The sequence below is a fragment of the Psittacula echo genome, assembly GCF_963264785.1.
Source record: "Psittacula echo genome assembly, chromosome: 5".
Classification (NCBI taxonomy): domain Eukaryota; kingdom Metazoa; phylum Chordata; class Aves; order Psittaciformes; family Psittacidae; genus Psittacula; species Psittacula echo.
The window spans coordinates 5,611,211-5,672,158 of record NC_137739.1 but is presented as its reverse complement, the minus strand read 5'-3'; the positions used below and the strand labels follow the sequence as shown (position 1 = coordinate 5,672,158).

Below are 60,948 nucleotides of genomic sequence, written 5' to 3'. Positions count from 1 at the left end.
CACACATATACACACATACATGCACACATACATACATATACACACATACATATACATACATACATGCACACATATACATACATATACACACATACACACATATATACACATATGCATGTACACATACACACAGATATACATACACACACATATACATACATATACATACATATACATACACACATACATACACGCATATACATACATACACATATACATGCATACATACATATTCACACACACACATACATACATACATACATAAACATGTATGCGCACACACACCCCTCCCAGGCCCACGGCGCTGCGCACCCCGGTAGGCGTCTGTTGGGTGCTAGTCACGTGACGCTGCCACTCCACCCAGCTCCCCGCGCCCTTCGCCATGAATGAACCGCGCGGGGGGGGCGTGGCCTCGGGGGTGGTGACGCGCCGGTGGCGGGGCGGGGCCGGGCGGGGTGACGCGCGGCGTGACGCGCCATGCCGGAAGCGGCGGGGGCGCTGGTTGGTCGGCGGCGCGGCGGGGGGGAGGGGGCCGCCCCGCGCTTGTTGTTGTCCGCGGGACTCGCTGGCAGGGACGGAGGGAGCCGCGCAGCGCCCCCGCCACCGGCCCCGCTGCCCCCCGCCGCCGACACCCGCCACGGGCGCGCGCGCGCCTTCCCGCCGGCGCGCAGGTGAGGAGGAGCCGCCCGGGCGCGGCCGGGTTGGTGGGGGGGGGGTTGGGGGTTTGGTTGGAGCTGGGAGGGGATGTGAAGGGAGACGCCGGGGGGGGGGGGGTTGGTCCGTGCGCTGCCGCTGACTGAGGTGGGGTGTGCGGGGAGGTGTGTGTGTGTGTGTGTGAGGTGGGGGGCAGCGGCTCGGCACGGTCCGGTCGGGTCCGGTTGGGCGCGGCGGGCGGGGCGGCTGAGGTAAAAGTGCTGAGTCACCACCGCGCCGGGCACGTGGTGCCGCCGCCCCTCGCACCGGGCCGAGCCGGGCGGCGCGCACGTGGGCCCGGGCCGGCGGGGCGGCCGGGAGGGGGGCGCCGGGGGAGAGCTCGGCTTGGCCGCACCGTGGAGAGGCGGCGAGGCGGGGGCTCGGCGGGAGCCGCGGTCGCACCTTCCCCACCCCAGCGTCCCGCCCGCGGGACGGGCCCGGCGGGTGCCGCCGCACCGCGAGGTCCCTTCGGGAGGGGCCGCGCCTGGGCGCTGCTTTCCTCTTGTTGTTGTTTGTTGTTGTTGTTCCCCCTCCCCTCGAGGCTGAGCGCGCTGCCTCTGCCTTTGAATGGCTCTTAAAATACATGAGGAAACCTGTTGTGACGCCGCACGCTCCGGGGTCTAAAAATAGCTGCTTTTGTAGTACGGAGGGAGCAAGCCGGTGCCGGGCAGCGTGGCGGCGGCGTGCGGCGGGCACCGGGCGTGGCGGCGGCCGCGCAGAGCTGCCCTCTGCCCCCGGAGACACCGCTCCCCGTCCCCTGGGCTGCGAGTCGCGGGTTGTGTTTGGGATGAAACGCGGAGAGGAGCGTGGTGGGATCGGGCTGGTCCCGGAGCCTGTCGGAGGGGTGTATGTGTGCGGAGGGGGGGGGGGGAAGGTCAGCAAACGGCGTGTTCTGTAGCCAAGCAGGGATGGGGCAGTGGGTGGAAAGGGGACGGTGACATTGTGGGTGCCGTGTGACCGTCTGGTGGGCGCTGGACGGTTTGGGGGTTTAGTCATTGATGGGGTGGGTGGGGGAACCTCGTCCGGGCTCCCTATGAAGGCAGTGGTATAAGGTGGGGAAGCAAACGGGCCGCGAGTGAGGGGAACCGAGAGCTCAGTGTGTCAGGGTCTGTTTCCTTCCTCCTCCTCTTCCTCAGGCTGAGAGCCCGCTCCCTTCCCTCGTGGGCTGCTCCGCGGAGGGTTTCTCTTACCGACTGCGCTGAAAGCAGGCCATGAGGTCTCAAATTAGGAACGAGCCCCCTTTGGGCAAAGTTGTTACAGAAAAGGGAAAGGCCTCCATTTTCACTTTCACCTGGCACCCACCTCCTTTGCTATCATAGTCCTGAAGCTCAGCCGGGGCTGGGGAGGGTGGGGAGAGGGGACTGATGAGAGGAAAGTGTTTCCCAGGAAAGCTGCACGCCTTTTTCTTGCGCTTCCAGTCCTCACAAGCCCTGTCCGTGGCGATGCGCAGCCCTGTGCCCCAGCCCAGGCGGGGTTTAGCAGCACATGGATTTTACCTTGTGGGTTTTTTTTCCTCACTGCTGAAACGGGCGCGTGTTGGTCCGGTTTTCCCCCCTCTCCTTCCGTGTGTACACGGTGCTGCCTTTGGAGAAGCCTTCCTCGTGCAGTCACTTCCTAGAGGTGATGGACGTCATGGTTGCCCAATGGCAGCGCACTCGGCTGCGCGGCACCCGAGTTAACTCTGCTCCTACCCGGTGGAGGTGCTGAATGGGGGTCCAGCAGCAACGGGCTGGGGCACGCCATGACTCTTGCCTCCAAGACACCCTGCCTGCTTGTGCAGGCTCTGAGGCATCAGGGCTTTGTGCCACAGCAGCGTTAAACGTTGCTGGTTGCATTGCGCCAGGCTCGTGCGCTGCTTCGCAAGTGTTTCTGAACCAGAGGCAGAAATGTGTTAGCTCTCTTTTTGTTTGGCTGTCAAGGCTAGCGTGCTTTGTCATGTTTTATGTCATTTCTGCGCCGTCACCCGTCTCGGCAATCTGTTGCGGCAAGGAGTTCAGTGCCGCCGTGTGCCTCCTGAAAGGGAAAAATACAGATCAGCTTGATAGGGTCTTATTTCCATCAGTGTTTGGAAGATGATTAATGGTGTGGAATGCGCTGCAGAACTTGGTATTGAAAATCTCTAGCTGTGTGAGATGTCTGGGAAGCGAAGAAAGGACAGCTGGGAGCGCTGGCCCCCGCGGCAGTCGGGGTTTGTGGGATAAGCTTGCTCACTGATCATTTCTGTAAACATCCAGCTGTGAAGTACTTGAGCGGTGCTAGCACTTTCAATTATCAGGAAGTTTCAGGCTCAGCACCCTGTAGAGATGAGCAGGCAGTTTCCACTTCTGTCTGAGCTATTGTTTCAGGCTGTCTTCAAACTCGGGCAAGTGACAGAATGAGCTGTGACCATCAACACAAGAAATGGGGGGATGCAGTATTGAGAGTGATTACCCTGCCACTAAGCTCACTAGCAGAGGGACAGGTTGCATAGTGAGTCACACTGCTTTGCAGTATTGCAGGACCCTGAATAGCGATGTGCTGTGTTCCATTTTTAGCAGCTGATGAAGATGTCCAACTCGATGGCTGGCACGTGGGGTCAGGAGCAGTGTAGTTAGGAATCCCAGTCCCAGCTCTGCCCCAGGATCCGGCTGTGCATCCGAGCAAGTTATTTGTTGCTCAGTGACTTAGCTTGGCTGTCCGGGGAGGTGCATCTCTGGGCTGGTGATGCTGAGGCATAATCCTGGTGTAGCTCTGTCACTGTGTTTTGTAAGCATGTGACGGAAAAAGTGCTGTATGCTTTCAGTACCAGGGCTCACTGCTGCATACCTTTCCCTTTCAGCCACCTCCTTGGTGGAGTTTCTGAGGTGACACACAAGCATGCCCTCCTGGCACTCTGTATCCTCTGCTGCCTGGCCATGGGCTCTCTGCAGCATCTAACTAGGTTGTTTACCAAACCACCGAAGACTGTCTGATATATGTCCAGGCTTCCCCAGAGAGTGCCTCAGAGAGCTGTGTCCTGGCAGCTCTCAAATGTGCTCTGAAGGTTCCTGAATCTCCACTTTGCTGTTGGATGCTGGTTCCGATCCATAAGGGAAACGGAAAGCTGGCCAGCTGGGCGAGGGCTGCATGGAGCTCCTCTAGAACAGTAAACAGTGACTCACCCCCTCCTTGTGTCTTCTCTCCCTTCATGTCAAATATATTGCCTCGCATATGCTTCTACTCTCTGATTCACACCATCAGCCCATCCCTCCCCGCTCTCATTACAAATGACTGACAAGCGTCAGTCTGCTTTACAGGATGTGTGAAGATTGTCAGAGCAGGAGAATGGCTTCTTGAATGATAGAGAGAAGGATGGTGCTCTGCCTACCATGCTGCAACATGCTGGAAATCCGTGTCATGCCTCTGAGCAGCAGAGGCACGGCCACGAAGATTTAAGCATCTCTGGTTCCCTTCACCTGTCAGCTCAGATGTTATCCTTGGTAGGCACTTCCATTTGGGTAGCGCTTTGGAGCTGGGAATAACTTGTGAATAGATGAGAAATTTAACTAAAATAGCTGCCTGGGGATTAAATCACTGCATTTGGGATTGAGTAAAGTATTCTCTGTGTAACTGTGCTCAGTGGCAGAGATCCCCATTGCTGCTTGAACGTCATGCTGGTTTTCTGCCCTCTGGAAGTCATCACTGGCCTGGCTGGAAGCAAGGGTTGCGTGTTTTCACTTTGCTGTATGTGTCTGAGGATGGAAGCTGAACACCGGCAGGGCTGCCTGCCAGGCTCTCATGTTCTGGCCAGGGTTGTCTTTCAGTGTAGAAAGAGTTTTAAGATTCGAGTTCATCCGCAGTTGTCGGGTGTCAGCAGTGACTTGATAGTAATTCCTTAATACACGACGCGCTTTGAAAGCCCTGTAGCGTGGAAAGTCTGAAATCTCATTCTGGCTGTTTTCTTCCTTAATTGCAAGCCTGGTGTGGAAAGCACCATCCTGCCTCTGCCCGAGTCAGGCTTTCTGCTCTCTTCGCCTTTCAAAGTGGAGGAATGGCAATCTCTATAGACGGTCCAAGCCGAGACCATCGGGCTTGGGATGTCAGCCAGAGACCTCCAGGTTTTTGGGAGGATGCTGCAAGAGGCTGAGGAATCGACTGAGAGAGGGAGAGGGCGTTGGCAAGGCTGTCAATGGGTAACTTTATTGCAGAATTACAAGGGCGCTTTATGTAACACTCAGTCAAAACACTTGCCTAAATACAAGTGTGAGCTGCGCTGGAAAAGCCTTTGCCCCTTACAGTTGTATTACTACTTGCTGCTTTATTTATGTAGCGTTTGAAACGTGTCGTGCCGCTTACAGAGCAGCGATGTAATGCAGTCCTTGTTCCAAAAAAGCTGAGCTCCTAATTTTAGACGTGATGCAGCAAACGCAATTAAGAAAAGAAGGGCAGGCATAGGGTAAAGACTAAAAGGGTTCTAATAATCAAATCGCAGGTAGGGTCCCAGGAGACCCCTGTGCAGCATGTTTAGGGAACGCTGCTGGATAGGGCACGTTTGCAGGCTGGTTTGTGTTGTGGGGTTTTTGTCTTCTGTTTGTGGGAGATGCTGTGCTTATTTCAGTCGATAGCTGAAGAGTCCCAAAGAGTCCTGATGGGGAGGATTTTGTAGGTGGAGAGATGGAGCCCGAGGCCCCAGAGGGCTGCTGGTGAGGGTTGTGAGTGGTGTTGTATGGGTTTCGAGCCTGGACCACGCCTGTGGGTTCACCTAGTACAGAGATAAGGCTCACCCTGACACCTGAGCCTGTGTTTCCACTTGCACTACCAAATCCTGCCCTTAGGGTCAGGACAGACCCCAGTCTCCCACCCTTGTGTGAAGAGGGCCCAACCTTCTTGCTCAGCTCTGGTGCAATAGGATGGCTCCCAGTCCATCTCGGAGGGATGCTGGCCCTTCCAGGGTGCAAGTGGAGCTGGGCGTGCAGCACAAGCCCGTCCGCTGAGGAATGTGCAGGGTCAGGAGATGTAGCTTTGACGACATGGAGCAACAGGTGACCAAAAGGGTTTTGTCACATGGAGCCGGAGCATCGCAGGGGTGGCAGGCAAGACCCCACCGGAGGCGACCTCACCCCTTGGCCCTTGTTTGCCATGATATTTTACGTTTCTTTCCATCTCGGCGCAGCCAAGCGGCCCTGTTCAGTTTTTCCATCGCCTGGCGTAGAAAGTGCTTTGAAGCCGCGCTGGGTGAGGATCAAAAGGGTTTTTCTGTGTAATTGGTGGGTGTGACGGGTCTGCCGTCGGCCTCCCCCTCCTTTTTGACTTTCCTTTTCCGGTTTTAGCGGCGCGGAGTGCCGGCAGCGTGCCCCTTTCCTTGTAGGGATGGGGGCGGCGAGGGAGGGGGGGATGCCGAGGGAAGGAAGAGTTTCTGATGCTGTGGGAATGTGAGCTCTCAAACTCTGTAAACAGCTGGTGACTCACTGCATAACTATGGCACCAACTGCCTGCGCGGCTGCAGGGAGGGGGCTGCCGGCCGTTTCCTCTACGCACTGGCAGCGCCTCTGCTCTCCTGAACTCGCCGGGACCGTTGGGCTGAGACCAGGAGCTTTTTCCTTCCTCCTCCGTGCTAGCGCCTACGTCTGCGCCTCCGGCCTGGAGGTAGGGGTGGGTGGCCATGGCCCGGTGTGGAGGGGAAGCGATGGGGTCTGAAGGAGGTCCTGCCTGCGGTCAGCCCTTGTGCAAAACACTCAGTGGGTCGGGCGCATCCGTGTCCCTCGGAGGCTGGGACTTGGTCCCCTGCGGCCCCGGTGAGGCAGGGGCTGTTGGAGGTGTGCCCAGGGTGGGGTTCGGTGCTGGAGGAAAGGAGGGAAGGACTCGGTGATGCTCTAGAAAATGCAGCGCACACCAGTTGCTGTAAGTGGTCCATTCATCACGGAGCATCTTGGCTTGTGTGCTGTGCGGCTGTCCTTGTCCCTCCTCCAGACATGGAGAGCTGTGCTGTCTCGGGCTTAAAAATAGCGTAGGCGCCTAAATACACTCCCTAATATCTAGGATATTATCTCACAGCTTTGCACTTAGGGGATTGGTTTTTTTTCTCTCTCCCCCCTCCTTGCTCTTCATCTTGATCTTTACGTAAGTCGTGTGATGATGAGGTGTCTCGACTGATAAAGCTCAAGTGACAGCGGCGCAGGCTGAGCCAGCACCTTTACCCACACGGCTCCCACTGGTCCCCAGCCCCACCTTTGCCCCCTCCCCAAATCCCGCCGCCCCCTGTTTGCAGATATGAATGAGTTTGTTTACTCTCCGACGACCTCGTGATGTCTTTGCACAGACATGACCTGAAGTCATTATTGCTTTTGGGCTTCTCTGTTTCCATGGCGACTGTCTCCGGGTTGGCTACTTTCCCAAGGTCACCATGGCAACTATCAGAAGGGAATCATGCTTGGGATGCTTTGGCTGGATTTTTCATGAATGATTAGGATGTGTGACACGATGCAGACGTGGAAATGGGGAGGGTTTGGGCTGGGCTGGAGAAGGAAGGAGGGGGGAAGAGGACTCCCGCCAGACAGGCTGCGTGCTCTGCGGTGCCGCTTGGGTGTGCATCGGGGGGGTCCGGTGCCTTGTGCTCTCCCCGCTGGGGAGCCATCGGCAGAGGCTGTGATGGTGGCACGGCTGCGGTCGCCTCTCTTGTGGTAGGTACCAGACAGAGCTCCGTGCTGCCGTCACCACGGGGTGAAGGTTTCTGGTGGAGGTGCGGGCAGGTGGGGTTTCTGCAAGGCGCTGGTCAAAGGGGTGCAGTCTCGTGCTAAGGTGAGAGTGAAGGACAGTGTCTCGGTGTCTCGCTGTCGGTGGACATGCCTCCATGTCACTAGAACCATCAGGCAGGTCAGCTCTCGCAGCCTGGGGCTGAGAGGATCGGGAAGCAACAGTCTTGGTGCGTTGGGAGAGGCGAACTCCTGCCTTTGCTTTGTTATCGTGGGGGGCAGTGGAGGGGGGGGGCTTTTGTTTCTGTTGTTTGGGTTTTCTGGTGGCGTCTCTTTTGGGTGGGGACGGCGCTGGAAGCAGGTTACAAACCAGGCAGCTGCTTTCTGGGTTGCTGATTCAATTTCGAGCCGGGTTAATAATAATCAAAATAAGAATGAAGGGAGTTGCTGTCTTGTGGCTTTTCAGTGCCTTTTATGAGCGGAGGTAACTCTTAATTCAGTCCCTAATAGGCCATTCCGAGCGTCTGGGATTCCTCTGGAGGGAGGTGAGCGAGTGAGTGGGCCTGAGAGGCCACACCGTGCACTCCCCTTGAGAAGGGGAGGCATATTACAAGGTGGTGCATGGTGGTTAGCCTAACTGCTGTTTACAGACAGGAGCTGGTGTAGTTTTCCCCCTCCCTGCCCTGTCCTTCCTACTTAATCTTAGCGTAGTTAATAACAAAATATGAGGTCTTCAGCATCAAAAAGCAGTGCACTTGTCAACACAGATTTCTTGTGTCTGAATGGGGTAAACTGATCTCTGAATCCATCCAGGTGTTTTAAGCAGCTGCGTGGTTACTGCTTCTATAGGTGGTGGAGTTGGGGGCTTCCACTGTGTGTTGGGTGTCTGCTTCCTACCTTCACCTCTGACATTCATTACTGTAACCTGAAAATCTTGTTTTGTTTTTCCAGTTGCAATTTCTGAGCAGTTTTGTCCGGAAGACTGTGCTCAGGTTATGACGACTAATCCCAAACCGAACAAGGCGTTAAAGGTAGGGAAGAAGGCTGAGTGGGTGATGCTGGGTGGCGGGGGAGGCTGTCACAGAACCGTGCTTCGAGCGATATCAGTTATGCATGACTGTTCTCTTTCATTCTGAGAGACTCTTACAAACAGGTGCTCATACAGTTTCCTACTATCTACAGGAAAAGTTAGGGTAGAAGGATACTGGTGATAGCCCAGAAAGATGGCATAGAGGTATCCTGGCTGCTATCCAAGAGACTTTTGACTTAGCAGGTATTGGCAGCATCCTGAAACCAGTGCTCCCAGGCCTGTCAATGAAGTCTTTCTCATCTCAGGACTGGAAAGCTCTGTGGAAAGGATGTGTTCAGCTGGTGTGTCTCAGATCCATGAGACAGTAGATGCCTCAGACATACCAGCTTAGTGGCAGTCTATGCATGGGTTGCACATGCATTGTCACAGTTCTTTTCTCCTGTCCTAGCGTTTCACTCCAGATGTTCTGCAGTCTCTGAAGAGACAAAAGGATGATGTCTTAAAGGTTCTGCGCTCAATGATCTTAAAGGTCTTTTCTAATCTAAATGATTCCATGATTCTTAAAATAATTGTGGCAGCAAACCTGCTTGAGAAAAAGGCACAAGGCCTTGGTGTCTTTCTTATATACAGAGTCTGGCCTGTGCACCAGGAGAACCAAATCAGCCTGTGGTCCTGTGGTCCAAGCAGGGATTTGTTCACTACTTGAATGAGCGTTCTTCAATGAAAAGCCACCAAATGCTGAGTTAAACCTTGCATATAAGTGGCTAATTCTGCTTTTGAGATGCTGCACCGGTGTCCCAGCATAATGCTGGGAAGAGGTGTCATCTTTAGCATTCATAGTATGAATTCTGAGTCCTGACAAAGGAATACAGAGGGCTTCAGTCTGCTTGACATTTACCTCCTTAGAAATCTTACTGTTCAGCTTACACTGGGTGAGAGAGGCTCACTGCTTTCTCTGACTTAAGAGGGTTACCCAAACCCAGACGAGAAAGCAGTGCTCAGATCTCTGCAGATGTTTTAGTGGAATATGTGTTCTCTGCAGTGCTTTGGGGGTGTTTTCCAGGTAGGGCTGTCACGTTGCTGAGGGGTGGCCTGTCTCTCTTCTACTGTCCAGAGCATCCATTCACATAGGGTTGCTGCTACCCCTGTGCTGTTGGTATTTGCAGGTAAAGGAGGAGTCAGGAGAGAATGCCCCAGTGCTGAGTGATGATGAACTCGTGTCAATGTCCGTACGGGAGCTGAACCAGCACCTGAGGGGTCTCACCAAAGAGGAGGTCATCCGTCTGAAGCAGCGGAGGCGCACGCTGAAGAACCGGGGCTACGCTGCCAGCTGCCGCATCAAGCGCGTGACTCAGAAAGAGGAGCTGGAGAGGCAGCGGGTTGAGCTGCAGCAAGAGGTGGAGAAGCTGGCCAGAGAAAACAGCAGCATGAAGCTAGAGCTGGATGCCTTGCGCTCCAAGTACGAAGCACTCCAGACCTTTGCTCGTACTGTGGCGCGAGGGCCCATCACCCCGACCAAAGTTGCCACCACCAGTGTCATCACCATCGTGAAATCAGCCGAAATCTCATCCAGTTCTGTGCCGTTCTCAGCAGCGTCCTAGTGCCCTCCGTGGGGGGGAACTAGCAGCCTTTCAGAAGGGAGGGGATAAGGCTCTTACGCATTGTTCCGGAGTACTTGGTCACGTCAAGAATTGGCATTTTAACAATTCTCTTCCCAAAAGTGTAAAAAATAGGAGAAGAAAAATAAAACAAGAAAACGAAAACCCCACCCCAAACCTACAAAGGGAACTTAACTGGCTGCTTCTGTCTGGACTCGGTGGCTCCATCAACCTCCTGTGTCCAGGATTTGAGCTCTGTATGCAGAACAAATAACAAGATCTGCTTCCTCCTTACCCCTGCCTCCCCCAAGCCCCTCTCAGCTGTGGGCAGCTTTCCAGCTGCGAGAAGATACCCGAGGAGCCTCCGGAGTCTTTGTGAATGATGCTCAAGAGCCAGGAAACAGATGGACTGTAGAAATCATCATGTGAGATGAATGTATGGAAAAAGGAGTTTCCTATTGTGGCATCCTACTCCCTGTAAGAAGGGTTTCCCCCTATCTTCCCCGCTTCCACCTGATATTATGAGGGCAGGGATATAGGCTTTTTGGATTAGGTTTCATCCTGCTATGAGTAGATGGGAGCAGGAGGACGATGGAGACTAATGCTTGGGTCTGACCACACCCATTAGGAATAACCTTTCGTTTTCAATCCATGCTGTTAAAATATGAGAAAATACATCTATTTTACATATTTTAATATGCCCCATTACCTGTGTGGCCTGTAAAAACACAACTACATTGCAGCCTCCTTTCTTCCAAGCCCAGGTTTCCCGATAGCTCCTTCCCTAAGGTGCGCCTGTGAATTGGGTATATTTATGCAGTTTATTTCTTCCAAGTGATCCGCAGTCTTGAAGTAGCAGCTGCTTTGTTATTTTTTTCTGGATTCCCTGAAGCTGATGAGGGAAGGAGGCACAGTAAATGCTGTGAAGAGCAGTGAGAAGGGGAGATGAGGAGGAAAAATGCTGCAAGTATTGCCAGGTGGAGGCAGAACTGGCTGCGAGAAGGTGGGACAGTTCTGCTGGGATCAGCACTATGAGAAGGGGTTTGTGCAGAGGTATTTCAGAGAGATGTTTTTAAAGCACTGAAGTGTAACTAAAGGGCAGTAGCATTCAGACAGGAGGAGAGAGCTTCCAGAGCCTTCTCTTTGACAAAAGCATTGGCAGGTTAGCAGTGAACATCCTAGCTGGTTAGCAGTGAACATCCTAGCTGGTTAGCAGTGAACATCCTAGCTGGTTAGCAGTGAACATCCTAGCTGGAGAGCTGGGCTCACCAGTCTTTGACCAGAGAAGGGCTGTGGGGAGGTCGGATGAGAGCTGGAAGAGTCTTTTCCTCTCCAGAGCACATCAGGCGCTGAAGTTGGGATCCAAAGCGTACAGTGAACAACCCTCAGTGTTCAGACAACCTGTGTGAACGTGACCCTGGAACTTGACGCTTTCTCTTGCCAATGGGTGGATTATCCCGAGAGGACAGGATGGAAAATCAGTGTGTATGTAGGGGACAGAAGAATTGGGATCGAGAAGTTGTTTGAATGGCTCTGAGCAGTGGTTTGGGAGAGGGATTTCTGGCTCGGCAATGGGCAGGAGGTGGGAAGCTGAAAGGAGCTGAAAAGATGAATGTTTCCAGGTCACTGTAAAAAACAAAATAGCTATGTTGGTGTTCATGTGTTCTGTTGTTGTTCGTTTGTTTTCCTTTTCGAAGGAGGAAAGAAAAGAGACTGAGAGTTTTTGCAGGGCAGGTCAGAGACTTGTGGAACGGACGATGCCTGTTGTCACGCAGGTGAGAAGAGAATGAGATGGTTGAAGTTGAAAGGTGAGGAGAAGAGCTTAGAGGATTTGGGCTCCAGAACAGAAAGCAAAGATCACGGAGAATTCACGAGTGGCTTGGACTGAAAGAGAATCATCAAGTGCCACCATTGTTGCAAAGGGGACAGTGAACTGGCACCTGACACCCAGGATAATTTGTTGTTTGAGGCCTTGAATAGCGGTAGGTTTGTAGATGTTTAGTGAAGCCCTACTTGTCTTTGGAAGAAGTTGTTAGCTTGCTTTTCCTTTTTTTATGATTTTACTTCGTTTTTCACCTTGTCATCGGAGTCTCTGGATGGATTTCCCAGGAGGGTCCTTTGTGAAATAGGTTAATGAAAAGAGAAACCTCAGACTTGGTTTCTTGTTCAGTCCTCAACATCGGCAGCCGTGACCTTACTGAGCCAGAAAGGGTGTAAGTGAAACGCTTCCCAAAGGCTCGTTACCCCTGCCCGATCCATGTGTTATGGAGGGGAGCAGGGAGTTTCCTTCGAAGTGATTTTCCAACACGTAGAGTTTGGATGACACTTAGCGTTACCTCATTTCTCCTCCACTCCCTCCCTATCTCCGAACAGGCAGATCGATGTCCTGTGTATCAGTACCAGTTATTGACTCCCACAGCAGAAGCTGAGGAAGAGAAAGATGTTACTGTCATTTCCTGGTCCTCTCATGTTCTCCAGCTCACAGACATTGGAATCTTTCCCAGACCTTACAGGTGCCTCCGAAAACAGGCAAAATGGAGACTCCTGGCACTGTTGGGGCTTTAAATGAAAACTTTAATGAAAAAGGCCAGTTGACTTGAAAACACCCAAATGCTTCCAGTCTTTCAAACAGCTCCAGAGCTCCATAACATTCCTGGCTAGATAGGAACACCCTCTGGCTGCTCTTGAACCCCGCACCGGGGCAATCAGACCAGGGGAACTTGGAGGTCGAACTTGGTTCCATGGGGTCTTCTTGCTGTTGGAATGGGTTGAGAAACATATCTTTACGTGGCACTTCCCTTGTGGCCAAGTGTTTCTTTCATTTCCAGTTCTTGGAAGGAAGGGTGCCAAAGGCTTGTCCAGGTGATTGCTAGTTCAGTGCTGGTAGGCACTTAAATCTCTGGTCACTCGCTAAAGAACAAGAGGCCTGGGTGTTGTTAAAGCTGTTGATACCATAGCCATGGTAGGTAATCCATATTGGATATCCATAAGGACCACGTGGAAATATTTAAAAGAGAGAGAAATATATATATAAATATATAATTATATACATTTTATCGTACAGATTTTTTCGTAAAAAAAAAAAGAAAAAAAAACTTAATTTTTTTTCCAAGTTTGATACTGTAAATCTTTATTAAAAAGAAATTGCCAGTCCAGGGCTCCCTGGGTGGTGACCTGGAGGGGAATGAAATGTCCTGGCTAAAACTTCCACAGAGGGATCAGAATTGCAAGGTAACGTGGAGGGAGGAATGACCCGAAAGCTGTTGTGACCGTGTTGGAGACCCAGCTCCTCCACCCCGGAGGGTCCCTCCAGCTTGGGGTTGTCACGTTGCATTCCTCTGGGGGTCGGTTCGTTTCTGTTGTGGTTTTCTTCTTTGTGTTTTATTTTTTGGGTTGTGTTCTTTGATTTTCTTGGGGGTTTTTTTTCCTCTCCGTCCTGCACTTGCAAGCCTGACACCCAGGGCCAGCGCGGCGTGTGGGGAGCTGCCTGCAGCCTGTGGCATCCCCCCGGGCCGTACCTCTCGCTTGTCTCTTCGCTGCAGTAGTTTGGATGCTGGGGGCTCTCTTCTCTGCCCCTCTTTCATTTGTGTCATCCCCTCCCCTGCCCCCCCCCCCCCGGGCCACGCTGCTGAGGAGCAAGGGGGGGAGCTCTGGATTTGAATGCTGGGATCCTCTCCCCATGGGCCTGGCCTTGCTTGGGATGCTCCCCATCCGCAGCGTGGGTACCAAGGGCTGGGCGGGAGGCAGGAGAAGACGGAAGTGTTGGGGAGGGACACCTCTGTTCTTGTGGATGTTTGCTGTGCTCTCTATTGGGAATGAGGAACCTTTTCCCTCCAGGGCAGCTCCAGATCCCTTTGAAGCAAGTCAGCGTCTCTGCTCTTGCCCAACTCCACTGTCTGCCCATGGAGAGCGGGGTGACACCGGAGAGGGGATGAGGCGCTGATGGGTGAGCTGTGGCAGGGCCAAAGCCAGGCCACTGGACGGCTCAGTCCCGGGGAGGAGGAGAAGGTGGCATTTTGTTTTTTCTCTCTCAAATCATTTAAACTTCATTGTCATGATTGTTTTTATTTAAAAAAAAAAACAAAACAAAACAAAAAAAAAACAAAAAAAGGAAAAAAAAAAAGAAGAAAAAAGAAGAAAAAAGATTACAAAACCTAAAACCTTTTGTAACGTGGATTTGTTTTCCTTCGTCTGTATTTCAGTCTGCTGGGGTGTTTCTGTAGATGGTGGATACTTGCTTTCATTTTTTTAATGATAGACGTCTTCTGTTTTCAGTTGGTTTTGTTTTGGTTTTTATCACCAGCTCATTCTATCCTCTGTGGTTACTCAGTAATTTCATTTCAATATTTATTTTTGTGCTGCTTTTTTATTATAAAATAAATTATTGATATACCAAGCAATGTGGATTCCTGTTTGTAAGGCGGATAGCCCTGTGTATGTGTCCATTACTTTCTCTTGACAGCCACAACGTAATTTATTGCTGTAAATTGAGCTGCAGTGACTGGTTTTTTTGTACCTTTCCAATAAAGCATTTTTCTGGTTTCAGACTTGCCCTGGTCTATGGTCAGCGTTTTGGAGCTTGAATTGATCTTCAGTGGAGTGTTTTCCTTGGGGAATTTTGCCCGTGTATCCCCATTCTGACGGTGAGCAATGGGTTTTTTAGGAGGCCTCAGCGTGATGCTGCTTGGGGTTTGGCAAGTGTCTGATGAGCCTGGTGTATCCCCCTTGCCCAGCTCCTGGCCTTGCCGTGGTGCTTCCCTGGTGTGTTTGGAACATGCTCAAGGGATGGCTCTTGTGAGTTGCTTCTCTGGTAGATCCCATGCTCGGAGCACATGGCTCTAACCCAGGCTGTGCCTCTGTGTGTGATCAGTGGGTATTTATGGTAGCACAAGTGGAGGCTGATAGCTCAGCAGACTCCTGCCTGCAGTCATGGTGTTGAGAGCTGGATGCTCTTGGCTAGGAGGCCCTGTGCATCCTACATAGGTCACGGTGCTGGGGAGACACCCTCCCTCTGCTCCTGTGGGTTGTGAAACAATCCTTCACTGCTTTCCTGCGTGACTGCTTGTGAATAAATCACTTTAACCCCTTACATCAATATTTCATTTATATTTCACCCTGTTTGGGCTCTAAAGAGGTGGCAGCTTGTGCCCGTGTGCTCTGAGGGACCGTGTTAGCTTTAACTCCCTGTTTCACATGGTCAGTTTTCCTTAGATCAAAGAGGAAGCCAGTTGGTCTGTGCCGGCTTGAGGCAATAGGTGCAGACGGGTGTGTTGGCCAGAGTTGGAATTGGAGGTAGGGCTGAAAAGGCTTTGTGTGTCAGCGGGTAGTGGATGGTCATTAGGTGGGGCCAGGCAGGCTTGGCTGAGCAGGGACCATGGTGGAGCCTGTGGAGTGATTGCAGGCACCCACTGAGCAAGAAGCTCATCGTCATGTGCATCAGCTCCTGCCTGGAGGGATGGCAGCGAGGAGCTGGTGACAATGGAGAAGAGAGGGAAATAGGCCAGTGTGTGTTGATGGAGAAGCACAATCATCCCCAGCTCTTGTGGCTGCCATGGCATGGTGTGCCTTGATGTAAGGATACATCCTGGACAGGAGCAGGCTCTAAACCTGCCCGACCCAAGCCCAAAAAGCCTGGGAGAACCATAGCTGCATCCCAGCCTTGTCCTTCGGGAAAGCCCAAGAACAACCGACAACTGGAGCCTGCTGCTGGCAGGGAGCAAAGCCTGTCCCTGCCTGCTGGCATGGCTCCAGGCACAGCCGGGCTCCTGTGTAGGTCACCCGTGTGCTCGCTGCCAGCTTTCCCTGTGTCCTTGCTGGAGAAGCGGAGGAGATGCGTTAGCAGAGGAGCGCAGGACTGTGTCTGCTGGGGAATGCATTGCTCAGCCTACAACACTGCCGGTGTTTCTTTTCCTAGTGGATCTGTTTTGACAGCCTCACAGTTTGAGGGCCCTGACAGTGCCCAGCTCTTTCCTTGCTCCCTACTCCAAGGAAAAGGAGCAAGAGGTCAAGCTCTCTCCTGCTGGTATCCAGCCCAGCATGGCTCCTTCAGGCTGGTATCACACTGCTGACTTGGATGAGCCACAGCTGGTACCCCTCCTCCTTGTTTCATTTGCACGAAGGACCTGTTTTACATATAATACAGTAATCAGGGCTTGACATAAATAGGCAAATGTTATTGTCTGCAGTGGGAATTGCACCTGCTGGCAAGAGCAATGAACGCAGCCCATTATGCACCGGAGTCAATCATTTGCGCGATGAAGTACAGCTCCATCTCTTGCTGTGTTCTTGTGCAAGTCTTTATCTCAGCGAGCATACCAACAGATGTGCCATCATCACCTTTGCAGCCTGTCCTCGCTTCTGTTCCTGCAGCTGTGGCCGGTCCTCTCCCAGGGAATGGAGAGCACCAAGATGTGATGTCCCTGCTTTGGTGCTGGCTGCAATACAATGCCAAGCAGTCTCGTTCCTGTGCACTGAAGCTGCCCTTTGCAGGCAGGGTATTTCTTCTTCCAGGATGCCAGGACCACGAGTGGATGCCTGGATGCACAACGCATATGGATCTAGTTGATGGACCTCATTGCAAGAGAAGTGGCAGCTGTCACCAGCTAAACAGGTATGGGCTGAGGTGCTTTGGAGCAAAGGGACTTGCAAGACTGGCTTAGTTATAGGCTGCTCGTGTGGAGTCCAGGCTTCCAGCATGATAAGGTGTCTCCAGTAACAACAAATAGAAGTTGTTTTGGTGCTGGAGTCTGGGCTTGGCTAAAGCAGATCCAGCAGCTCTGAACTGCTGCATCCACAGCTTAGGCGAGGGTTGGAAGAGGCGCAGTGGAAGGAGAGGAAGCAGGGGACTCACACAGACACTCTTTGTGCAGTGAAAAAGATGAGCACAAATCCTGTGGGAATGCCAGAATGTGCAGGATGCTGCGTGTGCAGGTATTTCTGCTGGGCCAGCAGCGAGGGGCAGGGAGGACACTGAGCTTAAGAGCATCAGCATTAGAGCAGGAACAGGCAGATCGTGGCTTTGCTTGCTGAGCTAAGGGAAAACGCTTGCCCTGTGGTAGAAATTGCTGTTTATTAGAAAAATTCATAAATAAAATGATTTCATGATGCGAATTTCATTTTGCAGATAAGAGGACGTACGGGGGAACCAAACAAATACTAGGAGTTGTATGTAAAACAGCTTTAAGCCTTACCCATCGCTTTGCCACATGAGTGCAACTCAGGCTGTAGGCTTGCCCTTGTCCTTTCACTGCCCTCTAACAACAGCCCACCCAGTGCCTAAGGACGTTCTCAAGGATCATCTTGGAGTAAAAATTGGGGGGAAAACCCCCAGAGAGGAAGTTTAATGGAAGGATGCGCGCTCTCCATCACTGATGTGGCAGAATCCCCCCATGCAGTATCTTCCGCTGCCAGCTGTCCTGCCCTGAGTAGTGGCATCCCCCAGCATCTCTGTCCCCACCACTATCACCCTGCTGTGCTCAATTCCCTCTTGCCTTCCCTCAGGTTGGTAAATAGCGAAGGGCTGGGAGGAACAGACAGTTCCCAGTAAGTGCATTCCTACCACCACCAGTCACGGTTTGGTTCCCTAATAAAGGCTCTGATAAGGAATCTGGAATCCCTTTTAACTTCTGATCCAGGCAGAGATAAGCTGGTTTGGACATAAACAAACACTTCTGTCACCGGCAGCTCTCCAAATGCAGCTGCAAGACCCCACGTTAGCCCTGGATGATGTCCTGTTGCTGCTCCCCGGGGAGTTACTCATCCAGCTGCATCCCCATCTGGAGGGAGAGGAGGATCATTTACTCCATGGGCTTTTCTGGGAGGAGGAGAGGGGGAAAGATGTAAAAATAAGGAATGATGTCTTTGAAGCGTTACGGGGTTTTGAGGTGAAGTGAAGTCACCTTCCTGGGCTGGTTTTCTCCACGGGGCCCTTGGAGATCAGTTTTTTCACTCAAATCAGGAGAAACTAGAGCAAAACCGTGCTGAGAAAAGCATTTCAGCAGTGCTTGGAGGTAGGAGGACGGCGAGGGTGGCTGGTCCATCCTATAGCCCGGCTCCTCTCCCTGCCTGGCATTCCCCAGCACGGGCATGGGAGCATTGAGGCACCAGCAGTGGGGAGCAAAGCCCAGGCTGCAACGCATGGCTGCTTAGTTGCAGGAGCAAAGATAGCCCCAATCTTCATACCCAAAGAGATGGGACAGCAGAAACTGGCACTATTTGATTTAACCTTTCCCTGGCTTATTGCATCTTCCCTTCGAGAGACTGGCTTTTTGGGTAGAGTTCCTGGCTTCTCAGTGCTCCCATTAGACCAGGTTGTCTCAGCCTTGAGACACCTCCCATTTGCATGGGTTTAAACGTCTCCACTGTCACTGTCCCTTCCATTGTCCCCTACAGCTCCTCATCCGACAGGATCAGCACTCTCTTCTCGATGCTTTTGCTCTTTCTGCTGCTCGGTCCATCCGCCTTGGAGGCCACGTGCCCATTCTCTCCTGGTGCTTTGCGCTCTGCCTCCTGCATTGACTGCTGGGTGTACTGCTGGTAGGTGGGTGAGAAGTTGTGGATTGCATCCTGGACGATGTCCTGGGGGCTTATGGTCTCCTTCAGCCCACTGGAGATGCTCTGCATCGGAGCAAGGTTTGCTGAAAAACAGGGAGAAAGGGGGGGGTGATGGGACATCAGACACTTATGAGCCCAAGTGCTCCAAGACCGGAGTGACACTTTTCCATAGCAGTTCAAGATAAGGGGTTCATTGTGGTCCATGTCAGCTTGCAGTGGCAAGTTCTAAGGAGAAGGAAGGCAACCCCAGCTCTGTGTCTAACGAGGAATCCTGTCAGCAGCATGTGCTGTAATACCAAAATCCCCTAATTCTGCCCATCCACATCAAGGTCTCTCTTCCTATCCGCTTGCTGTGGCTCATGGGTATCATGAGGGAATAAGAAGGAACTCATGGAGCACAGGAGAAGGAAATTGCTCCTGTGGTTTTAGCATCCCATTGGTAATGCTATAAGGGGGATCTCTTTAGTCACTGACAAAGAAAGGAAGAAGGAAAAGTTACCTGTTGAGTTTTCTTTCTTCTCTCTGTACACCTGGCAGGTGAATGCATAGCGCAGGGCAATGGAGGCAAAGAACATCTCAATGCAGATGATGAAGTTCTGGTAGCCAGCAGCCACTGTCCCAGCTCCCACCTCCTTCCCATCGATGATCTGAACTTCAGGGATCACCCCACATTTCTCCAGGACTGCCAGCAGCATCCCTGTGCAGGGGAAGAGGGATCAGCTCCGGTGCTGTATCCCTGGCTCAGGTGTGGTTATGGGATGAGAAGCACTGAGCATCTGTGGTGGTACCCACCTTGCCAGAAGGAGAGGAAGATGACTGCCTTGATAGTGATGAACTTGAGGACTGGCTCAAACGGGCGCAGCAGGTCCATGGTGGCAAAATAGAAGAGGAAAAGGGCGTAAAGTGCCAGGCTGACAGAGAAGTTGTAGATGATGGTGATGTACAGGTAGCCGCTTTGGACGCTGTGGGAAGAGAGAGATGATGCTCTAGGGTGCAGGAAGCAAAGTGAGCGCAACTGGAGGCAAAGAAGGATGAAATGGGGAGGGCAGAAGTGCATAGCTTTGCTGCAGGGGAGAGCACAGCCCAGGAGGGGAAGGAGAGGCCGGGAGAAAGGGGGGAGCATGGGACCACTCTCAGCTTTTCCTCTGTGGTGATGAAGCAGGGACCCCTCCTGCCCCCTTCACCCTCCCAGCCTAACCCAGCATCCTCACTTGAAGTCCCCGTCGTGGTACTTCCCGAAGGCCTGCAGGATGATGGTGACGATCGCCATGAGGGGTTTCACGATGCAGAACTGCAGCGTGGCCTGCATGGGGAGAGACACAGTGCAGCCTGGGCAGCAGGGACATCCCACTGCCCTCCCTGCAGCTCCTGTTACCCCCAGCCCCACCACACAACCCAACCCCTCTGCTCCCAGGACAGAGACACACAGGAGGGAGCAGTTCTCCATCACAGCAGTGCTGTGGAGTGAGACATGAACCTGCATATGGGAAGGAGCAGGGCTCCCAAAAGGCAGTGGGGCCACTCTGAGATGGGAGACCAGCTGATACGGGAACAGAGAGCCAGGATTCAGCCTGCAGCACAGACCTATAGAGGGTTAGAGCAGCTCAGGCTAACCTGGGACTGGACAGAGATGGCAATCTCAGCTCTGCAGTGGGAGGAGACCCTGACTCAGCAGTGAGTCAGCAACAAGGACAGAGAGCCCTGCTGCTGGCTGGGTGCCTGTGAGCAGGGTGAGCTGCCTCTCGAAGGAGAAAACCCAAACCAAGCATCTTGGGAGAGTGACAAAGCAGAGCCCTCAGCAGGGCAGTGGGGAAGGGACCCAGAGAACCTTTATCAGAGGGGTGCAGAGCCAAAGCCACCCATCGGGTACTCACCTGCTTGCAGAAGCGCAGGAACCCGATGGAGTAGGACATACCCTGAAGGCAGCAGGTCCCATAAAAGCAGCTGGATCTGGAAGGAGAAGCCGAGGAGATGCTGTTGGGGCTGCTGGATGGGGATAGTGGGTGCGGGGCCAAGGAGCTTGTGTGCTGCTGGGACTTACGCAATGGGCTTCCCACGGATCTCAGCCATGATGGTGCTCTCCCCTCCAAGGTACTCGAAGCACAGGCTCAGGAAGCTGTAGATCACGAAGGCTGGCAAAGGAAGGGCGGACAGGGTCAGCAGGGCTGATGGAGATCCGGGAGGGGCTTGGTACATGCCACATTCCTTCCTGCTCAGGTGTTTTGTCATCCACCCCAGCACCTCCTCAGCCTTTGGCGGATGGAGCCCAGCAAGAGGAGCAAGCAGAGTCAGACACACAGCACCATGTGCACAGGGTTTGCTGCAGATGCAGCAGCTCCTCTCTGCACACACAGTCTGTATGTGCACGTGGCAGCAGTTGTATGTCTCAGCAGTGTTCGTGGAGCCAGCCACCATGCACATCCAGACAAACCCAGGCAGGAGTGCAGCAGCCAGGGACCATCTACATGGAAAGACCTCAGCATTGCTAAAGGACAGCACAAGTGGCCAGCAAGGAGCAGGTCCTGAACAGCTTTATTGGACATTGCTTATTCTTCATATACTCCAAACCTGAAGTAATGCACATGCCCACACTCTCCACTCCTCAGGGGGTGAACAACAAGGTCAAGTGCAGCCTCAACCCTGAGAAGCTTCCCATGCACCTCAAATCACCCCAACTCCCCAGTTTCTTAGGTATGTCAACCTCCTGCTTTAGAGGAGCTGCACTTCTACCCCAAAGGCAGCCAGAAAACCTCCTTTCCCCAGGCACATGGTGCTGGGGTCCTTCTGAGGCTGTTGGAAAGGCTCATGTCTGCCTATGGGGCATCTGCTTCCTGCTGCTGATGGAGAAGGAAGGGGAAAACCTCTGCTTGGAGGAAAGGAAGTGAAAGAGGTGGAGATTTGCCTCTTTATGCAACCCAGGGACAGATCAGTGGGATGAGAGCCCTGCTTTGCCATCAGCATCCCTGCCAAGGAGAGGCTGCACTCACCTTCATAGCAGTCGCGCACCGAGTCAAAGTAGACGTAGTACTGGTGGCTGCCGAGGAGGAGGAGGCTGAGCCAGGAGTCAAAGGCATAGATGGGCACGATGAAGAGGATGCGGATGATGTAGCGCTGCTCCTTGGGGATGGTGTAATTCCTCAGGTGTGTGTAGATCTGCAAAGGGCCCAGTGTGTGGAGCTGTGGCTACCCCTGGTCAGGAGGGGAACCAGAGGTACCCCCCAGCCCGCAGGGCTGCAGGATGCTCATCCCCCATCAGCCCTCCATTGTGGTGAATAGACACACGAGACAGGCTCCATCCCAGTTCCTGGGGCACTCCCTTCCATGCAAACACATGGAAATCAGGTCCCTTACCCAGCTCTATGCAAGGAGCATGCCTTCCTCTGTGCCAGCCCCATCCCAGTGTCCAGAGGCACCAGCTTGCCTTCAGTAGCACCCAAACCCGTGCCCATGGGCAGTTGGTGGTGTGCATCCCAAAGGTACAGACCCTAAGGTACCAGATGAGGAACCCCATTGGGTGTTGCCTCCAGGCAGTGCCGATGCCCTTCTCTGGCAGCCATCAGGGAGCAACGGGCAAAGTCCACTGTGCCGAGCTGCCGGTACCATGCTCCCTCTGCACAACAGAGATATCCCCTCCAGGCAGCAACAGCAGGAGATATTTATCCAGAGACGAGTGATTTGCAATTAACTTGGGGGCAATCGATAGTCTGGCCCTAAGTGCTGAGCCCTGTCTCTGCCCCAGCCTGTACCTGGTGGAAGGTGATGATGAGAGCCGACCACACGAAGATGCCGGAGATGGCCTGTGCTGCTGTAGTGGTCAGGAAAAGCTGCTGGCTGTCCTGGGAGTCGTTGTGGGCAGCCACGAGCAGGGCAAGGGCTGGGGATGGGGAGGATGAAGCCAGCCTGGATGCTGTGCTGGGCCCCAGGGTGCTGGGCTCCATGGAAGAGGGCAAGGCACGTGTGGCATTACTCATCTGCAGGGAGGGAGAGGCAAAGGGAGAGGCAGGGCTGAGGTGAGCTGGTGAGGGGGAAGGTCGCAGCGCATTTCCCAGCCCACACAGTGTGGGCAAACCTCTTGTGAGGTTTATCTTCCCCATAGGGTTTTTCCATCCAAACCAGCCTATTTATGAGGGTTGGAAAATGCAAATAGCAGGAAAATGCAAACATCCTTCAAGAGCAGGAGGTGTATGCAAACATCGTGCCCCCAAAACACATGCTTCTCCTTCCCAGCCTTGCTTCTTGCTTCCTCAGAGGTCTTTATCCCACTTGTAATGGAAAACCTGCCTACGTTTGTGTCACTGTGAGTTCACTCATATTGCTCAGGACCCTTTTCCATCAGGAACCAGATATTTAAGGGTTAAACTCATCCTTCACCCATAATAATAACAAGTCCCTTATCTACTCACCATCTGGACACTCATCTCCTCCTCCTTGGGAGCCCAGAAAACACAAGAATACCTGTGATCCCCTCCCAAATTTAGCTCCTTTCATCACGCATGACCTGATGGAGGCAAAGTCCAAGGCTGCCCAAGACTGTTTGACATCACCCAGGTTGTTTGGCCAAAAAAGCCTTGGCCATTTTGGGATCATCAGGGTCTTGGTGTGCCATCAATGCCAACTCATCAGGGCAGCCAGTGATCCCTCCTGCACCAAACCGAGCACCAGAGAGCAAGCCTGCCATGATGCAGGCAGAGCTGCTGCCCTTTGGGGATGCTGTAGTGCTCCAGCATCTCCCCAGCAGGTCTGTCCTCCTCGAAGCATTGCCCCAAGGCGCGGAGCATTCCCAGCACAGAGAGTGGCTGGGGCATAAGGGCACCGTGTACCCTGCTGCTCCAGACAGCAAGAACCAGCCTAATAATACACTCTTATTTATAGGGCAGCTTCATATCTCAAGGCCAACAGATGTGCACACTGCCATGTTTGGCCTCTCTTTCTGCTAATCTACAGAAAGCTGCTTCTTCCCAAGTACAACAATAGTGGTTTATAAAACCCCCAACCAAAACCAATAACCTGCAAGCAAAGCTCTAACTATAGAGACGCTTCTTGGTGTATTCATAAACAAAGATTTTAGCTGCTGGGTAACAACTACCTGCAGATAAAACCATAAGCATGAACTGGTGAGAAGCAAGGATCTGCTGCAGATCGGAGTGGTAAGGACTGACCTTGGTCCATTTAAACACAGAAAACAAACCAAAGCGAGAGCTCGCCCTGTGGCCGCCTCTGCTGCCCTCTGCCCGAACCCCAGCCTCACAGGAGAGGAAACTCAGCTGGTGTCAGATCAACAGCCTTAAAAATACCTTCCCCCCCCACCCTCCGCCTGGCAGGAGCCGCCTGTAAGCGGAGATGCCCGGGGCAGCAGCGAGCTGGCGAGGAACCAGCAGCTCACCCGCAGTACCTGCGAGCGGGGAAGCACAGCCGGAGGTGGATGCGTGGATGGATGGAAGCAGAGCGGATGGAGCAGGAAGCGGGCTCCGGGTCTTTTCCTCCCTGTGCCTGTCCCGCGGCCCTGCCCCTGCCAGCAGGAAGAAGGGAGAGCCAGGCAGGGACCTGGTCTTTGCTCAGACCATGACGCTGCCGGACCTGCCTTGTAAACATTAACAGGAGGAGGGAGATAGCTCATGGCACGGGGAGGGACGTGAGAGCTCAGCTGCGCCCTGCTCCCCATCAGTCCTCACTCTTCTTGGGGGCTGCCCTGCTGCTGGCTGGGGCCATAGGCTGGATTTGGGCATTATTTCATAGAGTCATAGAATCACAGACTGGTTAGGGTTGGAAAGGACCTTAAGAGCATTCAGTTCCAACCCCCTGCCATGGGCAGGGACGCCTCACACTTAAACCATGACACCCAAGGCTCTGTCCAACCTGGCCTTGAACACTGCCAGGGATGGAGCATTTACCCATTCTTTGGGCAACCCATTCCAGTGCCTCACCACCCTCACAGTAAAGAACTTCTTCCTTATATCCAACCTGACCTTAGCCTGTCTAAGTCTGAACCCTCTGCCCAAACATCACGATAGAGAACAATCCAGTTCACTTCCCAGGACACAATGGAGAACCATGCTCATTGCTAGACCCATTTACCCTGTTTTTAACCCATCATTGTGCCACAGGTGCCCGGCCCAAGACATCCCAACCCCTATTAGCTTTCCCAGGCATGGCGGTAGGAGCACAGTGGCTCCAGCAGCCGGTCCCTGGCAGGCTCCCCGACATTGTCACACTCTGAAGGTGGCGGAGCAAGTCATTAAACACAAAAGCCTCGGTGCCGCTTGGAGACGGGGCTCCCAGCTCCACAGGTAATTAGATCCCGGCCATGCAAGGTAGCCGGGCAATTCAATGCAGTTAGAGGGACATTTGCTTCCAAAACAAAGGCGGCAAGGAGACAGAGAACAATATTAGCAGCAAAACTCAGCTTCTCAGTGCCAGTGCCACATCCAGCCTGGGTGTTTTCAGCCACTTTGCAGGTACCTGCCATGTCTACCTGTTACCCTCACTCCATGGATTATTACAGCTGCTAAGTGAGCACGGAGCAGAAGATAAACTGAGCAGTGAAACCTGCTTTTGGGGCTTTTTCTTTGCCAGGGATTCCCCTCCATCCGCAGGCTGCCAGAGCATCACATCCCTCCCATGTCCCGAAGCACACAGGACAAATCCCACCTTGTCCCTGTGAGGCCAGGGCAGTCAGAAAGGAAAGGCAAACCCCTAGTCCCCTCACCAGTGCCTGTGCACTGTTGGCTGTGTGCCACAGTAAAGCGGCAGAGATCCCTAAACCCCATCCTGGGGGTGGGATCACCCACATCCAGGCTCAGCCCCACCACAGGAGACATGCCTTTCCTCCCGATCGCTTTCAGAAAGCACCAGGGCATGGGGGTTATCTCCCTGCCCAGCCTCTCCATAGCACCCCCAAGGCCACCCAGGAGGAAGGATCTATAGCACATAGCTATAAATTGAGACAGGGAAGCATCAATCTCTCCTTGAGGCGATCCCAGAGGAGTGGGTGCCCCACACACAGAGGGCTTTTGCCATGCTGGTCCCATGGATGGCTGGGGCACCGTCTGCTCTGTGCCAGGTTACCCCCGGCTGCTGCTCACCCCCCCAGGACCCCACTCACCCTGCGGGGCTGCTCCAGGAGCTGGCCTGGCTGCCAGGCACCTGCACCTGCATCCCCTGCACCCTCCTCCAGCGGCTCGGTGGAGACTCCTCCTCCGGGCACCTTCCCAGCCCTGCCCGCTGTCAGCTCGCCCTGCCTGCACCCCGCAGCCGGAGCGGCAGGTCGGAAGAGCCACCCAACTTACCTTTCCAGTCTGCCACGCTCGGCACCCAACCCGGAAAGCAAACACTGATGGAAAGCCACGGCGCAGCCTGACACCCGCACACGTCCTGCGGGGCAAAGGCAGGTTATATTGCAATTGGGAGTTAATCCTCACCTAGAGGAAAGCGATGGCATTGGCAGACCTGTGCTTGCTTTTCGAGGCAGGCCTCCCCCTTGGTTTGCTGCACAGTAGAGAGGAGCAAAGCTGTATACCTGTTGCCCATGGTCTAATTCATCACTCCTGGAAAGGCAGGAAGATATGTGTGTCCTGTTTCCAACACCTGCTTTACTTCCAGGTAAAGCACCCATAGGACCAACACAGCAAGAGCCCTGTGTGTGCATCACCCACTCCTCTGGACAGGGTTTAAGGAGGGATGGATGCTGCCCTGCCTCAATTTATAGCTATGTGCTATAGGCCTTTCCTCCTTGGTGGCCTTGAGGGTGGTATGGAGAGGGTGGGCAGGGAAATAACCCCCATGCCCTGGCATTATCTGAAAGCCAGTTTTTAGCTGAAAAGGTCCTTTCTTGCCACCCTGCGCAGACCTGGTAGCACACAGAGCCAGGAAATGAAGGTGGTTAACTCGTGGTTGGCTTTTAGGTAGTATCACTCAGGTTTTCAGGGCATAGCGGTGGTTTGCCACAGTATCACCATGGTGGAAGACGCAATTTACATTCAGTTTGCTAATAAATGTACGGTTTGCACACGTTGCTGGAGCTGCGGACACTGTAAGAGGGCCAGGCTTTGGGAAATACATTGAATTTAATGTCGGGAAAGAATCTCTACTAACAAAGCAGCATCGTCATTAACAAATTCCACATGCCTCTTTCAGCCTTCCTAGACCAATAAAAAAGCATAAATGAGGGAAAATGTGGAGCTCTGACAGATGCAAATCTTTGATTCTTGGAAGCACAGTTTGGAGAATTATTTTTAGATGAAATTTCTTGTCAGGGGCAGCTGCAAGCCTGCAGTGCCTGAATGTACTTTTAAAGTTTCATTTCTCATAATCCCTTCGCTGCTGTAAATGACTTCAGAGAAAAGAGTCCTTTCGAAATCCACTTTCTGCTTTTCTACTTGTAGGGGATTTTTTTAGCAACAGAAACATCCCAGCAGCTGGATCTGCATGGGGCAGGCAGAGGCTCTGGGCTGGTTCTGCCTGACCAACAGGTCCTAATGCAGCACAGGCTTTGCCTGCTCAGAATCCAAGCCCTGGCCTCTGTCTGCTCTGCCAATAAGTGACAGAAGTGTGTAACAGCTCACTTAACAATTTACTACTTGGTGTTGTTACAAGAAGAGGTAAAAACAAATGTGTTTTCAAGCAAAGCCTGGCTATTAAGCATTGCATCAACTCATATGACTTCACTGAACACTTTTATTTCAACAGACTTGGGAGAAACACCCATGTGTAACCCCCCAAAACACTTTTGTCTCCATGTCTCCTGTGACAGATGCTTCAGGAGAGGGACAGCTCGTTGCCAGTGGTCCCACCGAGGTATGTGCTGCCTCATTGATGTGCTGGTACCACATAACGCATAAGCAGCTCTTATTTGTCTCCTTCTCACCACTAAATTGGGCTCCTGTCTTCCACCCTGATGTCAGCTTTCATGAAATTTGCAGAGCATAATTATCTGCCTGTCTTTAAAAAGAGAGCGAAAGTGGAAAATGGATTCCGACTGCATCAGGAAAGGGACTGACATGAGGACAAAAGCAGTCGTATAGGACGCATTTCCTTAAAAACAAGCAAGAAAACCTTTCCTATTATGCAACTGCTGTTGATTTGTTACAGGCTTGTATTTCAATTGAAGCAATTTTCACAGAGCAAAAAAGAAAACAGGTAAAATTAGATTTGTCAATGTTTTTTTTTATTCACCCTGCACTGGGTGTTCCCCCTCTGCGGTGCAGCGTAGCTCCAGAGCTTGGCATCCATCGCTCCTCAGGATACAAACGCAAGAGCCACGCCACTTCCCAAATATACATCCCACCCAATGTGATTAAAATAACACTTCTCTTGTATGTTGAGACAATTGCCCTCGTCTCATCACTGACTGTATGGACTGCAAACCTGTCACAGTAACAAAACCCACAAAAAACCCACAAATGTTCTACACAGTAGAGAAAAATTCATGAAATTCCTCAGTTTGTCCAAAACCAGCACAAAGACATTCCATCATTTTCATTTCTTGTCCTTCTAAATAGGTGGTGATGAGTCACAGACTCAAGATCATTTCCTTTAATCCAGATGGCACAACTTCACCACACTTGGCAACTTCGGATCACTTCCCGTAGAGCTTGTATTCCTTCCATGGTCTTGTCCTTTAAAGCCATGGCGAGGAGAACGGGTTTGTTCCCAGCTTCCTGAGACACAAATGCCACCAGGTTTTTGGCACAAACATGAACGAGGGGCTGAAAAGCAAAGGCATACAGATGTACACTATTACAGCTGGGAGAACTCTCCTGCATGAGCTGGGAGAGTCCTGCAATGACACGGAATGTGTTGAGAACCTGTTGATACATCCCTGGCAGTGTTCAAGGCCAGGCTGGATGGGGCTTGAAGCGAACTGATCTAGTGAAAGGTGTCACTGCCCGTGGCAGGGGGGTAGAAGTGGATGAGCTCTAAGGTCCTTTCCAACCCAAAGGAGTCTGGGATTCTATGATTCTATGATACTGGACTCAGACTGAGCGTGCAGTTTGCTGAGAGGTTCCAACATGACTGGCAACAGATACGCAGTCTGGCTGGTCAGCAAAGCCAAAGTATGCGCCCAGCTGGCTTAAAAGGGAAGAGTTTGGACACAGGAGTGACAGCCATCCAAACCACCCTGAAACAACTGAACTGGAGCTGCACTTTAATTGAGTTCTGCACCAGCCCGGGTATCTTCGGAAGCTGGCACAGAGAAGCTTTCCTTTCACTAATCCTCCCACCCTAACCATCAATTTCCTTCCACTAATCCTCCCACCTACCAAATATCAAATTATATGAAATGCCATGGATCAAAATGCCTCTACTTCCATCAGAACCAGAATTCTGAAGAAGTCTCCAAGTGTAGCTTTTGTTTAAACACTTGTTGCCGATGAAAGTATGTTAACATACAAGCTCGGGAAAAAACCTTACTTTTGCAGTTCCTAAAGACCCCCAAATAGTGGTTTTTTAGTCTTTTACAGCATGTGTAAAAGACGTGTTGGTTTTGATTTTAATTTTAATAGAATAATGAAAACCAGAACTAAGTAATGATGCTGAAGGAGGGAAGAAGAGGCGTATTATCTTCTCAATGAGGTCTTTTTAACAAGAAAAAAACAGGAACAGAATAGCACAGACTATTTCAGTTGGAAGGAACCTACAACAATAATCTAGTACAAACCCCTGGCCAACTCAGGGCTGACCAAAAGTTAAAGGATGTCATTAAGGGCACTGTCCAAATGCCTCCTAAACACTGACAGTCTTAGAGCATCCACCACCTCTCCAGGAAGCCTGTTGCAATGTTTGACCATCCTCTTGGTAAAGAAGTGCTTCCTAACATCCAGCCTGAATCTTCACTGCTGTAGCTTTGACCCATTCAGCTTGTCTAGGTTTTATTTACACCCACAGTCATGTATTTTATCAGAAGGATGAGCTTGATTTCAGCTACCAGTGTGGTATGGAAGTGTGCACCATCCCAAGTGGGGTTGTTAATGGGGACAAGCAGGAAGACAGCAAACCGGTGAAAGCCTTTCCTTAAAGTTTGATCAATAAAGTTGGCAAAATGATTTAGAAATACGATGTTACAAAGAAAACAAAGGCACTTCCCATCTCCAAATAAAACACAAAACCAGCTTGGGGATGGAGGGGGTCAGAATTAGCAGACATCATACCAGGGAAAGAAAAGCACCTCCCAAACGGAGAAGGGAGTGTATCACTGAAGAACAAGAACTCCATAAGGGAAGCTGCAGGCAGAATCAAGATCTTGTGTTGCTAGAGATTTTCTAGTTAAGGTTAGAAAGTAATATTTGATAGCTCCAACTCTGATGGAAAGCCTCATATTGTAGTGCTGTAACTTTGTGCTTTAATGGCTGAGTAGCTGACGCTTTGTGAAATACATTTTCTTCTGCTTTCTCTCCAGCTTTGTGAAAGGGTCGATAAAAACTCATTTTGTTGAAGCAGAACAAATTAAACGTTATCAAGGGAAGGTGCTGGCAGGCACAGTTGGGAGAGGGCAACTAAAGTCCATGATGGGGCTTGCATAGATTGAGGCGAGGGGGGCCAAAAAAGGGACTTAAGAAGGAAAACAACCTCACTGGGAACGGAACCCCAAAAAAGATTATCAAAGGCTGCATGTTTGATCTTGTAACCCTTAAATCAATAGGAGCTTTATCAAACCTGCCATAAAAACAACAAAGCAACCCTTGGACAGGAAATAACAGCTCCCCAAACCACTCAGTTCAACTTCTGTTACGCCAAGGAGCAGAGGAGCACCACGTTTCTGATGAACCCCTCGGAAGAGACTCTTCAATTAATCTTGCCATCGTGCAGACGTCAGTGAACTGCTGTGATCCCCCAACTCCCTGGCAACTTGCACAGCCCCGCTTACAACATTCCCCCCTTCTTATCCTTGCTGCCTGTGCATCCACTCTCACCTCATCCTTGCCCAGCAGCACCTTTGTGGTGAGCGAGGGCCTGCCCACGTTGTCACCCACTGTGTTGGGGTCCACATAGACGATTGTGCCCATCTTGCCGTACTGTGTGACTACCACGAGGACGGAGTTGGAGAACGCCGTGCACACCACCTCTGTCGGGACCCCGTGTACCACCTCCTCTCGCTGCTTGGACATCACGATGGGATTCGCTGCCATGGCTGCTGAAAAAGAACAACAAAGCAATGGTAACAATAAAATAACATTAAAAAAACGGACCCTGGGCTATAAAAAGCCTGAATCCTTCATTCGAAATACCCAGTGTTAACAGAGCACGAAAGCATCTGGAGGTGTGTCTTTGTGCAGGAACAGCGATTAGCACCCCACATCCCTGATGGGGATGGGAAATCTAACTGCCCCGCAGCAGCCTTCCGCACAACGAGCTCATCATGGTTTAACAGCAATCGCACCTATGGAGCCCTGCCCTCCCTTCCCTCGCAGCCTCCCAGCCGCTGGCACCGAAGGGCCGACCCCGTTTTCCACCCCTGGGCCCCGCAGGCCGCGGCGCTTTCCCCTGCCACCGGGCCGAGGCTGCCGGGAGGCCCTGCCGCCCCTACCCGCACCGGGCCCCGCCGCGCCGCCGCTCTCCACCCAGGCCCGCCCCGCCGCGGCGGAAGCGGCGCCTTTCCCCTCCCTCCGCCGGCCGGCGGCGCGGGGTGATGGCGATGGCGGTGGTGCGGGGCTGTTGCTGCTCTTCCCTCCCCTCAGCGCCGCGCCGCCATTACGCGCCGCCATTACCCCCCCTTCTTCTCAGGGACATCGCCCCTCGCTGGCCCCGGGCTGAGCCCCTTCCACCGGCCTCATTTTGATGCCGTTTTCCCATTTTTCACCCCGGTTCTCTCCGCTCCCACCCACCGGGTGGTGGTCAGGCCTCCGAGCGTGCTTTCCCATCAAAACAAGGGTGGTTTTGGGCCATGGGAGCAGTCGCGTCCTCATCCTTGTCCTCCCCTTGTCACAGCCCTCACGCCTCGTTACTGGTGGGACAAGAGGCACGTTTGGCACCAAACCACTTCACACATGGTCCGGCTGCTTCATGAGAGACGTGTGGGGCTTGAGGGCACGATGGCAGCTGCCCCACGGGGCTGTGATGGGAGATGAGGACCTCCGTGTGAAGAGTGCAAACCCAGATGTTCATGTCCCATCAGCAGTATGTATAAACATCTCTTTCTGTTAATTGCATACAGGTAATCCAGTGCTATTTTTTCCGTTTGAAATACTCATGAATAGTACTTCTGAGCACTATTTTATACAAAGCTCTGAAGACTGGGCTTCCTCAGAGGTTTGCAACCTTCCAGACTAACAATTGCTGTATCTAAAATAGGCTCCAGTCCTCGTTTTCTGTGTGTTATCTCTCCTTACTGTCATTCCCACCACACACAAACTATCCCTGCTGTGGCTGCAGCAATCGCGACCCGACTTGTGAATTGTTCAGGTAACGTCTCTTAGGGATTGAATGAATATCCGTTTGTTTTGCATTAAAAGTTGTAACAAAACTTGGCTACAGGGAGAGGACGTAAACCTCGTGCTGAGAATCCCTAAAGGCACCGTTAGAGAGCAGCAGAGGTCCATGGAAAGGCTTTTAATGCGCTAGGTTGTACTTGTGGTTAATCCAGAGGCTTGATGCCTCCTCGGCACTCCTTGCAATCTGGCAAATAGTCTGCTTTCCAGAACTGTGGGAAAACAACGTTCCTCTTCCTTGCTTGCTACAATCACTCGAGGCTTTGCCTGTTCCATGGAGATAATGGCAGCTCTTGTCAGTAAAGCCTCCTGACTCATAAAGAAGTTTATTCCTGCTCTGCTTTCCCCGGAGAATAGTTTTACTTCAGGGAACACAAAGGACCAGATTCTCCCTGCCATCCTTGCCAGACTCCGTCTTATTTTGACACGATAAAGAGTCTGCTCTAGTTCAGATTTACATGGAAGCACTGCAGTTTGCTGGTTTGGATTAGTTTGGGAGAAAAGAGTTGTCTGCAGCAGTTTCAATTGTTTGGATATCTCTTTGGCATGGAGCTGAGGTGGGGTGTTGCAAACTCGAGAAGCAGATGGCAGGAGGTAACTGGGCACTGAGTCTTCATCAGTGAAAGTAAATACATTAAAAAAGAGATAAAAGAACAAAGGAGAAGGCTCCTATTGTCTGTGTGACCGAGGCAGGGGATGGAGATTTGGGAATACACACCATGGCAGATCATGGGACCTTTCCTGAGGGGTCCCTGTCTGGCTGCCACCTGCTTCCCAGCGTTTTCTGGCTTAGAAGAACATGTATCTGTGCTTACACTTCCATGATCTATAGCAATTTTCCTCCAAAGATCCCTAATCACATTGCAAGCATTACTACAAACTCTCTTTAGACATAACCGTATTAATATACTGCATTTTACGTTCTGAGGGAGATAAACAATCAGGACAGACAGCAGTTCAGAGCCATCCAGGCCTTGGCTGGAGATTCTGCAGGATTTCAGGATCCTTTCTTTGCTGCCGAAGACACGTAAGTCATGCGTGTCTCTCTCTCTCAGTTACCAGAGAAAATCAATGACTCTGCAGCCCCATACTTTGATAACAAAACCTACCCATAGTCTTGCAGCTTTATACCTTTATTATTATTCATTTGAGTGGTTTCTTACCACTCTTTAAACTGCTTAAGTGCCTCTGTGTGTGTAGACTGGAAGGAGGCTGCTTTTTATTGTAAACTTTGCATTTTTTTCTGAGCTGGTTTTATAAGAGCAAACGTGTAAGATCCACAGAGCATCTGAAATGTTTCCCACTTCTTTTGAAAACTAGACACACAGTGTTTGAGGACATTCATTAATAATCCTTGCTCTTGGGAGCACCTAGCTATCAAAGTGCCGGGTTGGTTTATTAGTTTACAGGTTATTACTTCTCTAGTTTAGATTTCTCTCTTGTATCTTTTATGATGCAGAATATAGACTGTGAGCTGGAACCTCAGGTGCAGCTGCGCTCAGGGCTGCGCAGCCAAGGAGGGAGGAAAGGAATTAGTTTGCTCCCTGATGTGGGAGCTGCTTGGGAATTTATTCTGACCCTTGTTATAAATTGGGTGCATGAAGTAGAGCAGCCTTTAAGTGCATGCTTCTGGCCAGACAATATCAGGGATGGTCTTCTCCCCCTTATTGCTGTCACTGCAAGGTCAGGGGGATGTGCGTGGTGTGGGGTTGTGTGTGTACTCTCCATGGGGTCGTTGTGTCAAAAGAGTAGGAGGGATGGGAGAAATCCACCTCCTGGTGCTTTCAAGCAGTTTCCGCTGCATTTAAGTAGAGCCTGGCGGAGGCAGCATTCAGAAAATGCTGCTGAATTGAGGCCCTTGGAGAAGGGGTAGAGGAGCACATCTGGGGCTCTTCTCAAAGACTAGCTTTAGCCCCAGAAGTCCCTGGCTGACTCTCTCTGCAGTTAATGGAGAGAGGCTTTGCCACTGCTTGGTGCAAAGTGGAAGGACAGCTTTGAACCTGGCTATCCGCAGTCAGGAGTTAAGCCTGCTGCGGCTCAAGTTGGCTGTTTTATCTCCTGGTTTCTAGATTTCAGGCTGATGTAGGTGTGGGCCTTCCAGACATCATCAAAACCAACTGACAGACAGACAGAAATGGGCATCAAGTTTGCAGGGAAGCCTGAGGTTAAGATTTGAGCAGCTGAGTTAGATGTGTTCGGGATTAGGTGATAGCTGAACAGCATTCTCAGAGTTAAAGCTCTCAGGCTATAATTCCATGTGATCATACCTTGAAGGAAGATGAGGGCATTCTGGCTCTTCTGTACACTGGTCGCTTTTCTGTGTTCCCTAAGACAACAACTAGTATTATTTCTTATTCTGAGAAACATGTCTAAGAGGTTTGCTTTGTTCTTCAGTTGGCCGTACGGCTCTTATTGTATGGGCCATCTCTTCATTTGTTCCATGAATAAGAGAAAGGCTAAACCGATCAATTAGGCATTGCAGAAACACTCTAAGCTATTTAGCTGTTGATTAAACACTTCCCCCCCCCCCCCCCAGTCTAGAATTCAGCTGGAAAAAACAGTCTTTTAAGAAAGAATAAACATAATGCTCAGAAGCCACATTATTCCCTTTCTGTGCGAGCTGCATATCTGAAATGGATGGATGTCTTTGCATGCTGGGAACTACCAGGTCATGCTGTTTTCTTCTTTCAGGTCATGCTTGTTTTCTTGCGTTTGCAACTTAGTAAGGAAACATTATTGTTTGTGTAAACAGGAACTGCCCACATATGAGCACTAGCATGGTTTTCTGTGAAAGGGTAGGATTTAAACCGTGGCAGTAAGCCAGCACGCTCTGGCTGGGCTTGGAAACATCTAGGTAGCAATTTGACTGGAGCCCTTTGGAAGTTACTGGTTTTTTAAGTCAGATTTAGCAACATATAAATAGAAGAGTGCTCCAGGAGCCCTTGTAGGACTTTGTTATGCTGTGTCATTTGTGTTTTCTGAGCTGCTGTGCTGGCTGAGGAAGGAGGACTCCAGATCCATGGGGCTGTGATGAGAAAGGAGCTCCCTTGGTGCTGGCAGAGTTTTACAAGGGGGCTACTGCTGAGGTTGTGAAGCCTGACAAAAGTCAGATAAGTCACATCTACAGAAGAATGTTGCTGAAAACAGTTTCTTGGGTTCCTGGTCTCAAAGAGCAGTAGTTTTCATATATTCAGTACTTTTAAAACCATCAGATCTTACATTTCTTTGCAAAAGATACCCAGGAATTATTTCAGCAACTGCTGAAATGAAAGTGACACTCTTGAAATAATGTGAAATCCATCTCCAGAGCAGCTTCAGACTACCTAAGAGAGCTGAAAGAGCTCCAGGCACCTGAAAGAGTCTGGATTACATCATGCAGTCAAGCTGGTGCTGTCTGATAATAACTTTTATCCCCAATATTTATAATGAAATATCAGATGTCTGTACTGGACATTGTAGGCAGGGTATATGGAGCAGACAGTCATTATGAAGCCAGATTGACTTTAAGTACTGTTTACATAATTTTCACTTGTCAAATAACAGCCTTACATAGATCTTGGCTATGACAGTGCCTGTGGATGGTATCATCCATCAACAGATCCACCCTGTGAACAGCAGAAGCTTTGCATTACTGCAATGGCTGAAGAAATTATCTCCATGGATCAGTAAAGACAGCAGTAATTGCCATAAAGCTCACTGTAGTTTATGCAGGAGTTTTTCAGTTGCTTGTGGTGGACTGTCAGATGAAAGGCACCATGCAAATGGAGTGGATTGTAAAAGTAATTGTGGCATAGCTCATAAGTACAAAACTTGTACCACTCTGTTCCTAAGAAGTGCGACAGCACAGGAAATAACAACGCAGCTCTTGCAGAGTATTAGTATGATACTAATAGTTTAGTCAGTTGTATAAATCACTTAATTGCAACAGCAAATTAAATAGTGTTATTGTCTAGAATTCACCCAGAGTTAAAATGATATATCTTGATGAGACAAATGCCTTGTGCTCTGCCAGTAATAAATTAGCTCCTCTTTCAAGTGAGAAAACAATTAAAAACTTGGTTGAAAAGGGCATATTTTCTCTGTGGCCATTGATCCCTCAAACGCTGGAAATTAAAAGTGTTTCTAATCGTTGTTCATTGTTACACAGTTGAAAGAGGAAAAATCCATTGTCTCATGTTCAAGACGGTTATGAAATTGCATATTGGGAATAGTTGAAAATGTACGAGGCTTCTAACCAAATGGTTTCAACTTTGACAATGTATCATCATTTGCAGTTTGTAATGCTGCTGTTAACTTTGGAAGATATCAGTCAGTGCAGTGCAAAATGAGAATAAATATTTACTTTTCATTTCTAGACTGCATAAATAACAGCAAAGTATGCAGTAGACAGGTCATGATGTGATTTTGAGGATTGTGTAACAAGAAGTTTCAGGATTGCAGAACGTGTTCATCTTGCAAGATTTAAATATTTGGAAGCATTGAGGCATTTCCCAACCAAGTGGGCAACTCTGTGCCTTGCCAATGAAACAAAGTGATTTCTGGGTATTAAACCCTACTCTTTTATATTAGGTGAAGATTGGCCCCATCTGATTGTTCTTTATAGATGCTGGAGATGGTGGAAATGGCTGGTGTCTGGATGCTTCTCTTTCGTAACGCATTAATTCTTTTTGCCATGTAGTTGAATTTAAAATCCTCGCTGGTGCTGAAGTTTAGCACTTAAACCATTAGTTGTGCTATAGATCACAAGAAAGAATCAAAGTCAGACCTGCATAAAGATACACCATGACAAGGCAAAAGAATGCAGGCAGGTGCCCTTCAGAGCTGTAGAGGCTTTTGGATCTCGGTCTTCACCTACCTATACTAACCTGATTCACTTGCTGTCTCTGAAAAGGTAAGATTTTAGGAAACTGGAAGCAATATTGCAGTACTCAACTATGACAGAAGATCTGAAATATATTTATAAGGAATATTGTGATTTGAAAGATTTGTGAGGCATGTGCATATGCTGCAGGATTTTCTATTTAGAAGTGCTTCAAATCCTGGTTATCGCCATTTCATAAAACTTACCGAGTTTACTACACCCTCTCCTGCCTCTGGAGAGCAATAGAATAAATATTTTCTGTTGGAAGCAGATTTTAACATTTCAGAAGCCTGCAAAATGTCGAGTCTGTTAAAGCTGAAGTTTAAAGTTCATTTTAACTGGCCACATAAATTATTTTATGAATGAACATAAAAGAAGTAAGTGTTGAAATCGTTTGTTAGTGTCATTTTAAGTAATGAACTGAAGTTTGTGATATTGAGTTGTGCATTTGATGGGCAGTACAAATATGCTCTTAGACTTAAAATGCAGTTATATAGTGGGGAAAATAACATTAATTTCACAGGTGTTTATCTCCTGTTTCTCTACAAGAAACATGATAATCAGGCAAGCAGATGTGCTATCATCTACTATCTAGACCTCAGAGCAGCCTTCCAGTATCTGAAGGGGGCCTACAGGGATGCTGGGGATGGACTCTTCATTGGGGACTGTAGTGATAGGACAAGGGGTAACGGGTTCAAACTTAAACAGGGGAAGTTTAGATTGGATATAAGGAAGAAGTTCTTTACTGTAAGGGTGGTGAGGCACTGGAATGGGTTGCCCAGGGAAGTTACGAGTGCTCCATCCCTGGCGGTGTTCAAGGCCAGGTTGGACGAAGCCTTGGGTGGCATGATTTAGTGTGAGGTGTCCCTGCCCATGGCAGGGGGTTGGAACTGCATGATCTTAAGGTCCTTTCCAACCCTAACTATTCTATGATTCTGTAATTCTATGATCTTTTAAAGTTTCATCCTGCAAATAAGGTTGGAATATTCCATGAGCAAATCATTGTCATTTTCCTACCCTCTTCTGTCTCTATAAGAAATGCTCTGCCTAAGTCCTTCTGTGCTCTGCACTTGGAATTCTTCTGTTTCTCTAGGCAACTCTAGGCTGAGCTCATGTTTTTGCTCTTAACTTCATGTGATCCTCCTTTCCTCTTCCAAGAGCATTTTGGAACCAGTTTGCCCCGAAACCCTGAGATCAGAGAACATTGGGGGATTAGGTTTAAACTTGTTAAACTGAATTAACACTTCTGCCACATGATTCTGGCCTGTGCCAGTCCTTCTAATCTTGTTCAGAGTTTAGGATAATTTGTTTAGTAGTGCTGATCAGCTGGAGGTTAATTCAATTGGACTTTGGTTATTTATTCATACCCGGATTTGCTAAGTGTCACAGCAGATACATGAGGTCTCTGTTACAGTTATGAGACGGCTTCATTAGTGTGACAGAGAGTCCATCTGGATGACTTCCTTTCCTCAATGCAATAACTGGCTGTCAGGGCTCTTTCCAGTGGGAAAAAATCCTTATGTAACGTCTCCCTTTCATTTGTGTTGTTTATGTATTGATTACAGCTTAAAATGCACTTCCCTGTTCTCATTGCTGGGTTTTCAATTGATACCAGAATTTAAAAGACAAGTACAAATGTGTTTTAAAAGCCATTTATTATTAATAGTGTGTTTGCGCACAGTATTTTGGTCCTGCTCACTTCAAAGTCCACTTTCAGCACGTGGAACACAGTCAGCCTTTTACTCTGTCCAGAGTTAACTACCCAAAAAAGACAAAAAAGGAAGAAGAAAAATGCATCCTGCTGAAATCTCTGGAGGAATTTAGGTTGGCAGAATGTTGTTCCTCAAACTGGAATGTGGCCAGGACACCAGGATTAATGTTAGCACAAAATGCCACTTGAGTGCAAGTGTTCGGATAACCTTGGTTGAAAGTCTTACTTGAAAAGAGGCTCTTCTAACAGAATAGGGCTTCCTGATATTGGCTGGGACTTTAGTTCAGGGTTGACTCGGAGAATGTTTTGCTGTTTGCTTCAGCAGTTTTTGAATGGGACAGCTCTTGAGTGGTGACAAATCTCCCCTTCACAGCCTGCAGCACAGCAGATAATTTCCCAGGGAGGATTCCATGCCATTGAGTGATGTCTCTTTTTAGAGATGTTTCCTGATACATCATGCAAACATTACACATAGGAGCCTGAGGGCAGGCTTGTTGGGGAAGGCTCCTGAAGATTAGAAGGCAGGAAAAATGTTCAGTCGAGAAGGCACTGGGCCAACTTGAGCTTCTGTGGCCACATAAATGTGGAATAGCTGCTTATGTCACGGAGTTACTAATGAGCAAGTGAAACCATTGTTTGCCTCATTCTTGTTTTATCTTCCTCTCTGAATGTTTCTGTTGTCAGTCCTCTAATATATGTTATGGGTTGGGCTGGTGCCCACTGAAAGAAGTGCTGGTTAAGAGCAGTGTTAACCAAAAGTTCTTCTCTTTCTCTCAGTTTTTCAATTAAATTGTAAATCTATGCTGAGAAACAACCATTAACTTCCAGGGAGAGGGAAGTGTTCCCACATGTTTGGCCTTCTTCAGAAAGCACTGTCACAGTTACATACCATGAAATATGGTTTCCAACAGAACAATGTTCCCAAAACCAGCTGGGGCTCACGTTACAACTCAGCACTCTTTGCAGAAGTTTATTTGCTGTTGACTTGGAAGCCAAGTTAGAGCCTTTGAGAGGAGTTTCTACACATCTACAATAACAATGCAACATACGTCCCGCAGCATCAGCCCCCACAGAGAAGCTGCAGAGAGCAGGACTAAGAGAAAATTGAGTCAGTGTCTATCTTTGCCAGCAGATGAGTGGCCTGCTGTGGGATTTCATGTTTCTTGCACTGGTACTTGCGTGCCTGCATGGGTGAAAGGAAAGCATCCAGGAAGGATGTGGAGGCAGCCTGCCAGAAATGCTACAGAGGGCTGGATCTGCAAAAGGCTGGTGTATTCCCAAGGGACAGGATCCCTATCTGGAGGAGAAAGCAGTGTGCAACTCCATCTCTGTAGGCACTTTCCTGATACATCAGCTCTTTCTTTACAGTAAGGTAGAGTTTCCATGCAAAGGGAATAACCCTTCCAGGGTCTGCATGTCAGCTTCATGTGTGGTTAAACTGTACCTGAGCATGGGACTTGCTTTGCTATTTGTCTTTGAGAGCAAACCCCATCACTGCTGTTATGTGGGGTGAATGTGATCTAGACTGTTTTGTAAGTGGAGCTACTTTCCATCCTACCTGAGCTCCACTGAGGTTTTCCCTTGTTTTCCATGGAAATACACTGATTGTCCTCTCTCCCCTAGCCCATTCCTCTCCTGCAGCAGCTCACACTTGTGTATGAGCCAAGATACGATTCCCCTAAGAATTCACTTCATTTAATATTCCTCTTCCCCATCTTCATTATTTTACATTTATAGGTTAACCAGCACTGGAGATGCTCACTGCTTTCCCTAACTTTACTTTGACTAGACAAACTTTTACATTAAACATTTTTATTCTCCCCTCCTTCTGTTTGAGGGTTACTGTATAATTCTGTGGTTTAAAAACCAGCAAAAAGGGAACTAATCACAGATGCATTTTGCTGAGAAGAGATAGATGGTCTGACATAAAGGACTGAACATACTATTCCGCAGATATTCCTGCATCTGGCAGAACAGGCCAAATTCATTCCTTATGTAGCTCCACCGGGGATGAACAAGACCCAGAGGCTCTAAAGAAGGCCACGTGCTGACATTTTATTTCATCAAGTCCCTGGAACATTGAATATGCTCTTGATATGCAAGGGTAGGCTGAAATCTGCAATCAGCTCTGTGAGTGTAATTGAATCTGAGTCAGAAGAAGTGACACCTGCATGATGAAGAAGGGCATTCATTATGCTCTGTTCAGGTCTGTACCATCCTGCTTGTGTGGACGGAGTTCAGCATCTACTATCTCAAGCTGAAGGATCACACAATCATGCTCCAGCTATTGTTTCCTGTATATATTTCCATGTGCTGGACAGCTCAATGCTATGCTGATGCACACACCATCCTATCTAACTATCTGCTCTCTGCATGTGCATCAGGCAGCAGATGAATGTTGGAGTTATGAATATGAATGGGGCAAAACGTGTAGTGCGACCTTCACGTCAAGCTCGCTTTTCCTTCATGTGCCTACACTTCTGATAAATCACTGCTGTCTTGGGGACATCTGTCAGTTCAGACCAATCCCCTGTTATTGCAGGCAAACATGGCACAACTGTGAAGTCTGTAATGTGTATCTCACACACATGCTCCCCATGGCCAACAGTAATAACAAGACCTTTGTACAAAAGACTTTCAGTCTCACACAGCACAGGAAGAGAGAAGGAGATGCCAATGCCCATTGGTAGTGCCTTAAAAAGAAATTCCTGGGTCTCTTTGTGCTGTCACTAGGAATGGTCCTTTTGGGAATGGTGCAATGAAGAGCTTTGGAGAAAAATATTGTCAAAGTGAGCTTTGTTGGAAATGTTATTTCGACACATCAGGCCTTAATGTTTTGATCATTCCCTTTTCAAAAGTAACTTTCAGGTTACAGTGTTCGGCTTTGATGAGTTTTCAAATGAAGTTGCAGTCATTTCAGTTCGTGTCATTTTTTTCATCCACATTTTATCTTACATGGGAAAAGAGAGCAATAGAAAACATTTGGTTGACCCAAACTACGCGTGGGACATGCTGGTTTTGTGAAAACTTTCAATATACTCCTTTCTTTCTCCCTCTTTTGGAGGAAATCCTAGAACCTCTCACCCTTTGGAGGAAGGAGAGTGCACTCTGAGGAGGGCGTTATGCTACAGAGGCCAAAATCAAGGTGCTAAAACTGATACTGAATCACCTTTTTGTATATCTGAACATAGACAGGTCTCTTGTTTAGCTATACTGTGGTCCCACGTTTCAGTTGTGCCACTGTGTGAGCACTGTCCCTGGGGGATGCTGGGCTCAGTGCTCGGCAGGCAGGCCTTTGGGACCCTGTGCGGAAGACTTTACACCCTCCTAAATGCAACATAAGGCTCTTTGGCAGGGATGGATGGCAGGAGGAGTACATCTTTGCATTTAGACTTCAGGGAAGCTAGCACTTCTCACAATTAGCCCTTAGGGAGGGCACTTGGGTGCCCTTGACAGATGACTTCAATGGAGAAAGCAGCACATCTTGGTGGGGAGCCAGAAGAAAAAACAGCTTTGGCAGGTAGCCTTTATGCAAGACAAGCACGTGATAGTTCTCCTTTAGAGGAGGGAAGCATGATGTTGTAACTGGTAGAAGGGTAGAAGGGTAGAACCTACTCCAGGCCTTTTGGACTTGCACTCAGGGTTGGAGTTCCATGTTCCCTCCCTAAGTCACACAGGAAACACCCACCATTTCTCCATATTTTGAGGAATTGTCACCAAAATCCCCTCCGTATAATATATATATTTATATACAAACATGTATAAAATCAGTTACTGAAAGCCAGAGAACAAAAATACTGTGAAAGTCAGCTGGATCCTCCAGAGAGAAGGATGCAAAATATGTATCCAATAAAGCTTTTTTGATGATACCCATAAATACAGAGCTGAAGTGCTGGCCCTGCTGTCCTCTCCAGTACCATTCAACCAGAAATGTGTAGCTCACATCCTGAGTCATCCCCAAGGAGAGCAATAGATGTTATACACTTGAAATAGTTTAATTTCTAACTGGACCAAGCACAGTTCATCCGTCTCTCATCAGGCAAGAGGAAGATGGAGAATTTTAATATCCTGTGGTGGGATCATGGGACCTCTGAGTCCCAAGGCTTCAGTGCATTTTGCCAGTTCCACAAAGGAAACTTCAGGTGTGAGAGAAGTTGGGCTCCCAGATTGCACTGCAAGGACAGGAGAGTGACAATGCTTGTGTAGAAAGCTGGACCTTTCTGGTTGCTTTGACAGAGCTGCAGGACTTTGGGATCTGTGTTTTCAGCCTCAGGAGACCCTTTTTAGGCTCATCAGTTTACAGTTAGTTACTCTAATGTCTATTCACAGTGGCAGAAGTGATGGATTTCGCCTTTAAGAATCAGGTCTGTAGGCAGATGCGTTTGGTGAGGATCTGACATTTATCCTAGAAGACCTTAGCTTGCTACACCCATTCCTGCTTAGCACCAGGCTGTGCTTTTGTGTGTAAACTCAGGTAGGGAGCTCACAGGTTCTACTGTCCCCTCCAGAACACTTGTCCCAGCATACTGAGAGAGGTTGGCTCCCAGAAACCTGTCGTCACCACACACCGATGCGTCAGGCACATCGCTGAGAATAAGTGACTGATGGCTGCAGTTAGAGGAGATCTTTGGAACAGATCCAGCCTTGTCTGTGGTGGAGTCAAAAGGCAAGAAAAATTCTTCAGCCAGCCTATGGTTGCAGGATGGCTTTGCTTTAACATGAACAAGAAATACATTTTCTTGTGGAGATTGTGGAATCCGCAAGCAAAAAGGAAAAAGTCAGATGGCTGAATTAGTAACTCATCAGAGGCCAGTAGGGACTGCAGTGATACAAGCTATATTATATTGTCGATTTGTATTGTGCATTTGGAGCAACAGCACTCATGTTGTTTTAAAATTAAGAATAACCTGGAGGGGGCAAATAAACTAACAGTGTACCAAATTGTTGAGAGAAGAGAGAATTTGTACTTGGCAATAATCGATACATGTGTACGTCTTCTAATTGAGCCAGCCCAGCCTTCCTCTGGGATGTGACAGTGACAACTGAACTCCTCTTCTCGTTTGATGGATTTGATTGTGCTGCAGCAGTAAATAGAGAATGAACCAAAAATGGTTTTGGTTTTGTTCTCAGCACCTGAGCAATAACCCTGCTCTGTCCAGAGCATCCATCAGCCAGGCAGGATGTGGGCACCGGTGCTGTCTTGCCTCAGGCAGTTGGAGGGGTAAGCAAGGATAGGTCCCAGGGACCTTTCCTAGAGGATCATTCATCTCCCTTGCAAACAAGTAGAAGAAGCATCTTATAAGGAAACAAATGACCAATTCTGGGGGCTTTCACAACAATTTGATCCTTGTGCTGTCTCCTAAAATAGTCATTTAAAAATACCTCATTGCCAGGGGCACTGTGTGGGTTGCTTGATTAGCGTGACCCAGTGCTTGGGGGCCCACAGCTGAAGGGTGTATTGTTCCTTTTCAGCCAGTGCTCAGGTTTGCAATGGGTGTTGGATTCATGACTGGAAAAGAATTGTATTGACCCAGGGATTTCATCTGGCCTATGTCCAAGTTAGACCGCAGGCACCCTCAGCTCACATCTCCACATCTTGGCATTTCTGACTTGTATTTCTTCCTCTGTCCCTCTGCTATGGCTGGAGGCACATCCTCCAGATGGAAATACAAGGCTTTCCTTTTCCCTCCTCAAATAGCTACTTGTGTTGCCAGCTCAAGCTCTTCACTTAGTTTGTACTGGGGGATGAGTCTAAACTCTGGCCTATTCATATTTCACATCATGTGCACGTTAATTGGTACTTTACATCCCAGGGACTTCCTAAGGAAGCACTAATTTGATCTCTGAACAATTTTACTACGAACACATCCCCCTCTTCCTCCTCCTTCCTTTCCCTTTTTTGTCATAAGTTGAATTTTTTTTTTCTGGACATGAATCTACCGCCCGAGGTTTGTCAAATCTCTGCTCTGGGACACTGACATCTTATCACTGAGGCAGAGTGGGAAAGGAAAAGTAGTACATGAGGGGAGCTGTGACTCATGCAGAAATTGAAATGATGAAGCAGATGCTGCTATTACAAAGACCCAGAGGTCTACAAAGACCTGCTGGTGGAGAGGCAAAAGCCTGGGCTTTTCAGCCTTGAAAGGCTTCTGCATATTGAAGCTCTGAGCGTCGGGTTAGGGTTGCAGGCTGGTGAGCTCTCTGCTTGCCTGCTAAGTGCCTTCCATGTTGGCAGCAATGCAGCGGAGCTGAGAGCTTGACTGGAGGTAGCGCGCAGCAGAGTTAAGGCTGATCAATAGAAGATGTGTTAAAATTTGAAATGGTGCTGCCTCCTTCCTTGCAACAGAAACTTTAATGATTTTTTGTGTTTTGGTTTTTTTTTTTCCCCTGGAGGGTTTGAATATGAATGAAAGAAAATGAGGAGAAAAACGTGCCTGATTTTTCTGGTTGGGTGAATGAGCTGAAGGAGGCACCTATGTGTCTGTCATCCTGAAAAGCTCCTTGTTTTGATGGAGCCTTAATGGAGTTTTTCAAAAGACTCTTTACTGCCTTGCCCAGCTCTATTGGAAACAGTTATCTTTTGAGGCTGGCACCTTGCCATGTCTATTTATGCTTAATATCGCCTTCAAAAATAGCATCACTTCTGTCTTTTCCCAATATTCAAAGCAGTATTAGTGCATAGGACGATGAGCTGGCCTTGCCTCCCTTGTACTAGGGAAAATGCTTCAGGGGAACCCAGACCAGCTCCTCTCCTTAAGGAGAAGTAAAATTCTTCAACTCCTCTTGCCACACTAACAGGAGACAGCTTTCATGCCATTAGGTCCTTCAACATGAAGACTCCCCAGCACCTCAAGGTTATCTGCTCCAGAGACCCTGTTAGACAGTCCTCTGTGCCTAGCCTGATTTGCTCTCACTGCAATTTAAACCCATAACAACATGTCCCGTCCAGAACAAACCATTCCCTTCGTCATGAAGGTTATCTTTCAAAGGCCTTAAGGACTTAGCTGTTAAGCTGGCAGAGAGATGAGGCCAACATCCCTCCTCTGCTACTTCTTAGGCTACATAAGGAGAGGGACCATTTTTCATTTGGTATAGAGCTGCAGGACTCTGTGCCCTCCCTACACAGACCCTTGCCCTATATCTGCCATTATCCTAGCTCCTTTCTGGAAGAAAGCCATGGCTCCATTCGTTCCCACCCTTGATGTGAGCAGCCTGTGCCTCCTGCTGAAATGCCATGCTTTGCTGTTGTCCCTGGTTTGCATTTCAACTTAATATTTGGGGCCATTTCATCCAACTTGTCTAAATCATTTTGCATTCTAACCTTGTCCCCAAAGTGTCCTTGCCATCCCTCCCTGATCTCTCTTGTCTGCATGCATAATAAACCTACTCCTTCATCCCTCACTGTGTCTTCATTGCAAACCCAAGATGGAGCAAACAGGAGATTGTACAGCCCAGCCATCCATACACACTGGGAAGTGTTGGAAACAGCAGCTCCCCAAGGATGTGCCATCCCGTTGTGTGCCTGCCTGAAGCAACAGCCTTCTCACCACACACTTTTTAACAAAGGAGTCCTGAAACAAAGGGGCAGAGAGCCTTCAGACCCCAAAAATTACAGTTAAGATGCAGCACCATTACAGCTTAGAATGTGGCAAGGCAAATGGAGAGCTTTTTCCTAGGAAGACCTCCCCTCCTGTGTGAGCAGTTGGCTGCAGGATGAGTAAGGTGCCCCGTCATGTCCTGACTCCTGAGAAATCCATTATCACAAGCCAGCTTTCCCTTTGAAGTATCCTGAATTCGGGGAGCGCGCAGCCTTATCTCTGCCTGTGCCAAATTCTCCTTAATGAGGTTTATCCAGCTTTTCCAGCGTGGCTTAACATTGTCCATCCAGGCTGGCCAGAAACGATCCTTTATTTTGCTAACATAATTAATAGCAATAAGCTGTCCATGGTGTGCAGTGATAATGGTACTGATGCTGTAATGCCCCACAGACAGAGCTTGGGATTTAGAAGAAGTTTCATTCTGTGTGCAGCGTTAGCAATTTCCCCAGCTCCCTTCCTGAGCACTTTTCAGTTCACATCCTATGCTGGAATTATGCCTCCCGCTGTTTACATTAAAAATGCATTATACATGTGTTGAAAACGTTGAGTTCTCTGTTGTTGGCAAGGATGGAAGCTGTCATGTTTAAGAAGCAGTTTCTTATATTATTATCACTTTTGTTTAATTTAGTAGGATTATTTTGTCTAATTCCAAAGCTGGGAAAAGACTCCTGTAAATATTCTTCCCACTAGCCAATTTCTGTATCATCCAAACCCACGTATAAGCTGACTTGCTTATGAACTGCCACATCACCAAATGAAAATGCTGATTTCCCTCTGCTAGCTTTCTCCTGTGCTTTGGATCAAAAATACGCAAGGCAAAGGTAATGTCATTTAAAAGAGCTCTAAATGGCTTGCTGCAGCACTGGTGAGTGAGGATTTATGCTAGCAGTATAGCAGTGCCAGGCTGGGGATGTATTGAGGTTCCTAAACTCCACAGAAGAGCCATGTGGACTAGGAAAATGTGGGATTGAGCAGCTCTGCACCTGTAGGGAGTAGATGTACAAATGCACCGTACCATCCTGTGTGAATAGGCCTAGGAGTGATTTTCTGTGGGACTTACTGCTGTCATATCTAAGCACATTACTGTACAAACAGAATATGGCAGGGCTGGGAGTTAAACCCGTATCTCAGACCCAGAGCTTTAACTACATGGACATTTTTATTCTTGGTAATATAACTTGATCGGGGTAAATTAGAGACCTAAAATGAAATGTAGCAAGAGGGTGATGTAGCAACAGGGTGATAGGACAGAAATGGTGACTGTGGGTTGAAGTCAGAGCATTTAGAGGAAATGAGATGTGAGAGAAGAAAGACAAATGAGGAGAGGAGAGGAGAGGAGAGGAGAGGAGAGGAGAGGAGAGGAGAGGAGAGGAGAGGAGAGGAGAGGAGAGGAGAGGAGAGGAGAGAGGGGAAGGGAAGGGAAGGGAAGGGAAGGGAAGGGAAGGGAAGGGAAGGGAAGGGAAGGGAAGAGAGAAGAGAAGAGAAGAGAAGAGAAGAGAAGAGAAGAGAAGAGGAGAAGAAAAAGGAAGGAAGGAAAGGAAGGAAGGAAGGAAGGAAGGGAGGGAGGGAGGGAGGGAGGGAGGAAGGAGAGAGGGAGGGAGGAAGGAGAGAGGGAGGGAGGGAGGGAAGGAGAGAGGGAGGGAGGGAGGGAGGGAGCGAGGGAGGAAGGAAGGAAGGGAGGGAGGGAGGGAGGGAAGGGAAGGGAAGGGAAGGGAAGGGAAGGGAAGGGAAGGGAAGGGAAGAGAAAAGAGAAGAGAAAGAGAAAAGAGAAGAGAAGAGAAGAGAAGAGAAGAGAAGAGAAGAGGAGGAGAAGAAAAAGGAAGGAGGGAAGGAAGGAAGGAAGGAAGAAAGGGAGGGAGGGAGGGAGGAAGGAAGGAGGGAGGGAGGGAAGGAGGGAAGGAATGAAGGAAGGAAGGAAGGGAGGGAGGGAGGAAGGAAGGAGGGAGGGAGGAAAATGGAAAGGAAAAGGAAAAGATCCTATGTCAGGTGATGTGCCACTGGGAGGTCCTGCATGTAAGCCCTAGGAGCTGGTTTGTGTTGTACAGCACAGAGGAGATCACAGGGTTCATCATGTGGGAATCCCACCCAGCTTGGGGCACGGCAATAAGGTACCAGAGTATGAAGTTGCAGAGAGGAGTTACAGGCCAAAAGATGAAGGAAATTTAAATCTGTGGAGGAAAGCAGGAGAGATCCAGGCTAAGATACAAGGGTGTGAGGAGCCTGCCGAAAGGAGGGAAAGAAATTATTTTCCTTAATTAGTGACTGACAAAACTGCACCTCCTGGGCATGAGCTGGCAGAGAAAAAAATCCATTTACATCACCAAAACCCACTTCTTAGCAGTAAGAGTGGCTGGGGTTTGGTATCTGCAGTGGAAATGGGCATCAGGTCACTGGGTGCCCAGCATTTCAAGTGCTCAGGGGACCTGCAGCATGGGCAGGAGGGGTTGCTGCAGGAGATCACAGATGCTGGTGGTGTGATTTGTATTCGTGCCCGCAGCCCTTTGTGAAGTGATGGAGGGTTTGATGCTAGCATTAGGAAACAGACCTCTCAGGGGGGCAAAGTGGCATCTGTTCAATGACAGCTGGAAACAAAGCATCTAACGGAGCCATGTAAGCTGGGAGAGGAATGCCAAACATGGGAGGCTGCCCAGGGAATCAGTCCTTTCCTCCCCAGGGCAAAGGCAGGGCTTGGGGTAGCTTGTCTCAGCTGAGATCTCTGTTTTGTCTCCTTCCAAACCCGGCGTGCCCAGCAGCACAGAGGCAATTAGAGACCAGCATGACTCGTTGGTGATCCCTCAGCCTTCAGGAGTGCAATAACATGTCTGTTAGATCTCTTTAAGCATTCGCCAAGTCACCGTTCTATCCTAGAGGGAAATAACCTTGTGCTGAACAGTTTGATTGTCTAGTGGTAATATAACAGGAGAAAGCGTATTAAATGTTGTGCTGGAAGGGTCCTTTGGGTCTGCAATAGCTTTTCTCTTTTCTCTTTCCTTTTCCCTTTCCTTTTCCTTTTTTTCCTTCTTTTCCCCCTCTTCCTTTCCTTTTCTTTTCTTTCCCTTTCCCTCCCTTCCCCACAGACCAGAAATGAGCAATAGCAATGAACTGAAGGCAGGGAAGACAACATCTGTATGAAATGAGATTGCAAAGCAGCTGTCAGCATTGCCTGCGGCCATGCACCCACTTACTGCTGGGGTCAGCCCAGCATCCTGCCTCCCTGCTCTCACACTGCTGCACGCTCACAAAGGCTTAGCTATCCCTCACGTCTCAGCTGATACCACTTGGGCAGTGTCTGACCAAGGCTTTGTGAAGACAAAGGCATCCCACTCAGTTGATGTGTTGACCAAGCTAATGCCTGGACCAGCTGTGGCTGGTGTCTGCCTCGCTTCAAGCAGAGGTTTCGTTGTCACACCGACACATGGCACTTCAAGGGGAGACCCTCAGGGCTTCTCCTGTCCTGGCATTGCTGAAACACTGGTGACCTGTCAGGAGCAGCAGGAGAGAGATACGCTGGGCTCTACAGCGCATCTCCCATGCAGATGTGACTATGAGCACTTGCTAGCAATTTGAAGAGCAGAAGGGAACAAGAAGCCTGTTCTTTCATCATCTGGGTGAAACAACCAGTGAAGAAGCTCCATGTTGTCAGAGTCCCTTTCCCTTGTGAGCTGGAAAGAGGCAGTTTTGAGGCCAGTACAACATGGACTTGCCTTGTTAACAGCAATGGCAGGAGGTACTTTCCCCTGTAATCACACAGGGCACCCACAGTGATCCTCTCAAAGCAGAGGAGTGTGAGCAAGGCCATCACAGCAACCAGCTCACTGAAATCACAGTGTATGAGCTGTGTAGGCTGTGATAGAAACCGGCGCAGCCAGCGCTGGGGAAACCTGAGACACTGTGGAGGGCACAGATCATGCAGTAAGGTGGCGACCTTACTGTTAAGGTGGCTTTTTAAAGTGGTGATTCCTTAAATCAGCTCGTCTTCTGGGTCCCTGACTGTGCATGGGTCTTTGCACATCTTCCAGGGCAGTGAGATACGCCTGTTGACCCTCTGCAATTATTACCCCTGGCTTAATAGACTTTAGCATTCTGCCAGTCTCCTTGGAGATGAATGGCTCCATCTGCAATCCATGGAGAAAGTAGCTCTTCCTGAAATGCAGTTACAGCTGAGATGAGAAGCAGTCATGGGGTGAACCTCACACTCTTATCACATGCAAGGCAGAACTTCATGGCTGCTGCCAAGGTGTGAGAAGCTCCTGAGACTGTGCCATGGCCATGCCCTGCACCCACATCAATCCCAGTAATTCATTCCACTCTGGCAGTGATGTGGGGTGCCAGAGCCCTTGTGGTGAGTGCAGCCTCCATGGGATGCTCGGCTGCATCTCTGTCTCTGCCAGGCCCTCTATCAGCTCAGCCCATGTTGTGAGCTGCCGGGGCAGAGGCATTAGTGCTTGCTGCTCTGCTTGTGTAACTGTATTCTTCACATCTCAGTGACTTGCTCAGGGTCTGGGCAGGCGCATATGGGCTGAGCTGTGTTTGCTGCTGGAGCCTTGAGGGGAACCAGGGACATCCATGCATGTAAAGCCATCAGCTCCGGAGTGAAACCTCTGCCTGACCCAGTAATCATTGGCAGGGGTGAGCAGAGAAACTGCTCCTGATAGGCTTTGCCAACCTAGCTTTCTCTGCAAGAGATACATTCAGAGACCATAAACACCCAACAGCTGGGCTCTGGCTTCAAATAAATCATTCTCCTGCCTTTGCTGTCATCAGGGGATGTGATGAAGGCACTGTGGTGGCTGAGCCCTAAAGTCTCATTTCATCCCATGTAAATCCTGCTGATAGACTGTGTCTCAGATCCCTAAATTGTGCTGTCCCAGCCCCTGCTTACAGGAAAAGGGTCAAGAACTCCATGTGTCTTGACATAGGCCCTGAGATGCTGCTTGGTTATTTTGGGTTGGCTTTGTGGTTGGTGTCACCCTTGGCATGGGCACAGCAACACACCACTGAGCTGGCCCATGTTGGCATCCTGGGGCTTGTCTATGGTGTTCCATGGATCCCTGGTTTCCCTGGGCATAGATAGAGCTCAGCCTGGCCTCAGATGTCTCAGGTCTTGTAAGTCGATGCACAAACTGTGTCAGTGTATAGTGCCCACACTGCCTGAGTCACTTCAGTAGGTTTTTGTTCACCATGTGTGCCCCTCCAGCAAGCTCGGGGTATTCCTGGGGCAGGCAGGAGAAGCAGAGCTCTTGGCTCTCATTCTGCTCCCTCCCTGAAATCAAGAGACTTTTAACTTCAAAAGAAGCAGGCTTGGGGCTTGCTGGGGAGGATTCAGTGGGAGCATGTCCTGGGAGCAGCTTCTGTAGCTGCTGGAGGAGCCGTAGTGCTTGTCCTAGTGCTGTTCCTTCCAGGCACAAGAGAAGCCTGGAGTGACCCGCAAACAACTCCATCTGCTCCAGCCTGTTCCACTTTATCACCCTTGAACAGGGACAGGACAAGGATGCTCATGCACGATTCCCCTTGAGGACTAAGCTAACCAGCCACTGGATGTCATTATTGCTCCAAACCAATACAGCGAAGAATCTATTCCACACCTCCAAAAAAATGTGACTTTTCAGGATGGAAAGCTTAAAAATGAGCTTCCTGAGGACACAAAGCTGTTCACCTCTCCTGCAGCTCCTGCCTTCCCTGGCACACCTCTGCCTACTGGGCTACAGGGCGCCTGGGGTTCAGCACAGGAAGGATGTGATCCTGTGTCACCTCTCTGCCCTTCCCGGGAGCTCCTGCGCTACCTCCTCATCCATGGGATGACATCATGGCTGTTTCTGTAGCAACAGAAAGGGGCACCGCAATCACTGAGTGGTGACACCGGAGCAGGATTGAGCAGAGGGGAGATGTTCCCCACAGCAGTGGCCTGTGGGTGCCCCTGCATGGCCCTGGGGCTGGTGAGTCAGGGGGCTTTTGGCTGGTGTCTGATCCAGTAAATAGAGGGAAAGGACTTGGTCAAAGTCCCCCCCCGCCTGCTCTCCCTTTGTCTTTCAGCTGGGGACCCCAACTGTCTCACTGGACTGGGATGGAAATGTTTTGCTTTAGGTTATTTGATGTGTCAAAAACTTCCCCTGCCTTCTCCCTGCTTTGCTTTAAAAGTGAGGTCTGATCTTAAAGAAAACTGCTTTTGGAAACCACAGTGGGAAGTTTCATGTACAAAAGGGCAGCATCTTCCCTCTGCCTCTCTCTCCCAGGGATTTTGGTTGCAGTTGTCCCCAATTCAGCCTGTTTTCATGGATAATTTTGCTTCTGGGATTGCCCATTTACTGACTGGTTTGGTATTTACTGAAAACATGGTGCTCTGCTAGGTGGGAGAGCTGATGGAAGTAGGGGATGAGGGGTCCAGCCAGTGCCTCACCCTCCTCCCCCAGGCTGCCTGCAGGTCCTCTCCCAGCATTCCCAACATAGCTGTGCCATCATGGCCTCCCATAATATCTGCCCATATCAAACTAGGATAGACTTTTCCTGACATGCTGGGAAGTCATGGGCATCCCATTTGCTGCGTGTACGATCAAGACTTTAAGGGGGAGTGGAGAGCAACTGCAAAGAAGGACCAGAGTACTGCAGTGCAGTATGGGGAGGAGTGGACAATCCCTGGGGAAATCTTGGCACGATGCTTGCTGGGGAGAGAGCTTCCATATATCCTCACTGATCTGTACTCTTTCATCTTTATGTGCCTGCTTCTAACTTGCCCTATTTCAGTTATATCCCTTTCTTCTTCCACCACAGCCATAAAACAAGCCTGGGAAACACCAGCTGCTGCAAGCCTGATGTAAAGAATTAATCCTGAAACAGTGGAGCATGAGGTCTGTGCCTCATCTCTAGCGCTACCTTGGGTCCCACAAACAGCATCAGCATCATCTTCTCCCTCTGCAAACCACTGCAAAGAGAGAGGCCTTGAGTGCGTGTTGGCAGAAGGGAAGCTGTCTCACAGCCCTGGTAATAGCTCCAGCATATGCCTGCTCTCCCGGCTTGTTTTGACTTGCGTGGGAATCTTTGCAATCAAAATGATATGACAATTCCAATCACTGTCAATCGCTTTAGGCAGGTGTAATTCAAGCTCTGGCTGCAGACGGTTGTCATTTAATTAAAAAGAGCCCAAATTCTGCGTAAGACTGGGGAAGGCAAAGAGAAGAGCCTAAGGGGAACTTGCGATAATAGAGAGTGGAGGATGCCTGCAGACTTACTCAGAGTTTAGCTGCTCACACAACCAGGTAATGCCGACATTATTCCCTGCGTCACAGGCAGAGGCATGTGCTTGGCAAGCTGTGGTAGGCAACACAATTATCCACTTATTTCAGTCCAAATTGTGGGGAATGGCTTGAGGACAACACAGAGGGAAGCCCTGCGCAAATCTCTTCTTAGTATTGTTACCAGCCCTAGGAGTTCACAGGCTCTTAACCCTCTTATCTCACCATTTTACCACTTGGATTCCATTCCTAGCCCAAGTAGCACTTGCTGTCAGCCCTCCAGGACCAAGCTCAGCTGGGGCACAGATGGCTGCAGCTCTCTTTGGTTAGTGGAGTGGTGCTGGCGCTCCAGCAGTGCAGAGTTTGTCCCTGTTGTGCTCTCCTTGCATCTGCTGACTTGCCAGGGGAGGTATTTCCTTGCAGTGGGCTCTGCTTTCCCCGCTTGTGACCCAGATTTCAATGTTCTGTATCTCAAATGAAATTAATAGGACCTGTTACTGCAGCTGCGAAAATGGTGGGCAGTGAAGGAAGCTTCAGTCCTGCTTATTGTGGGTAAATTGAGCGTGTTTTGAAACCATTTTCAGTAACTTGTGCCCTGATGTTGCCATGCTTCACCGTCTGCAGCACCTGCTGTGCAAGATTCTCTTCTTGGTTGCTAAGAGGCATCAGTACCTGGCTGTGGGATGTGTTTCCAGAGCTCGTCTTCATGAAAGGGAAACTGAGGCACACGCCTGGCAAATCCCACGTGTGAAGTCACTGGATGGAGATGAGCTCAGGGCTTAGCTCTGAGCTGTTCCAACCTTCGGACCATCCCATATGGAATAAATAAGCCAAAGGGAAAACTCAATCTAAATATACAGGTAAGCCAGGTCACCTGGAGGGATGTCAGAGGAGTTTTGTGTCCCTGCTCCAGCAACTGTGGCAACATCCCTTCACTTAAACCCAGTGATCCTGCTGGCTGCTGCAGCAGTTTACCATGCACAACCCCAGCACAAATGAGGGACCAAGGGAAGGACCTCCAGTACTGGGAGGTGTTGAACTGATGGAAGTATTTCCAGTTGCAGAGGTGGCAAGAAGTGTCACCCTGTTGTCCCTTGCCCCATGGGGAGTGCCTGCGTGCATTGGTACAACCTTGCACACGCATGACTCAGAGTGTGCATCATGCAGGACCTAATCCAGCTCAACAAACCCATACTTCGTGTCCTACTTGGTGTGCTGGCTGCTGTTTTGATGTCTCTGAGCTGCTGGGATGGCAGGGCCTTGTAGTCTTTTAATTTAGTCCTGTCTCAGCAAATGGCTGACATTCTCAGAACCGAATTTTGGAGAGAAGGGAGATGAAAATCCAGAGGAAATTGCTGTCTTCCCGCAGTGCTGACTCCGAGCTGTTTGATATTCTCTCTTTTTTAAGGTTTGCTTGTTTTAAAGCAACATTAATTAGAAAGATGCTGGAGTGTCAAATAGAAACCACTCCCTGAATAACCTCGCTAATGAGCATGTTATTAAAGCAGGGTTAGGAGCTCCCTAGAGGGCTCTCACTGGATAGGATTAAATTAAAAAAAATAATCATCTAAACTAGAGAGAAAATCTCTGTTAGTCTGCAGTGATGAATGCAGAAAAGTCCAATGAAAAATGGCTTTGAAAGGTTTAAGCGTACGTCTTCCTATCAGAGATTCGTCTTCTCCATCCCCCAGGGCTTGCTTGGGCAGGAAAGGAGGTTTTAATGAAGCAGAGCGTGGAGGAGTTGCAGCTCAGAGCCTGGCAAGCCCACTCTCCGGGTAGTCACATCTCCATGCCCCCAGCTCTTGCCCATGTAGGTCAGCAAGGGAAGTCCCTGCATGCCATCAGGATGGGCCTTGTCTCTGCCCAAGCAACGTGGCTTATAGGAGGCAAGGGCCAGTGAAGCTGGGGCTGCTGAGACCTTGAATCAGGAGATGAGAGGGTGCCAGAAGGTTTTCCGAAGCTCCATTGCAGTGTTTTCCCAATAAAGCCCTGCAGTGCTCTGACCACCTTGATCCTTCAAGGTGGTGGCATCTCTTGCTCTCTGTTCATCGACCTGGAGGCATCTATGGGAGGAAGGAGACAGCAGTAGTTCTGGGACATATGGGGCTATGGGATGGGGGTCACACATCCACCTGCCTCAGACAGCAGTGTGGGCATGCTGGTCCCCACCTCAGCTCCATCCCAACAGCCATGAGCCCTGGTTGCTGGGGCAGCTTTGGGGCAGGATAGAGAAGGAGAGGTTTTGTGGTCCTTGATCCCTCCCTTCCTGCTGGAAAGGATGCAGAAGGATTTAGGGCAGGAAAACTGTTCTCATATCATCTGAAGACAGGCATGAAATTCTTTAGCAAAGCTTCCCTGCAGTCACTGATGACTTCCAGAGGAATTCCAGCTTTTCTGTGGCTTGCCCTTGCTTCCCATGGATGATGGACAGGTCAGCCCTGCCCCAGCCACAACGGGGGGCTGGCTGGGGCACTGATTTACTGCACCTGCAGCCAAGGAGCTTAATAGCTTAAGGCTATTCTTTGCCTGCAGTACCACGGAACACATTTGCAGGGGAAGCTTGGCTGCCTGGGCTGCTCCTGCCCAGATATTTGGGCTCTGCAGGCACGAGCATCTCTTCGGAGAGGATTTTGTCCGTGTGCAGAAGGAGGTGTATTGCCTGCCTTTGCAAAGCACTGTCTGACAGGCTGATGCAAAACATGCCAGCACCAAGCTGTGACTCTAAACAAAGAGAGGGAAAACACTATTTTTATTTGCTCTGCTGCTGCAGTGAGTTGGGATTTTTTCCTTTTTTTTATGCTTTCTTCTTGGGTTTTTTTTGGTTGCTTTTTCTTTGCCTGAGACAGGTATTTGGATTCTCTGTGTTCCCCAAACTCTTCCTCAGGCTGTCTCCAGCAATCAGACAGAGTGACAGCTCTGAAACTCTCCAAGTTAACAAGTTCAAGTGCTGATGATTAACTAGATTCACAAAGTTGATTGGAAAAAAATAGGGATATAAATAAATATTCCTGGAGATATTCCACCCCCTGTAGTCATGAACTTTGAATAATTGGAGGGAATTATGCTGAGTACTAATCAAAAGGGTTGGGGTTTTTTTTTTAATTTGCTAATTACTGCTGGGTTTCATCAGTGTCAGACTCTAATCATCTCAAGACATGTTAATTGACCCTTGGGAGTTGTTTATCTGATGCTGAAAGTTTTAGATGGGGTCATACAAAGAAATGCAATCACTGAGGTTACTTCTTGCCTGCCACTCAGACAGAGGGGAGAGTTGAGAAGGCTTTGGGTCATGAGGACGTGTGTGCTGCCCTTCCCATCGGTTGAGCTCCAGAACAGCTCCTCATGGATACCGTGACTTCTTCCATCCACTGGGGACCTTCTCTGTCTTGTCCTTTCCACTTCAGTATCTGCTCTGCAGGCCTGCTTTCTGTTACACGCACAGATACCAACTGTGGTGATCCACATTCAGCTAACAGAGAGTGCTAACAGAGACATCCCTGGAGGATGTGGCAGTGCTGTAATGCTGCTCCTTTCCAAGGTAAAATCTGCTGGGAGAGGTTTGTGGTGCTGCAGGAGCGGGTCGAGGGTTCTGCCGTGGAGTGTAGGCATCATTGTGGATGAGGATGAGGAAGGTGTCAGGGTGTTTCCTAAGCAAATTCAGATCTTTACACCCAGACATTGGCCATCCTACAGTGACCAGAAGGAGATGAGAATGAAGAATCACAATGTGCTGGGCCATTGCTGGGACCACAGATGTCCCTGAGAGCGTCCGTATGGCACCTCCTCCCCGTGGAAACAACGATGTTGAGATGCATGCTTAAGAGTTTGGTCATCTTTGCAAGGTATGTGTGTGCAGATCAGTCTCCTCCATAAGCCATGTCATCTTTTTCCATTATAACCCCAAAATTCACTTCCCAGACAGTTTCACAGCCTGGCTGCTTCACCTATCTCATGTCCTATTAATGAAGCCAGAGGAGATGGGAATTAGTGGGATAAAAGTGGGGGCACTGTGGACCAGGGAAGCACTGAGTACAGGGCCGATAGTTCACCAAGTGTCTCAAGGACAGAGTTCAGGAATGACGTTGTTTTCATCGTATAATAGTTTTGATTAATGACCTTGGCATAAGAATTAGTCTTATGCTAACGAAACACTGGAGATGCAATGCTGGGAAGTATCCTCAATGCAGAGTCATGTTATGTCATGCCAGAAGACCTGGGTGATCTCAATATGAGTAGAAGTGATTAAATCTAAAAGAGCCAGCAGTACAAGGTCACACATGTAAGGGCAGATGACGAGAACTTGTACTACAGGCTGGGAACTGAGCAGCAGCTCAGGAAAATTGCCTGAGTCACCCAGTTAATGATGGGTGACTACCACTGCAGAGATGCAACTCAGTCCCAGGACGGGTCTGTTGTATCTGTCACAGCAGGAAGTGGATATAAAGCAAAGTAGGAAGCAGAGAAACATTCCCAGGTGATGTGTTACCCCTATGGCATGTAGGGGCACCACCACGAGCTGTACCAGGCTTATGAAGAGAGCTGAAGCCACCACATTGGTATCTCCTAGAGTACGGTGTAATGGGACAGCTGCTGGAAATACTCAGAGAAGATGTTACGTTGAAGGGCTTTATAGAATCGTAGAATGGTTTGGGTTGGAAGGGACTTTAAGATCATCTATTTCCAACCCCCTGCCATGGGCAGGGACTGATCTGGTTCTTTGGCATTGGCCTGTGGAAAGAGAAGAGTTGGTATAAAGCACCTCTGATGGCTGTAGCTGCGTCCATGCTGTGCATCTGTGGGAGGAGGAGCTCTGAGGCAGGATCATGCTTCTGGAAGAAAAGAAACGGTGTTCCTGATTTACAAAGCCTTGCAGGTGATGGTGGGAGGAGCAGGACCAAGTTGCCGTGTGAATGCTGATAGCCAGGTTTCCCCCAACTCCCAAATGAATCTTTAAAATGCATCATTGTGAAGGACAGGGATTTGCCCCCATGTCTGGAGCCTGCCTCCGCCCCACACTGCTCTGCCCAGCCACAGATGGTACCCAGGCAGGTTTGGAAGCTGGAGGGAGACCACAGCATCTCCTGGGGCTCCTGGTACGAGCCCAAACCCTCGTGGTGGAGCAGCAAGCCCCAAGGCTGAGCTCTGCGCATCCTCCAGAGACGCACCTTCCCGGTGACAGTGATGGAAGGACCCGTGTTCCCATTCCTGACTGATAATATTTCACCACCTCTTTTGTACCCATTTTCATTTTGATTCCAGGATAATTTGTATCAGTTTATGAAATGTGGCCTTTCTTTCATTGCATAAGAACACAAACCCAACTGCGACGTCGAGGTGTTATTGACTTAAGGCGTATATATGCGTGTGGTTTTATTTGATCATCATTATTCTAATTTTTCCCTTCACATCTTCTTTTTCCTCTTTATTACATTGCTGGCTGTTGGAGGCCCTAGGAATAGAAATAAAATTTCTAGATAATATTTCTTCATAAAAAAATCATTTATTATTGTTTCTCTCTAACAGTAGATGCCAAGCTCCTTCTCTCATTTGTTATAAGCCTAGTTTAGCATCTTTTCTGGCAAGGCTTGGATAGATACCTGAGTATAACAGCACTTGTGTCCCCATCCTGGCTGTACCCAGGTGTAGGTGTCCTACAGATCTGGCCAGATCTCAGCCACTGACAGTGTGTCACACGTGAAGGCATGGCAAGTCCTTGCTGCCACAGCAGGAGCCGAAGAGTGGAAGAGATTTCTTCATTTACCCTATAAGAGGTAAGAAACTCCCAACAGCAGTGCCTGATCCTGCACTCCTTGTTGTCATCAAGTCAAGATGTTGCTTGTTTAATCTCAGCTCAGATCCTTCCTCTTCCCTTATCTTCAGTAGCTCGTCTGAAAGTAGAGGTGTCTCCAGAAGACACCTGAGCTCTTGTTTGCTGTATTGCTGTTTCAAGGAAAACCTTTTCTGTGAAACACACAAAAATAACTAACGACATTAATATAAACATGTACTTCAACCACTGTTTAAAACTGTCACTGGGTTAAAAAAGAAATACTGGTGCTGCATCCCAAATGCACAATAATTATGTGGTGAATCTCTTTATTACAGGGTGTCAATCAGGCAACAGTTTAGCTGTGAGTGAAATTGCTTTGTGTCTCCACTGATATTCCCAGCATGGAGCTGCAGGCTTTTGCCTCTCCATGATGCTTCTTGAGGTCTGCGTGTCTGTGCCCTGTATGTCTGCTTAAAACATGGCTGTAGGAAGGAGAATTGGGCACAACATCTGCAGTTGGCTCTAAGGGAAGGAAATGGTTCTGCAAAGTATCTGTTCATCAAAGGAAAACACACAAATACTTGGCCTAATAATCACCAGGTGATGCTCACAGGCTACTGCACTGCAGTCCTCCAGCCTTGATGTCCAGGTTAATCTTATGGAGTCCAGGTCCATGGGCCACAGTGTGGTGGATTATTTGTGTTTTGGCCTGGACGCTGCAGGGTTTGGGCTCCTCCATCAGTCACTTTAAGAGAAAGCTGCTCAGTTTTGTGTCTAAACACAGTAGTGAGCTTCTGCTTTCCATCAGAGATCTGTAACCCTATTGATCCTCCGTTGTCTGGGCTGGGAGCTGAAGAATGGGTGCTAACATCTGAGCCTCTTGGAGCTCAATGGGAGGGTGAGAAATGCAGGCATTTCCCCACCTGGCAAAGGGCTTTCTCTTCATTTTCTCCTGCTGCCTCTGCTATCAGCTGTTGGGATCTTGTCTGCAATTTCTGCAGGGAGATAAATCCTCAGGAAGAGATATTGCATATATCCTCTGGGGCTACACAGCAGCAGGGACTGCATGGCTGCAGCGAGTCTCTCCTTTTCCCAGCCATCCTGGCCATTGTTCACTTAGGGAAAACCTTCCCTTTCCTTTTCCTCTCCTAGTCTTACTCCTTCTCTCTTCCTGCTCCCTTGCAACTCCTCTTCCCTCTAACACCTTCTCTGCTCTAACACTGGTGGGTCAGGCTGTGGGCTGTGTTCTCTGAGGGTAATGTGGATCTGGTGTGGAGCAGTGAGGGATGGGTTGGGGTAGGACCATAAACCTCACATCCTTACTGGTTTGTGAGGGTCTGAGAAACCAAGGATGTGGTTTTCTTTTCCACATCCCCCCTTTCCCCTGCCTGTAAGGTGGGTGGTGGCTGCTGTGCTGCTGCTTCCCAACAGGGCCTCTGTTTCAGCAGCTCTCAGAGGACATGATACCAAATCACTTTGGGAATGGCTTGTGATAAAAGTGCAATACAAACAGATAATATCATCATACTCCACTGTTAACAGGCTTTTATTCCAAGGATGGGGAGAAGTTCCTGTGGAGAGCAGAGCTATCTCTCAAACCCTTCTGCTGCAATTTAAAAGCACTCCCTAGCCTGGGGAGGATAATTTCACATCTCTTTTCCTCCAGGGTATATATCAGGGTTTCTCCCTGCTTGAGGCTGGAGCCTTCCCTCCTGATTAGATTCAGCCAAGAGGGTTTGGTTATTGCTCTCTCAGAGTCCTGATGGAGCGTGATAGAGGTGCCCAGCTTCACAGACCTGCCTGTGTGTCCTGTCCCCTTGGTGAGGACAGA

At 49.5% G+C, this 60,948-nt stretch overlaps 3 protein-coding genes across 6 annotated transcripts; 1 reads left to right on the top strand and 2 right to left on the bottom strand.

The window, feature by feature from the left end:
- Positions 1–536: 536 nt before the first annotated feature.
- On the top strand, positions 537–17,558 carry MAFK (MAF bZIP transcription factor K). Of its 4 annotated transcripts, XR_013956960.1 has the most exons (6): positions 537–671; positions 8,295–8,374; positions 9,540–10,407; positions 14,518–14,614; positions 16,482–16,581; positions 17,095–17,558. XR_013956960.1 is itself a non-coding variant. In XM_080618906.1 (3 exons), the coding sequence occupies exons 2-3, from the start codon at positions 8,339–8,341 to the stop codon at positions 9,972–9,974; spliced, it is 471 nt and encodes a 156-aa protein (XP_080475032.1). In that variant the 5' UTR covers positions 537–671; positions 8,295–8,338; the 3' UTR covers positions 9,975–14,124. The 4 variants fall into 4 exon arrangements, 1 of the variants encoding a protein (XP_080475032.1); XR_013956961.1 differs by lacking the exons at positions 14,518–14,614; positions 16,482–16,581; positions 17,095–17,558 and adding an exon at positions 13,809–14,124; XR_013956962.1 differs by lacking the exons at positions 14,518–14,614; positions 16,482–16,581; positions 17,095–17,558 and adding an exon at positions 13,809–14,124 and having other exon boundaries at positions 9,540–10,448.
- Positions 17,559–18,245: 687 nt separating this feature from the next.
- On the bottom strand, positions 18,246–22,504 carry TMEM184A (transmembrane protein 184A). The gene is made up of 8 exons (XM_080619380.1): positions 22,271–22,504; positions 21,512–21,677; positions 20,566–20,656; positions 20,399–20,474; positions 19,736–19,827; positions 19,317–19,486; positions 19,024–19,221; positions 18,246–18,607 (listed from the first exon to the last, which is right to left on the bottom strand). The coding sequence occupies exons 1-8, from the start codon at positions 22,493–22,495 to the stop codon at positions 18,357–18,359; spliced, it is 1,269 nt and encodes a 422-aa protein (XP_080475506.1). The 5' UTR covers positions 22,496–22,504; the 3' UTR covers positions 18,246–18,356.
- Positions 22,505–27,898: 5,394 nt separating this feature from the next.
- Positions 27,899–31,002, bottom strand: PSMG3 (proteasome assembly chaperone 3). Its single transcript, XM_080619569.1, has 3 exons — positions 30,901–31,002; positions 30,434–30,654; positions 27,899–28,228 (listed from the first exon to the last, which is right to left on the bottom strand). Exons 2-3 carry the CDS (start codon positions 30,647–30,649, stop codon positions 28,076–28,078), a joined length of 369 nt encoding a protein of 122 aa, XP_080475695.1. The 5' UTR covers positions 30,650–30,654; positions 30,901–31,002; the 3' UTR covers positions 27,899–28,075.
- Between the last annotated feature and the right edge of the window lie 29,946 nt (positions 31,003–60,948).

Excerpts from the sequence above, each read along its gene's own strand:
- PSMG3 (XM_080619569.1), bottom strand. The coding sequence starts at position 30,649 with ATGGCAGCGAATCCCATCGTGATGTCCAAGCAGCGAGAGGAGGTGGTA. Across the intron at positions 28,229-30,433 it reads TGCTGCTGGGCAAGGATGAG|CCCCTCGTTCATGTTTGTGC; the intron begins GTGAGAGTGGAT and ends TTTGCTTTTCAG.
- MAFK (XM_080618906.1), top strand. The coding sequence starts at position 8,339 with ATGACGACTAATCCCAAACCGAACAAGGCGTTAAAG. Across the intron at positions 8,375-9,539 it reads AACCGAACAAGGCGTTAAAG|GTAAAGGAGGAGTCAGGAGA; the intron begins GTAGGGAAGAAG and ends TGGTATTTGCAG.
- TMEM184A (XM_080619380.1), bottom strand. The coding sequence starts at position 22,495 with ATGAGTAATGCCACACGTGCCTTGCCCTCTTCCATGGAGCCCAGCACC. Across the intron at positions 20,475-20,565 it reads ATCCGTGGGAAGCCCATTGC|ATCCAGCTGCTTTTATGGGA; the intron begins GTAAGTCCCAGC and ends TTCTCCTTCCAG. Across the intron at positions 19,828-20,398 it reads TCCTGCGCTTCTGCAAGCAG|GCCACGCTGCAGTTCTGCAT; the intron begins GTGAGTACCCGA and ends CTCCCCATGCAG.